Source organism: Panthera uncia (assembly GCF_023721935.1).
Source record: "Panthera uncia isolate 11264 chromosome B2 unlocalized genomic scaffold, Puncia_PCG_1.0 HiC_scaffold_25, whole genome shotgun sequence".
Lineage (NCBI taxonomy): Eukaryota > Metazoa > Chordata > Mammalia > Carnivora > Felidae > Panthera > Panthera uncia.
In genome coordinates, this window is record NW_026057581.1 from 19,793,190 (window position 1) to 19,865,278 (window position 72,089).

The 72,089-nt window shown below is 40.8% G+C and overlaps 2 protein-coding genes, 1 non-coding gene and 1 pseudogene across 5 annotated transcripts in view; all 4 read right to left on the bottom strand.

Moving 5' to 3' along the window:
- Positions 1–26,631: 26,631 nt before the first annotated feature.
- SNRNP48 (small nuclear ribonucleoprotein U11/U12 subunit 48) lies at positions 26,632–47,323 on the bottom strand. Of its 2 annotated transcripts, XM_049654890.1 has the most exons (9): positions 47,138–47,323; positions 43,706–43,819; positions 43,396–43,456; positions 42,264–42,338; positions 37,008–37,196; positions 36,442–36,563; positions 32,629–32,717; positions 31,619–31,783; positions 26,632–29,132 (listed from the first exon to the last, which is right to left on the bottom strand). In XM_049654890.1, the coding sequence occupies exons 1-9, from the start codon at positions 47,291–47,293 to the stop codon at positions 29,084–29,086; spliced, it is 1,020 nt and encodes a 339-aa protein (XP_049510847.1). In that variant the 5' UTR covers positions 47,294–47,323; the 3' UTR covers positions 26,632–29,083. The 2 variants fall into 2 exon arrangements, with proteins under 2 accessions (XP_049510847.1, XP_049510848.1); XM_049654891.1 differs by lacking the exon at positions 26,632–29,132 and having other exon boundaries at positions 31,652–31,783; positions 32,609–32,717.
- On the bottom strand, positions 27,104–27,227 carry LOC125908516 (uncharacterized; annotated as a pseudogene).
- A 4,442-nt stretch (positions 47,324–51,765) lies between the features above and the next one.
- Positions 51,766–72,089, bottom strand: part of DSP (desmoplakin) — a 47,473-nt gene continuing 27,149 nt past the window's right edge. Inside the window, exons 12-24 of one of the 2 annotated variants that reach the window (XM_049654868.1) lie at positions 70,006–70,160; positions 67,457–67,583; positions 66,473–66,674; positions 65,979–66,205; positions 64,927–65,093; positions 64,326–64,464; positions 63,599–63,792; positions 62,381–62,543; positions 61,613–61,696; positions 60,949–61,056; positions 60,043–60,141; positions 58,502–58,999; positions 51,766–55,712 (exon numbers count right to left, since the gene is read on the bottom strand). In XM_049654868.1, coding sequence (XP_049510825.1) covers positions 52,452–55,712; positions 58,502–58,999; positions 60,043–60,141; positions 60,949–61,056; positions 61,613–61,696; positions 62,381–62,543; positions 63,599–63,792; positions 64,326–64,464; positions 64,927–65,093; positions 65,979–66,205; positions 66,473–66,674; positions 67,457–67,583; positions 70,006–70,160 — 5,424 coding nt within the window. In that variant the 3' untranslated portion in view covers positions 51,766–52,451. Of the gene's footprint in view, positions 55,713–56,704; positions 59,000–60,042; positions 60,142–60,948; positions 61,057–61,612; positions 61,697–62,380; positions 62,544–63,598; positions 63,793–64,325; positions 64,465–64,926; positions 65,094–65,978; positions 66,206–66,472; positions 66,675–67,456; positions 67,584–70,005; positions 70,161–72,089 lie in introns of both variants that reach the window. The other variant, XM_049654867.1, reaches the window with a different exon arrangement.
- LOC125908512 (U6 spliceosomal RNA) lies at positions 61,456–61,562 on the bottom strand. Its single transcript, XR_007453394.1, has one exon. It is a non-coding gene; the product is annotated as a U6 spliceosomal RNA (small nuclear RNA).

Genomic DNA, 72,089 nt, shown 5'->3' on the forward strand with positions numbered 1-72,089 from the left:
TCATGGAATGTAGCCGCTCCACTTTCCCAGGACACCAACATGTTCACCAACTGGGAAGCTCTACTGAATCTCAATGTCCAGAGTTTTTTATAGGGGGCTTCATTATTATACGTGATTGATTAAATCATTAGCCACATGACTGAGCTCAATCTTCAGTTCCCTTCCCGTCCAGTGGAGGACAGGCTGGCCCAAAGTTCCAACTCTTAAGTGGTGGGTTTTTCTGGTGACCAGATCCTGTCCTGAAGCTACCTTGGGACCCACCAGGAACTGTCTCCTTAGCATAACAAAGACACTCCTGTCACTCTGGAAGTTCCCAGGGGTTTGAAGCTCTATGCCACGAAGTGGGGACAAAAACCAGATGTATTCTTTATTATACCTTGCAAACAAATCATGTTTTCGGTATTTCTTTTCATGCTCTGTTAATCCTACAGTATTTCTGATCAGTGATGATAATGGCCGTTTTCCTAATAGGATAACAGACCTAAACTAATATCATCAGGAAGGATCTTAGAGATTCCCCTTTTAACAGATAAGGAAAGTAAGACTCATAGAAGTCATACTGCTTGCCTAAAGCAAAGCTAGTTGGTAAAAGAATTGCAATTAAATCCTAATCTTCTGTTTGGCCTTCATACTTTATAGAAAACCACAGTATCTCTCTCTCTTTCTCTCTCTCTTTTTTTAATGTTTATTTTTGAGAGAGAGAGTGTGAGCAGGGGAGGGGCAGAGAGAGAGGGAGACACAGAATCCAAAGCAGGCTGCAGGCTCTGAGCTGTCAGCACAGAGCCAGACACGGGGCTTGAACCCACGAACTGTGAGATCATGACCTGAGCCAAAAGTCGGATGCTTAACTGACTGAGCCACTCAGGTGCCCCCCAAAACTACAGTGTCTCTTAATGCCATGTGGCTAATACATATTTTTGGAGAGGCCCAACGCCTCCAATCCAGAGTTCCCTACGAATCTACCCCACAGCCAAAGGTAAATTGCTCTTGGTCACAGCTGGTACAAGCCCTAACTGGCTTCTACTTCCTGATGCTCCAGCAGCCAAGTCTGTCCCCTACTTCTATCCTGATCCTTTCACAGAAGCAGAGAGATGACAGAAGAAACCAGTTCCCCCTACACACCTCAGAATGACCAGAGCAGGCTTAGAGCCAGCCTAAGCAAGGGTAGTATGATTACTATGCTATCAGAACCCACTCCAATACCATCATCTGCATTCTGAAACCTAAGACCTTTAAGGTAAGCAAATCCTTTCATTTTATGATGAGGGATATGTTCCAAAATTTCAAAACCCAGCAGAGAGAATACACTTATGCAAACTCTCTCTAGAGTGTGATTGACTGCTATCTGATTATGAGTTTTGCTTTGCATTTCATTTTAAAGCCAGAGAGCATTAACAACCACAAAGACACTGACTATATTAAGTGCATCCTGAAATTATACCCTAAGCTGAGCACAGCAACACTGAATGTGCTTGTATTTCATTTCTAATCCCTTGCCACTGCTTATGATGGAGATGTTGATGGGGGTGAAGTACGCTATGGGAGTAGAAGCAGGAAATGTATATCAACTACAAATTGACTAGTAAAATCTTGAACTGTCTAATAATGAAAAAGCATTGCCCAATTGCCCCATAATCAAGAATCATTGCCCAATTGCTTAATAATCAAGAATAATCAAGAATCCTCATGAATTGTTGCCTTCTTCCCTGGAAGGCCAATGAATAGAGAAAGATATGAGCTTCTAACATGAAAGTAAAACTCAAAATTATTAAAGAAAACTTTTTAAATGTTTATTTATTTTTGAGAGACAGAGCACAAGTGGGAGAGGGGCAGAGAGAGAGGGAGACACAAAATCCAAAGCAGCTCCAGGCTCTGAGCTGTCAGCACAAGAGCCCGATGTAGGGCTCAAACTCACAGACTGTGAGATCATGACCTGAGTCAAAATCAGAGGCTTAATCAACTGAGCCACCCAGGCACACCAAAATTCAAAATTATTTAAAAATTCACTCATCTAAACATATGTTTGTTAAAAGTATAAACATACCATGTTTATTCATCTGGGTCCTTTATGAAGAGAAATCTTCTCTACTTGTTATACATCCCTTCCCCTCTAAGGAATAATTGAAACAAGCTGTTTTTTTCTAGATAATTCTTTCTCCCTCTTCCCCCAAACTCTAATCAAACAATTTCCTCAAAGATCATAATTTTTTTAAGATTTTATTTATTTTTTCAAATTATTTTTAAACGTTTACTCATTTTTGAGAGACAGAGACAGAGCACAAGCAGGGAAGAGCAGAGAGAATGGGAGACACAGAATCTGAAACAGGCTCCACACTCTGAGCTATCAGCACAGAGCCCAACGCGGGGCTCAAACTCACAAACTGCGAGATCATGACCTGAGCCGAAGTCGGACGCTTAACCAACTGAGTGACCCAGGCACCCCTAAAGATTTTATTTTTTTAAGTAATCTCCACAGGCTATGTGGGGCTCAAACTCACAACCCTGAGATCAAGGGTTGCACGTTCCACTACCTGAGCCAGACAGGTGCCCCTCAAAGATCACAATTTTTAAGACCCCTGAAGAAGGATGAACTGTATTAAAACATGATCCCTTTAAGCCAATGGATCGATGAATCAGGCAGTGGTTCTCCAAGGCTGGACAGTGAACAACTATCAGCCCTTTTCATCAAAATTGCCTGGGAAGCTGTGTGACAATGAGATTCTGAGAGCTTATTATATTAATGTGTAAATGTGCTATGCTCCTGCTGTAGGCACTTAGTTTGATCTCTAATATATCAAAGTTGTTATTAAAAAACAGTTGTCCTTCAAGTTATGCATAGTTCATTTCATCAAAAGTAACTTGTTTTTTAAAACTTCTGCATTTTTTTCTCAAAACAGTAAAGTCGTGTATCACTTGATCATTATTAAATGGAAAGACCATAAAAAGAAACATTTATTAATTATCTGTAATATGGCTAAACTCTGCACCAAGAGGAAAATTCATAACTTTTGATGATGTTAGTCTTTAATTCCCAAACGAATGCCTTGATTCATTGCCAAATAAATATTAAAGAATGTTAGTAAATCAAAAGAGTGATTATTTTAAAATGCTAATACTGGGAGTGGAAATAAAAGAGCAAAGACAAGTGTAATTTATCTCCCTTTTTATGTGCTATAACATTCTCTAATTTGGACAAATAGCTCTTTATATTCAATAAAACCACTAGGCTATGAGTCATAAGAACAGAGCAGCTACATAATTTGCAGGGCCATGGGAAAAATAAAAATGCAGAGCCCTTGTTCAAAAAGCAGGCAAACCAAAAAGATTTTTCCTGTCTTTCATGATCTCTTTCTTGACCCGTCATAATGGGTTTTATTTGTTTTCAGTCATGAGGATGGTCACTGGTCAACTGTTGACTCCCATAGGAACACTGGGGTGAAGGCGCCCAAGCTCTCATGGGGCCAAGGTTGGGAATGAGGGGCTGTCTCAGTGAGGTGGGAGGTGAGAGTGAACCAGGGCTCTAAGCCCCAGTGTCCCATAGGACTACTCTAACAAGACACAAATTCAATGATAAAAGCTATTAAGAATTTCAGAACGACAATGGCAGAGGATTGAACCCCAAGCACAGATTCTCTTCCTGAGCACGGGGCTCAATGTAACATCTACGAGGTTAGCCCCACAAAAGCGTTGGGGTTATAGGGATATGCTACATGGACATCCAGAAAGGACACCCAGAAAATTGTCAGAATAAAAGCTGGAAGATGCTGTTACTTATTTTAAAACACACACACACACACACACACACACACACACACACAATTAGTCATTCTTTTAGAAACAAAACCCAACCTTTTTGATCAGGGGTGGGCAAACTTTCTCCAAAAAGGGGCAGATGATAAGTATTTTAGGCTTCGGAGGGCATACTATCTTGGTTGCAAGTACTCAACTCTGCTTTTACAGCTCCCATATGGCCATAGACAATATATAAACAGTTAGGTACAATGGTGTTCCAAGAAATAGTCATTATGGACACTGAAATTTGAATTTTATAGGATTTTCATGTCATGAAATATTATTTTTCTTTTGACTTTTCCCCCAACCATTTAAAAATGTAAAAACCATTATTAGCTCACAAACAGCAGGTGTCTAGTTGGATTTGGACTGTGGGGAATGGTTTGCCAACCCCTGCCTTGCAACAAAGTAGATTCAGTATGGATGATTAAAGAAGCCTATACTAACTCCCTCAAATCTATAAGGGTGCCATTTCGATAGTGTGATCAAGAGAAGTAATATTTATGAGTATTCAGAAGAGAGTGAGACTTCAAGTTAGGAAACTTGGATTGTAGGCCTGGTCCTGTTCCACACCAGCTGGATGCTAGGGACTGAATAATGTCCTCCAAAATCTAAATGTTGATGCCCTGACCCTCAATGTGACTACATTTGGAGTTAGGGCCTGTGAGGGGGTAATTACGGTTCAATGAGGTCATAAGAGTGGGGCCCTGATCTGATAGGATTCGTACACTTGTAGGAAGAGACACCAGAGTTCACTCTGACTTGTGAGGCCACAGTGAGAAGGCGCCTGTCAACAAGCCAGGAAGAGGGCTCCCACCAGGAACCGCATAGCCAAACCTTGATCTTGGACTCCCTGGCCTCCAGAACTGTGCAAACATAAATTTCTGTCATTGAAGTCTGTGTGTCGGCATTAGGAGAGACTAATATGTGAGGCAACCTCAGTTTCCTCACCTATAAAATGAGGGGGGAGAAATGAGATAAACTCCAAAGGCTTTTCTAGCCCTAAACATTCTAAGATGTGAAAAAGTCTTTTAAAAAGTCTTTTAAGGGACGCCTGGGTGGCTCGGTCGGTTGGGCGTCTGACCTCGGCTCAAGTCATGATCTCGCGGTCTGTGAGTTCAAGCCCCGTGTCAGGCTTGGTGCTGACAGCTCAGAGCCTGGAGCCTGCTGCGGATTCTGTGTCTCCCTCTCTGTCTGTCTCTCCCCTGCTCACACTCTCTCTCTCTCTCAAAAATAAATAAAGATTAAAAAAAATTTAAGTCTTTAAAAAAAATTTTTTTTAAGTACTCATTTCATCCATCCTTTCCAAGAAAAATACCTGAGGGTTAAGCCCAGGGCAAGGTTCTATGTTTCCACCTGCAAAAAGCAAACCCAAGACCTCTTCTTGTTCATCAGAAAGTTTTCCCTCCTTAAACTGTATTCATTTGGTACACATTGTATGTGAAGGGGGTAGGGAGGTGTGTGAACCACAGCTTTAGTAGGCAGTGCTTTTGAAAGATGGAGTTTATCTAAGAATTTGCATTCAGTCCCTTCAGAGTCAGTGAACTTTAATTAAACAACACCAACAAAAGCACACAAGCAGTGTGGCTGACACCATAAAATTCTGCTTCTCTTTTTCCTTTCTGTCGGCAAATCTCTAACATAGAGTCAAGAAAAATCATCATAATCTACAGACGCCCTCCTACCAATCTTTAATTAGCCACTTTTGTTCTCTGTGCTTTCTCAATCCAGTTAGTTGATAAGTTTAACTGACATCAGAAGTATCTGGGAAATTTGCTTAAAATATAGATTCCAAGGTCCTATCCCAGACTTTATGTAAATTGTGATCTTCAGAGATGGAGCCCCCAAATCTGTATTTTTTATTAGCCCCCATTATGATCTTGATACAGCCAGCCCAGTTCAGGTCCCCCGGCCAACGTTTGGAAAGTGGCACCAAATCACACAGGTCCGGTGTTCAGTGACCAGGACCCTAAGGCCACACTGGCTTTCTTGTACACTGAAATCCTGGGTCACAAAAACATAATGACCAAAGGTCGTTCACCCAGTATTTACTAATGACCCACAGTAGGATCAGAACTATGATAGCCAGGCACTTCCAGCCCCTTGTAGGGAATTCTGGTTCTACCCAGAGATCTCAGACATGATGAGACATAGGCAGAATTGTGGCTCTTCACCTTGATTTTCTCATCAATGAAGCAGAGATTATAAATAGATGTGTACCCCATTCCTGCATGCATCCCCCGAGGGGCGAGGCCTGCCACCCCACCACCTTGCAGGTGATGGCCCTGCTCTGAAGAGGTTGTTGCCAGGGGTCGAGGAGAAAGGCTGTGTGGTGGGCAGGTCACAGAGGGCAGTGGCAGATGAGCACAGCCAGTCAGTGGATTGCGGTCCCAGAGGAAAATGAGTTAACTCTCACAGGCCCTGTGGGGAAATGAAAGCCAGATGCAGAATTGTCTCCATAGTCCTGAGCAACAGATGGATGTCCCTGCATCACACAGCCCCCAGCTGTGCAGTGGACATGCTCAGCACCTCCCCGGGAACCCGCAGAGGCAGCCAGGCAGGGGAGACAGATATATTCACGCATGCACCAACGTTTGACTTTGTTCAGACCAACAGGAGAGAAGTGACTTTTGGGTGCGATAAATGGTGGCAGGGGCATCACATGACCAGCCCCATCACCCACTACCTGACATCATGCTGCTGGCCCAATGAAGGAGCAGACGATAGGCCACAGGGCAGGGGCTCCACAACGACCTTAGCACTAACCAGCCTCCTTTCTTTGAGGTTTCTCAAGATCTCCATCCACAATCATAAGGGACAGCAGCTACACCTGAAGTCTGTCACTGGCTGTACCTTACCTGCAATAGTGTCCCCGCTTCAGACACCAGGAAGACCTCACGGTCTATGGGGAAAGGTCAGGCCAGGTCAAGGTCAGGTCTCACCTGAGACCACAGGGGAGGTGCATCAGGGCCAGGCCAGCCCAGCTGAGGACACAGTAGGCACGCCTGTTGGGGCAGAGTAAGCCGAGCTCAGCTGTAAGTCTGCAGGTGCAGGAGGATGGGAATGCGGCCAACAGCTGATATTGCGAAGCCCCTGAGCCCTGTTGGGCCCACCAGGAAAATGTATCGCATTTGAAAGGGCTCAGGGCCTAGAGTCACCCCTGGGGGACATGCCACACTGGAGAGTCCTAGGGGTTCTCCAGAGCATGACACGAAGCTGCATTTCCCAACGTTGTAATCCCCTCCACACACCCTGGTCATCCATGCACTTCTGGAACACTTCCTGCCCCGACGCAGACGGTCTCAGCGGTTGTGAGACATTTTAACCAGGAGAAAGTCCTTGGTTTGTCTGAGCTGCAGTCTGTCTCCCCATGACTGCCCTACACTGCATACCAGCACAACGTGTGGGGGGTGGGGGGGCACCTGTAACGTGTGCATGAGCACGCCCCCTGACCAGCAGTCTCACTTGTAGGAATCGGTTCTACAGACACGAGCACAATGTGCAAAACAGAACAGTGAACGATTTTCATGGGGAACTTTCACGCTCTCCTGCTGAACAAGCAGAACCTTCCGTCTTGCTCTCCTGCTGTCCAAGATTGCCCCTCGGGTGTGCCGCAGAAGGGAGCCCTCCCCGAACTCCCCAGGACAACGGACTCGACAGCCTCGAAGGGTCTTCCTTTATATGCTCTCCATCTGAGATGCTCTGGCCTCACTGTCTTCTCGACCTCATTTCTTTTTCCTCCTCTCAGGATAAGCCGAGGGCTCCATGGAGAGGAGACGAAGGTAAAGTTGAATTCCACATGCTCCCTGAGCTGTCCGAGGCCACCTCTTCTGGCTAGGCTGGAAGGAGACAGTTGGGAAAAGGGAGGGAATCCACGTGTCCCCACACAGACTCTGCTCATGGGACGCCCAGCGCGACCACCCCTCCTGCAGTCACCAAGTGCACAGCTGTGGCGGAGGGTCCACTGTGAGGAGCAGCAGGAGTGGCCGCAGGCCCCACAGCCAGGCCGTGAGCACAGAGGCCCCCGCATCTGCAGGCCCAGGAGGGAGCAGCCGCCCAGGCCCGGGAAGTGGGGAGGCAGAACGGCCGCGGGAGCAGCGGCACAGGCCCCTGGGGGTCCTAAAGGGCTGCAGGGGCGGCGCGACCCTCCACAGGGGCTGCACGATGGGCCTGCAAGAGGGGCAGAGACGCCAGCAGGTGGATGGCCAGATGGGAGCCTCATGTCACCCTCACAGAGGGAGGCGACAGGAGCAGCTGAGGGGGAAGCCAGGTCTCAGCGCGGAGTCGAGGCCAAGGAGGGAAGATGGGAGAGAAGGGGATCCCAGGAGGGGGAGCCCCCCTCACCCACATGACCATCCTCCGGCTGCCCCACCAGCCACGACAAAGGGAGAGGCTGGAGCAGCCCAGGGGCAGCCCCCAGGGCTCTTCTGCTCACAGCGCCCCCGCTCCCAGTCTGGCCCTTCCCTAGCTGGAGGGTGGGGGGTTGAGGGGGCCCTGACATCACCCATCCGGGCCCTGCTGGTGACAGGCCAGTAGCACAGGCTCCTCCTCCAGGAAGGTCAAAGCCAGCCCTGGGCAAAGGGGTCACGGGACAACCGTGGGCTTGAGGGCTGGGCGAGTATCTAAGGCCGCGGGGGAGCACACAGGCCAGGGAGGTGACTGCAGAGGGTGGCCGGGGCTGACATCCGGGGACAGATATCCGACGACCTTGGACCCTGCAGCAGGAGCCAGAGCAGCACACAGTAGCAGCCAGGCTTTGGACAACACTCCCAGAACCACACAGTTTTGCTTACTGCGTGCGGGTTCACGAAGGAACCGAGGCCAAAGGGTCTCCGAATGTAACATCCTCTAGTGTCCCACAGCCCAGCAGTGACCACGCAGTGGATTCTGTGATGTCGCCATGCTGCAGCCTGAGGCCCCGGTCTCCAGGTCCCCGGAGAGCAGGTGCCAGGGCACCGCCCTGCTAGGCTGTCCCTGCTTTGCCTCCCTGGGCTGCCGGCAGGAAGTACCGTCCACACCTCCTCTCCTCCTCCTCTCCTCCTCCTTCCCCAGGGCACCTGACCACAGACATCCAGGCCACAAGCAAGGCCTCCTGTCCCCTCAGGATGGTCAGGGAGGGGGTGCAGATGCATCTGAATTGCCAGCAAACAGAACTGGGAAGAATCACGCAGACCCAGCGGTTCCAGAGGTCTGTGCTCTGGAGAAGTGCTCACCTGTGTTCCAGGAGATGAGCAGGGAATACTCACAGGAAAGTGTTTGCAGCAGCAAGCACCAGGAGTGCCAAACGTCCCCAAACAGGAGGAAGTGTGGACGCACACACAGCGGGACACAGACCAGAGTGACCGTGAGCACACTCCGCACAGGAGCGAGGCTGCACCCCACATACCGTTGAGCGAAGAAGTAAGTGGTGGAAGAAGACACGCAGAACAGCTCAAAGCCAAGACTGAAAATGTCTGAGGGCACATGTTTGGAACAACAGTAGAGAAACGAGGGCATGGAAACCACAGAAGGCAGGAGTGTTGATGTCTGCAGGGTGGGAGGAGGGAGACGTGATCAGGGAGGCTTCCACAGGGTTGACACATGACAAAAACCCACTCACCCCCTTCCAGTAAGATTCAAAATTCGAAGTGACAAGGTCACAAGACGACGTCCACTGTGCAGTGCTATGAGGAGGAGGAGAGGTCATGCCCATCAAGTGCTTGGCACAAATAGGTGCCCTACAGTTATGCTAATATTATTACTGTCATATTAGTGCAATTGTTCCTGTTTTCAAAGGGTTTATGATCTAGGAAAGAACCCTGAAAATATACACTAAATGATTAATGAGATGATAGAGGTGCTGTTTTCATGTTTCAGTGAAGAGAGTGGGAAGCCTCCTGGGTGGGACTCAGGGAATGAGCCCGATTCTGTTAAAAGGAAAGACAAGAAATGTAATTGCAGTCAGGAGGAAATGAGTATCATACATTTGTGGAGAAGCTTATAGCAGAAAACTAAGAAATTTCATTTCAAAGATACTTTTTGAATAACAACACAAAATGAAGTACTCTGCGGGGGGCGCCTGGGTGGCTCATTCGGTTAAGGGTCCGACTTCAGCTCAGGTCATGATCTCGTGGTCCGTGAGTTTGAGCCCTGCGTCTGGCTCTGTGCTGACAGCTCGGAGCCTGGAGCCTGCTTGGGATTCTGGGTCTCCCTCTCTCTCTGACTCTCCCCCATTCATGCTCTATCTCTGTCTCAAAAATAAATAAACATTAAAAAAAAATTTTTTTTAATGAAGTACTTCGGAAGATGAGTTTGCTGTCATTTTTCTCCCGCAAATATGTTATACCAGAAACAGGATAAGCAAATACCAGGTGACCACGTAGTCCATCCAAGAAGGTGGGATGGGGTGACACAGTAAGGAGGGAATGTACCTGGGCTTGCAACTGGCATTCCCACTGACAAGTCATTCGAGCTATGTGAGTTCTGTTTCTTCAGCTGTGAAACTGGGACCAGACAGTACCTGTCTCGTGGGGTAGTTACAAAGGTCAAATACAACCGTGCCTCAGCTGCTGTTCGGCACCCCACAGAAGAAACTTTGCTCCTAGGGAACCTAACCCAACACATCTATGCAAAGTGCCTCATTAGTAGAAAGCACTTAAGAAAGAGAAGCTACCATATTTCAAGTCTAAGAGGCATCAATCATAAGATGCATGCTAAAGACAACATTTGTGTCTGCCACAAAATGTATATGTTGAAACCTCATCCCCAGTTTGTGGTAATTGCATTGGGGCCTTTGGGAGGTGATCAGGTCACAAGGGTGGAGCCCTCATGAATGGGGTTAGTGCCCTTATAAAAGAGACCCCAGAGAGTCCTTGCCCCTCCTACCATGTGAGGACACAGCGAGTCAGGTCTCACCAGACACTGAATGTGCTGGCACTGTGATCTTGGACCTCCCAGCCTCCAGAACTGTGAGAACTAAATGTTATTTCAGTCAGCCAGTCTATGGCATTCTGTTACAGCAACCTGAATGGCCTAAGACAGTGCATGCTATTAATTAAGGGGGTAGGTGCTTACAAAACTACCGAAAAAGGCTGGAGGAACAGGCCCCAGGCTGGCTTTTCAGGAATAAATCCCAGAACAACACCTGAGAATTGGCCCACCAAGAGAATTGCCACCTTGGCCACAACCAGGAGCTGGGGAATCAGGAAGCTGCTGAGTGACAAAGATCCAGGACCACATGGCTTAGCAGAGATTCAATGATAAGGAAGCCACTGCTACTGTGGCTTTCTCCAGAGAGAAATGCCCTTGGCTCAAAAAACACCAGGAAATCTCCCCAAGAATCAAACCTGCAGAACACAGGCCCTGCTTCCTGCCTGGGATGCCAGCTTATGCTGCATTCACTCCTACCTGCAGATGGCCCACAGGCCCATCTGACTGGAAGCCCGCAATCTCATCGTTAACCCTTGCTGCAAACCAGAGGCATGGCTTTTAGCCTCTACAGTGCAGGAAGACAAATGAGAAGGAGGGTAGAATGAGCCCCAATCCCCCACACCCACCCCAGGGAGCTTAGGTAAAGAACCCATCACTGGCCTGTAACCAGCTAGAGCAAACAATGAAAACTGATACCTGTTTTCCCTCTTGGCATAGGGAAGAATCAAATAAAAGGGAACAGCTAACCTGTTTCTTTTCTTCTAGGTGACTTTTTTCCCCAAACAGGAATGTCTCCCACTGTTATCTACCTAGCAATACCACAGATGGCTTTTTGAAGTAGCTGGTTTGCAAAGCAGCTGAGGAAGTGAAATTCCTACATAAAGTAAAAGAACGCTCCTTTCAACTAAAAGAGTTGTCTTTTATGGCTCTCACATCAGATTCATTGAAATTTTTTCCTCCCTGCAAATACACTGCTCCTTCTTAATGATTAAGCAAGCCAACAGAGCCCTAGAAATTTCAGAAATTCTCTGAAATGCTTTACTTCTTGCTTCCCATGGACAATTTCAAGACTGGCGACATTGGTTTCTCCAAGCGGGTGAGGACACAAAAGTTTCATCTAACCATCATCCGCCCTGCTCACCTCAAAGGTGAAGAGGACAACATCTCACCCTCCCGTTAAGAAGCCTCCACTGGTGGGGGTGCCTGGCTGGCTCAGTGGGTGGAGCATGACCTCAGGGTTGTAAATTCAAGTCCCACATTGGGTATAGAAATTACTTAAAAAAATCTTTCTTGGGTACCTAGGTGGTTCAGTCAGTTGAGCATCCAACTCTTGATTTCAGTTCAGGTCATGATCCCAGGGTGGTGGGATCAAGCCCTGTGTTGGGGTCTGTGCTGAGTGTGGAGCCTGCTTAGTGATTCAGTCTATCTCTCTGCCCCTCTCCCCTGCTCGCTCTTTCTCAAAAAAAATAAATAAATAAATAGAAAAAAAAATAGAATCTTTGGGGGGAAAAAAAAGAAGCCTCCACTGGGATACACATGGGGAGCACAGGGACAAGGTGACACATCTGTGCCCTGGTCATCAAGTCACCCCTTCGCATGATTCTGGGCAAACTACCATCTTCCCTGGCCTTAATGATTTCACTTCTAAAGTGTGGACTAAGCTACTTTCTCTAGCACCTTCCATGAATATGAGGGCAGGAGATAAAACATCGCCATAGACTGGGGCACCTGGGTGGCTCAGTAGGTTAAGTGTCCGACTTCGGCTCAGGTCATGATCTCGCAGTTTGTGAGTTCGAGCCCCGCGTCGGGCTCTGAGCTGTCAGCTCAGAGCCTGGAGCCTGCTTCGGATTCTGCGTCTCCCTCTCTCTGCCCCTCCCCCACTTGTGCTCCGTCTCTATCAGAGATAAATAAATGTAAAAAAAAAAAATTAAAAAACATAGGCATAGACTGCATGGAGTGTAGAGCAATAAGCTAGTCTGGCTGCCCACCCCCCCCGCCCCCATTCATTACCATAGTGAGTCCCTGCTACCTCCTGTGCACTTCTGTGTAAAACCTAGCCTTACTGTTTTTTTTCATTCCAACAGAGAAATTCTTACTATGGCCAGACATGCACATTTCCCTCCTTCTTTTCTACCAATGAATGTACTATGAGATGCCAAGAGTGCAGCCCTCAAGCTTCATGGTCAAGAGCTGAGTCTTAATGTCAGGACCGGATATGAATCTTCAGCAACTTACATTAGCTGCTCAATCTCTCCAAGCCTCAGCGTCCTCATCTGCATACTGGATATTGACAATGACAGTAATTCCCATAGGGTGAAGAGTGAATGAGATGATATATGTGCTGCTGGCTGTGGTGTGCCACCCAGATCTCCCCTATGAATGGAGGCAATTTTCCCCAGCCACCAGATGATAGCCACTATCTGACATACTCCCCCAAATTGCCTTTGGTCCAAGGGAGACCGCGTCCAAAGTTACAGCCCATCCAGGGTGTTGGGTAGAAGGTGGAGCTTGCACCCAGTGAATGCTGGATGTGGGAGTATAAAGGTCTGCTTGCTGCTTGCCCCAGCTAGAGACAGCTCTGAAGGATCACCCCAGTCTCAGAATCCCTACTCCCTCTAGGATCAGGTAAGGCCTTTGTCCTGACTGCATTGGAGTTAAATTTCCCCTTCTGGCCAGTCAGGCTTCCTTCCCCATCCCACAGGTGCAGATCCTGAGAGCACGCTCAGCATCAAATCTCAGTCTCAGACACTGTTCCCAAGGAACCTAAGACATGTATGCAAAGTGTCTCATGAATGGGAAGAATTCAGTAAAGGGAAGCTCCATATGTCATCAAGTCTAAGAGTCATCAATCACAAGAGGCCCATTATTTTATGTACCATTAAGAAAGAAAAGTATCCCAAATGGCAAGTCTAATAATAGGTGACACCCACGTAGATAGAACTCAAACACCAACCAAAGAGTGTTCCTCCTGCAGAATAGGACAGCAAGGCTCAGCCACAGTACTGGATGAAGGAAGGGGGAAAAATCACCCTGACAGTCTGCATTGAGCTCTCTTCAAGCAAAGAATTGAATCTGAAGGACCTCAGGGTGATAGCACCTCTAGGGCACTGGCAGAAGCAGACACATATCCTCTCTAGAAAAACTCAATGTCTTTTCATGACAACAGTGATCGCAAACCTGTTCAGGTTTCAGAGAAGTTAAACAAAATTTTTTTAACGTTTATTTTTGAGAGAGATACAGAGACAGAGTGCAAGCAGGGGAGGGGCAGAGAGAGAGGGAGACACAGAACCCGAAGCAGGCTCCAGGCTCTGAGCTGTCAGCACAGAGCTCAACGTGGGGCACGAACTCAGAAGCCATGAGATCATGACCTGAGCTGAAGTCGGACACTTAACTGACTGAGCCACCCAGACGCCCCAGGTTTCAGAGATGTTAAAATAACTAAGAGAGGTATTTATATTAGAATCAATGAAGTACAGCACTATTCTGTTCAGAAAGACGTGAGCATGCCCAGCTGTCACTATGCCATGGCGGTCACTCCTAACATTGCCCGGGTAGCTCACCACAGTCAAAACTGGCCACAGGAAATGACCATGTTTCCTCTGAACCCTGGAGCCAGTAGACCCAAAGCAGAAATCACAGAAATAAAAGCATAACCCACTATGGGCAGAAATAACATATTCCAATAAGACTGATAATGGTAGGAAAGAACTCAGAATAGGAAATGGGAAGCCAGGGCCCCAGTCTAGTTCTCCTAATTAGCTATTGGAACCAAGATAATTCACTTAACTTTCCTAAGGCTCAATTTCCTCACACCTTCTCAACAATGCGAGGGGAACAAAAAAATTAAAAAAGAAAAAAAGAAACTATCCTTCCTACTCAAGTATTATAGTAGATGAACGAGTACTTTGAAGAGTTAGTAATTATTATTAAACGTATATGTATTGAACACTTCCTACATGTTTTAGATCCTGGAGATACAACTTTTTACAAATAAAATCCCTGCTCACATAGAGCTTGCATTCTAGCAGACTCTAGCATCATTACTGTAAATCGTTCTTCCTTCTGTAGCAGGAATTTGCCACACTCACAGATCACCAGAGAAGGCTCAGTTCCACACGGGCAAGGCTTTGAACAGGGTACAAGAAGCACAGTATGGTCATTGCCTACTTCCACACATACTATTTAGAAACGTGTAAATCAACTGCACTCTGAGTTCTGATAATGAGACATTAGACATTTATTTGCTTGCAGGTCACGCTGGGAAGATGGGAATTTGGGCGAGGCAGACACATCTGGAGATAAGAGAATACCTCTGATTTGTCACATCCAGCCCACATCCATTGACAAGGGCATTGAATCCTTCCACACTCCTGAGCCCCTCTCTCTGGTCCAGTCCCCTCGGATCAGGCACGATCTACCTTAACTCCAGACCAAAGCAAAGCAAGCGATCACTTTCAGATGACTGCAACAGTAAGTACGGTGGTTAGGGGCAGATGTTCCAAAGGTAAACACTTCTGAGTTGGGGTCACTTCTCTGATTTGTGGTGGCTGCGCAGTCTTGGACATGTCCCTAGAGCTCTAAGTCTGGGTCCTTATCTGTTAAGTGGGAATGATAGCAGTTCCTATCTCGTATGGTGTTGTGGGGATTAAGTGAAGTAATGCATGTTAGGTGCACGGTACTCGGACAGAACAAGTGCCCAATGACAGCCGTCATCATTGCTGTTGTTGCTACTGTTGTTATTACCAGCCTCCACTTCCGGTCTAGATGTGTGTCTCAGTGATGTTCCTGACAGTTTCTGGAATGTTCCCATAGCTAGAGAATTTTCGGGGAACTGAAGAGGAGGCCAGAAGTCCTGACACTTTTTATTGCAGCTTCCTGGTAAAAGAACAATGGTTAACACTTCGATGACCCTCTAAGAGATGCCAAATCCGGAGGCCTGCCTGTCCCGTCTGAGCTCTGAGAGGCAGTTAGCTGCTGTCTGCTCACCTGTGCCCCACTCCCTCCATCAATTCCCTCAGGCACCCGGATGATACCCAGTGCTGCTCAACCCCTCTCCTCACACAGACAGTACAGGGGCTGGGCCACAGGCCCTACACTGATGAGTGAGACAGGTAAGGAAGGGTGAGATGGCGGGAGAGCCTCCTGGGAGCAGCTATTCCCTTCATCAGAGACCAGCTCACCAGCTTCTCCTAACTCAGAAAGCCCAATGCTCCGAAATCAAGACTTGGCTCTTTCATTTTGACTTTTAATGTGCTTCAATTAAAAGAAGCGGGTCTGGAGCCAGAAAAACATGGCACACTGTTCCTTTTATGTTTATATATTACTCAGAAAACTGACCTCCAAGAAGTTTTTGAAAATTTCCAAACTCAATTCTTACCCTGTCAAACAAAGCCACGTTTACAAATAATTGTTTTTAAAAATAGATTTTATTTTTTAGAACACTTTTGGTTCACAACAAAATTGAGCGAAGGTATAGAGCTCCCATACATCCTGACCCCCGCATGCACAGCCTCCCTCACTGTCAACATCCTCCCCAATCATTGTCTTTGATGATCACCTCTAATAAAACAATCTAAAGCTGCAGACCTTTTTTCGTGAATCTCCTGGAATAACTTGCCTTGTATATACTAGTCACACTCTAACCTGGCAAAAAATTATGGGAAATGTATCTATTCTTGATAAAACCATGATTCAACAAAGCTATCAATTTTGCCTCCTTGGCTCCAAATTCTACTTTTTCTCTGAAGAAATCAAACTCTTTACACCTGTAATATTTTTTAGGTGATGAGGCTATTTTCTCAAGTGGGTTGTCCACATATATCTCCTGTAACAGGGAGAAAATGCTTTCTTTTCCTTCCACCTCTTTAAGTCTCAGCATCCATCTCAAATTAGATCCCTTTCTCTTTGCGGCCTCAGAGTTAGTTTCTTTCTGCTTCAGGGTTATTACTAGAACCACTAAGTTTGGTACTTCATCTCCAATAGACTGCTACTCGAAACCCATGACCCACGGGCATATGCCCACAAATACTCTTCATGTAGAATAACACAATTTTCCACATGTAGTCTGTGTCTTCACCTATACTGTTAACTTCCCAGTACTTCTCAACTGTTGGTTTCTATTCTCCCAGTGATTGTCCTAAAGTGTGTTTCTTTCAAATTCCCAGCACCAGGCTGGATACACTGTACATATTCCAGTTGAAGTACAGTTGCTCCAAGTTGCCTTACCCAGGGAAGTCCAGGGTCCTTCCAGATTGATAAAAGTAAGACAGGCTGACTTGTTAAGAAGAACGTCTCTTAAATTCCTTCCTCGAAGGAAGCTGGACTTGCTTCCCTCATGGCTTAACCGAGCATTACTGATAACCATCCCAGGGCATGGGGTTACAGCTACCAGTCCTAGGCGTGATAGAACATGTTTAACTGATCTATACCTGACTCCTAATCATTCGTTGCCTTAAGTTTCTTCCAGACTATCTTGACTCCCTACATAGACTGGGAGCTCCTGGAGGGGGGGATGCTATCATATTCTTTCTTTCCTTTTTTTTTTTTCTCTTCCCATTGCTGAGGCATAGCTTCAATAAAATAAAATTCACCAATTTTAAGTGTGTGATTTGGAAAGTTTTAACAAATGTATTCAGTCTTATTAAAACCAACACAATAGTGACACAGAATATTTCCATCATCCTAAAAACTTCTTTGTGCAACTTTATAGTCTCCTCCTCCCGCCAACCCCTAGCAACCACTGATTTATCACTGTTTTACCTTTTCTAGAACTGTATATAAGGGGAATCATATAGTATATATACTCTTATGTGTGGCTTCTTTCACTTAACATGCTTCTGAGATTCATCCATTGCTGTATCAGTAGTTCACTCCTTTTTATGGCTGAGTAGTATTCTATTGAATGGACAGATAATTTGCCTATCCATCTGCCAGCAGATGGACATTTCAGTTGTTTCCACTTTGGAGCTACTGTGAATAAAGCTGCTATGAATATCTGTGAACAAGTCTGAGTGTGGATATGTTTCATCCTTGGTAACACAGAAACACTCTAGGAGTAGTCTAGGAAAAAGACTGCTGGACTGTATGGTAAATGTACATTTAACTTTTAAAAAGAAGAAAAAAACACTCTAAGTCTTCTAAAATGACTGTACAGTTATACAGTCCTGCCAGCATTAAACGAGAATTGTAGTTGTTCCACATTCTCAGCAACACTTGACATTATCAGTCTTTTAATTTCAGCCATTCTTGGGTGTGTAGTGTTGTTTTATTGTGGTTTTAGTTTGCATTTCCCTTAGTAATGACGTTCAGCATCTTTTCATGTGCTTATTTTTCATGTATCTTCCTTTGTCAAGTGTCTACTCAAATCTTTTGTCCATTTTTGGGAGGTTGTTTCTAAAGAGTTTTTTACATAGTCTAGCTATGTCCTTTGCTACATGTTTTGTGAATGCTTAGTCCCATTCTACAGTTTGCCTTTTCAAGTGCAAACGTTTAATTTGATGAAATCCAACTTAATGGCTTTCTCTGTTATCTTTTATGTGTCCTATTTAATAAATCTTTGCCTAACCCAAGGTTAGGCAAATAACTTCTGCTATGTTTCCTTTTAGAAGTTTTATATTTCAGCTCTTATATGTAAATTTATGATAAACTTCAGGTTGATGTGGTATGAGATAAAAATTGAGGTTCATTACATTTCATATGGATATCATGTTGTTCCAGCATATTTTGGTGAAAGTATTATCCTTTCCTCACTGAATCTCAGTAGGTTCTGAAAAATCAACTGGTCACATCTCTGTGCATCTAATTCTGGATTTGCTCTTCTGTTCTACTCATGTCTATCTTTATGCCAATACCACTCTGTCTTAGTTACTGTAACTTCATAATAAATCTTGAAACTGGGTAATATAAGTCTTCCAACTTTATCCTTTTTCCTTCTAAAATGTTCTGATTCTTTTAGGTCCACTGCATTTCCATACACACACACACATACACACACACACACACATATTTTTTTTTTTTTTTTAAGAGAGAGAGAGTGAACAGGGGGAGAGTCAGAGAGAGAGGGAGAGAGAATCCCAAGCAGGCTCCATGCTGTCAGCACAGAGCCCAATGCAGGGCTTGATCTCACAAACTGTGAGATCATGACCTGGGCTGAAATCAAGAGCTGAATCCTCAATCGACTGAGTCACCCAAGCACCCCTTCCATATAATTTTTAAATCAGTCTTTCAATGAAAGAATGGAAAGAAACAATGGAGGGAAAGGAAGAAAGAAAGGAAGAATGAGAAAAGGAAAGGAACAAAGAAACAAAGCAAGCCAGCCAGTCTGCTAGCATGCTACAACATAGATGAACGTTCAGGGCATTATGCTAAGTGCAATAAGCCAAACACAAAAGGACAAATATTCCATGATTCTACATAAATGAGATTCCTAGAGTAGCAAAGTCAGAGACATAAAGTGAAATGGTGGTTGCCAGAGGCTGGGGAAGGGGAAATAGGGAGCTATTTAATGGTACAAGAATTTTGGTGTGGGAAAATGAAAAAGTTCTGGAGACGGATGGCAATAATGGTGGCACAGCAATGTAAATGTACTTAATGCCACTGAACTGTATATTTAAAAGTGGTTTGGGGACTGGGTGGCTCAGTTGGTTATGTGTCTGACTCATGATTTCGGCTCAGGTCATGATCTCACAGGTTCCTGAGATGGAACCCCACTTTGGGCTTGGCGCTCACAGGGCAGAGCCTACTTGAGGTTCTCTCTCTGCCCCTCTCCTGCTTGCATGTGCATGTGCTCTCTCTCAAATAAACATACAAAATAAAAATGGTTAGAATGGTAAATGTTATGTATACTTTATAATAAAAAATACATTATGCTTTTTCTAAAAAGGGCCTGCTGGGAATTCATTGCACTTGCATTGAATCTATTGTATTCAATCTAATGAGAATTGGTATGTTACATTTAGAGTGTTCTGATTTATGAGCATGGCATCTCTCTTCATTATTTTAAATTTTCAATTTCTCTAAGCAAGATTTATAGTTTTCAGTGTACAGGTCTTACACACATTTTACCTCTCTACATATATTTTATGTTTTTTTATGCTATTTCTAATTTTCATTACTAGCATACAAAAATTATAAGATTTTTGTATATTGACTATATAGCCTTGCTAAATAAACTCTAGTAGATTTTTTTTAATAAATACCTTACAGGATTCTACATAGAGGATTATGTCACCTGTGAATAAATACAACATTACTTCATCTTTTCTAATCTATACACTTTCTTTCTTTTTACTGCATTATTGCACCAATTAGGACCTTGGTACAACATTGAGCAGAAAAGGCAGAGCAGATGCCTTTGTCTTGCTCCCAATCTTAAGAGATTATTCATTCTTTAACCATTAATTATGATGTTAAATCCAGGGTTTTTGTAGATGTCCCTTATCAGGTTGAGGAGGTTCTCCTCTATTTCTAGTTTGCTGACAATATTTTGTTTTGTTTTTTAAAACCATGAATAGGTACTGAATTTTATTATCTGCTTTTCCTGCATCTAGAGAGGATAATAGGATTTTCCTTTTTTAGTCTGTCAATATAGTGAATTACCTTTATGTTCAATGATGTTCAATATACCATCCTTAAATTCCTGGAATAAAACTCACTTGATCATACTTTTTTTTTTTTTAATGTGTTGCTGGATTCATTTGTTTGCAAAACTTTGCCAACTTTTTGTTAAGGTGTCTAAGCTCATGAGATCTGTTGGTCAACAGTTGACCTGTAAGATCTTTGTCTGATTTTGTTATCAGGGGGACAGCTGGGAGTTTTCTTCTTCCATTATCTGGGTTTATGAAGAATTGATATTATTCCTCCTCAGATATTTGGTAGGATTTACCAGTGAAGCCACCTGAGACTGAACTTTTCTTTGTTGGAAAGTTGGGACTAAAGTTTTCTTTGTTGGAAAGTTTTTAACTGAATTCAATGTAGTTACTGAATAGATATAAGATGATTTCAAATGATGTTTCTTCTCAAGTGGGCCTAAGTGATTTGTATATTTCAAGGAATTTATCCATCTAAGGTGTTGAATTTATTAGCATATTATTCATAATACTTTTTTTTTTTTATCATTTTTTAAGTGTTTATTTTCAGAGAGAGAGAGTTCAAGTGGGGGAGTAGAGAGAGAGGGAAGAAAATCCCAAGCAGGCTCTGTGCTGTCAGAGCAAAGCACAACACAGGGCTTGATCTCATAAACCAAACTGTGAGATCATGACCTGAGCGGAGATCAAGAGTCGGACACGTAACCAACTGAGCCACCCAGGTACCCATTCCTTTTTATCATCTTAAAGTCTATAGAATCTATAGCAACATTTCCATGTTCACTCTTGGTATCAGTAATTTGTGTCTTTTTTTTTGTTTTTCCTCTCGGCTAGAATCTGGTTAGATCCATCTGTCTAGAGGCTTGTCAATTTTTTTCAACATTTTCTTGAAATCTGCTTTTGGTTTCATTTACTTTCCTTACTGCTTTTCAGTTTTCTAGTTCACTGACATCTGTTCTTTATTGTCTCCTTCCTTCTGTTTAATTTGATCTTTTTCTACTGTTTCCAGGTGGAAGTTTAGATCATTAATGTGAGATTTCATCTTTTCTTAGTTAAGCATTTAATGCCATAAATGTCCTTCCCACAAACTTCGATGTTGTTTTTATTCTGATTCAGTTTAAAACACATTCTGATTTGCCTTATAATTTTTGACCCATTAGTTACTTAGAAGTAGGCTGTTTCGTTTCTAGATGTTTGAGGATTCTTCAGATATCTGTTATGGATTTCTAGTTTAATTCTGTTGTGGTCATATGTGAGCACATATTTTGTATGATTTCAATCCTTTCAAATGTACTGAGAGTTGTTTTATGGCCCAGAATATGATCTTGGTCACTATCACAAGTGTGTCTGAAAAGAATATTCTGCTGGTTGTCCAGATGGAGTGTTCTACAAATGTCAGGTCAGGTTGGTTGACAGTGTTGTGCAACTCTTCTCTTCTTCTCTTCACTCATGTGCTGTCTGCCCGTGCTATGAATTACTGAGGGAGGAGAGTCGAAATCTCCACTGTAATTGTGAATTTGCCTGGTTCTCCCTCAGTCCTGCCGATCTTTGTTGCAGGTATTTTGAACCTCTCTTATGAGGTGCACATATATTTAGGATTGTGACATACTCTTGATAAGCTGAATTCTTTGACATTTTGAAATGTTCCTTTTCATCTGTGGTAGCATTCATTGTTCTAAGTCTACTTTGATTGTAATATACTTTCTTTTGATTAGTGTTAGGACACATTTTCCCTATCTTTTTATTTTTAACCTACTTGTATCCTTATATTTAAAATGGGTTTCTTATAGATAACATATGGCTAGGTATTGCCTTTTTATCTAATTTGACAATCTCTGTCTTTTGAGTATTTAGAATATTTACACTTAATGTTTAATAAGGTCAGTATGAGTGGGTTTAAATCTACCCTCTTGCTATTTGTTTTCTATTTGTCTTATTTGTTCTTTTCTTCTTCTTCCTTGTATCTTCTTTTAGATTGTTTTTAATGATTCTGTTTCCTCCCCACTATGGTTTATTAGCTATTCCTCTGTGTTTTATTTATTTAGCAGCTTCTCTGGGGTTTATTATATATATTTACTTACCACAGTCTGTATTCAAATACTATTATACATGTACAGTGTGAAACCCTTACAACAATATACTTCCAATTCCCCCTTCCACACTTGTGCTACTGTTGTCTACAGACAGCTGTGGCTGATTCAAGTATGTGTAACCATGTCCACGATCGGTATTCCCACAATACCACAACCTACATACAGAGCATACTATATAGGAAAAAGTGAGAAATGGAATAATACATTCCATGCTAACAATGGTATCTCTATTTGGGGGAGAGGCTGACTGCATAGTCACAATTAATCAGAACAGCCACCAACCAGCTTTAGCTCTGGAGCAGGGTATGCTGAAGCCGACAGCTGTGCTAGACATCAGCCCTTATTTGTTGGATCATGGCGGTGCCTAGGAGAGAGTCAGGAAACTCTGTGGCAAGAGGGTGAAATGGGAGACAGCAGTTATTTACTAGGCAGTTTAGAAGCATTTCAGTATTTTTACACTGGTCAGCCATTCAGGTGCGTACCAGCTGTATATATACCCTGGAGGTAGGTAATGTGAAGCACCTCCCTATATACACTTCTTTACAGAGTCTTCAATGATGTATTGGCTTATGTGCCAATATTATAGTCAGACAGAATTCTGAAGGCCTAAGAGAGGTTGGTCTCCAAGCCAAGCAAGACATATGAGGCAGAGCAGAAAGAAAATATTCACAAGTATGCTACAAATAATAATGGCAGGTACTTAGTACTTAACATCTATCAGACACCAGGTGAAGCAAATCACATTCATTATCTTGAAACCTCAGAGCTACCCTTGAGAGCATACTGTTACTCTCAATCTACAGAGGAGGAATAGGAGGCATGGAAAGATTAATTCACCCAGGGTCACAGTGAAGAAAGAGGCAGACCTATACTGTATCCATCTGACTCATCACAGTGGTCCCTTTGATAGGGTATTCCTTCCATTATGTGAAGAATTTGTTATTTAAAAGTGTTTCATTAAAAAAAATAAAAATAAAAATAAAAAAATAAATTAAAAAAAAAAATGTTTCATTTATATTAGTGTCAGCAACAGCAAATAAAGCCCATCTCTCTGTATTCCCTATATCTCCCCTTAATTAGCTTTCTCATTCTAAAAGAGGAATCATGACTTCGAGCTGGAAGAACAACTTGGGTTACCAAAGCGCCATGATTATGGGAAATGAGCCTCATAAACACAGTACTCAAGCAACCCAACCCCAAATCCCTTAATTGGTGCCACAAGGTATGATCCTCAGAAGGCAGGACTCTCTGGAGCCTGCAGCCTTCCTTAATTTAATAGTGTCCAGATGTTACGTGCAGCAACTTTTTAAAGTGGAAGTGCCTCCTGCCTTTTATTACTAAACCAAAGAACTAAAAATAAGCTTAGAAGTTTACATTCTATTTTATGGCAGCATCCTTTCTCTTAGGTGGCCATACTGGTTTTTTGAATGGGAAACTGACTCAACTTACTCAGTACAGATGAATCTAGCATGCAGCCCCTTACATCCGACAAATCTTACTTTTTTCTTTCCTGAAAGACAGAAATACAAATCCTGGTCCCAATCTAAATATCCAAAAGCTGTGAGGACTTTCAATTACACCAAATTCCCAAATTTGTGACCAGAGTAGGAAGTACAATCATTAATGTAACAAATAAGTGAGGTTTAGTTTAGTAATTAACACACCTGCTGGCTCAATTGTAACAACTCAAAAGCAAGCTACATAAAAAGAAATTAGCCTTATAAATATACTCAAACAACTACAAGTAGATTTTGTTTTTTTATACTCAACGCAACAAAGCTTTACATCAGACCTCTTGGACCTTTATGAACTCACTAAACATTAAAAGAAAGCATCCTCAAAGACATGGGTAAAAACCCTACACACACTTTTATAGTATTAATATTTCTGTGTGATAGAATATATAGGTGATTAGAAAATATTTTTCAAAGCCAATTTAAAACATCTTATGTAAAATTTACCATTTGACAACTAATTTTCACTAAAAGGCCTGAGATTATCCAATCAGCCTTACTCAAAAGTGGCCAATACCTGGAGATCATTGATCTAATTAAATTCTGAGTGATGAGTTAAGTTTCCTATTGAATGTAATCAGTGTCCTGGGCTCTGCACAGCAGCCACCTTGACAACAAGTACATTAAAGCAACCAAGTCTAAATATTTGAGAAGCTTCCTTAATTTCTTTCTGCTCACAGATCCCTTCTCTCTTGAGTTTCAGCATTAGCACCATTATCCTATGATAGATTGAAAAACCATACCCACATCCTCCTCCTCAAGATAAGCAGGAAATGGGAAGCAGCAGACAGGGGATTAAGCAGGTCTGAGTTTTTCCTCAGTTGTTTCCAATTTCCTTATGTTGGCTAAGATTTCTCTAAGAATCTATCATTTAACTATCAAGCAGTCTTAATTTGGGGAGGTGCTGTGAGATTTTGATTTTTATGAGTTCATGTGAAATGTAAAGCTGATTGATGCAATGAACTTTGGTGCACAATTAAAGGGTATCAAGATACAAAGCAAGTTCATTTATGGATCAGCTTGAATTTAACAAAATGGCAGGCGGCAAAATGTTCATTTTTTTTGGATTTTATAAAGGAGTTCAGAGAACTTGGTGGATATACAGAGACTGCTATGAAATGGCAGACATTAACATGATGGGAATCCATTAGAAAGTATCCACAGTTAATAAAAGTTTGTATAGGGGTGCCTGGCTGGCTCGGTTGATGGAACATGCAACTCTTGATCTTGGGGTTGTGAGTTCGGGCCCCATGTTGAGTGTAGAGATTACTTAAAAAATAAAAATCAAAAAAATAAATAAATAAATAAAAGTTTATATAGTGGTTAAGAGCAGGGGCTCTAGTTCCAGTCTTTGTTGTGTTGTTTGTATGATGTTGGGAAAATAATTAAGCATCTCTATGCCTAAATTTTCTCATCCACAAACATTTATTACCTACATTATTCAAGGAATCATACGAAGCACTTTGGGGATTCAAAGATAAGCATTATGTATTTTACTTTCAAAAAATTTTAAAACCTAGTCGGAGACAGAAGCAGTGCATGAGTAATTATGAGAGAGAAATACTGAAAGAGCACGGACCCTGGGGCAAGACTGCCTAGACTAGAACTCCAGCTCCACCACTGTCTTTGAGAATGAGAGAAAGTTACTGAGTTCCTTCAGCTTCAGTTTCCTCATTTCTAAAATGGTGATAATATCAGTATTTAATGGTGTGTCAGAGTGTTTTCTGAGAACTAAATATGTTTAATATAAAGAGCTCATCAAAACCACAATGAAATACCACTTCACACCCATGGGAATGGCTATTGCCAAAAAACAAAAAACCACCAGAAAATACCAACTGTTGCCAAAGATGTGGAGAAACTGGATCTCTGGAGCATTGCTGGTCAGAATGTAAAATGCACAGGCCCTGTGGAAAACAGTGTAGTGGTTTCTCAAAAAATTAAACACAGTTACCTTATGACCCAGCAATTCTAATTCTAGGTACACATTTACAAGAAGTGAAAGCAGGGACTCAAACAGATCTTTGTACACCCATGTTCACAGCAGCCAAAAGTTGGAAATAACCCAAACATCCACCAACAGATGAATGACGAACAAATATGGAATATACACGCAATGGAATATTAGTTAGCCTTGAAAGAAATGAAATGCTGATACATGCTACAACATGGATGAACCCTGAAAACACTAAGTAAAATAAGCCAGACACCAAAAAAACAAATATTCTATTATTCCACTTACATGACTTCCCTAGAATAGTCAAATTCCTAGAGACAGAAAGTGGTGTGGGGGTTACCAAGGGCTGGGAGAAGGGGTAAACGGAGAGTTGCTGTTTAATGAGTAGAGATTTTCAGTTTGGGATGATGAAAACATTCTGGAAACGTATGGCAGTGACAGTTGTACAACAACATGAATGTTAATGCCACTGAACTATACACTTGAAAATGGCTAAAATGGTAGAGGAGACTGGGTGGCTTAGTTGGTTAAGCGTCAGACCTTTGATTTTGCCTCAAGTCATGGTCTCACAGTTTGTGGGGTCCATTCGCACAGGCTGTCAGAGACTGCTTGGGATTCTCCCTCTGCCTCTCCTCCACTCACACACACACACACACTCTCTCTCTTTCCACTCATACACACACATACACTCTCTCTCTCTCTCTCTCTCTCCCTCTCAAAATAAATAAACATAAAAAATTGGCTAAAATGGTCAATTTTATGTTACGTACACCGTGTGTGTGTGTGTGTGTTTGTGTATGTGCAAAACAGAGTCTGCTACATAGTGAGTGCTCAATAAATGTTAGCTATCCTTAGTGCTTTTAAAAGACTTCAGGAGAGAATATTGTTATAGCCAGTAGATCATAAATGTAGGCAAGAAGGTACCATCAGAAATAGGATTAAATAAACAGGTAAAATGGGTAACAGTTATAGTAATTATTAATATCAGTACTTTATGAATCAAAAATTAGATATTAAATGACAGGGGCTTGCAAATGCTTTTGTCAAAATTTAAGATAATAAATTGACAACCACTGTGGGGGGTTATATTGATAAAAATGTAAAACCTGCTCTCAAGGAGCCATAATCCAGTGAAAGAGTCTGAAACATAAAGAGGCAAGCATGGAAAATTAAAACATGCAAGGATCAAACAAAGCCTCTTATCATCTACATCTATATTTTAATGGATAGTTCGCAGTAGTTGATATTATACTTAAAAATCTGTAAAGAACCCTGGTTACATTTTACGTGTCATTCTTGCCCAGAAACCATACTAATCTTCTCTGTATTATTCTCTGTATTATTTCAATTTTAGCATATGTGCTGCTAAAATGGGCACTCTGGTTACATTTTTCCATACTATCCTACTTTTCCCCAATCCCACCACCCCACTTCTCCTTTCCACTTATTTCTCTCTTCTACTAGAAACCCAAGTATGCCTTTCAATCTTACTCTTCAGTTTCTTCCACTCAGCAAAATCAATGAAATCGTATTGAAAAACAAAATGATAAATTAAGTTACAATATATAAAATTGCTGGTAATTCAAACGGTTTTGACCCACAAAAGCAGCAATTTTACATGGTTCAACATTATAATGCCAAAATCCTTAAGATTTTTAAATCTGAATTTTATATATTTAGAAATTAAGTACAACAGCAGTAATAAGACTTCAAATTGGCAAGTGAACAGTTGATTTCCAACTTATAAATCTGAGAGTTGTTTCTCATACCTGAAGCCTAACAGCCAATCTGATCTAAATCCAGTCAACCTTTGTGTCATTATCAGTCACTTATTGAAATAATTAAAGTTTCATTTCTATTTGGAACCCACCCTGGAGTCTTTATCCTGGGTATCCAAGAATCATGATGTTGCTATTAGACATGAGATGATTAACATTTAATGCTTAAGTCTCACCTGGGTGATCCATCATAACAACAGAATATACTAAGAAAAAGAAAGGGACGACTGATGCATACAACATGGATTGATCTAAAAACACGTGGAGTAGAAGAAGGTATGTATGGTAGGATTCTGTTTATATGAATTCTAAAAAAGATACATCTAATCAACAGCAACAAGAACCAGTCTGTGGTTGCCTAGAGGGGGGGCAGAGAAACTGCCTGGTAAAAGGGGCATATGGTAACTTTTGGGGATGATGGAAATGTTCTCTATCTTGATTAAGGTGATTTTGTTGGCAGGGGTAAAAGTTTGTCAAAAGTCAATGAAACTTACACTTAAAATGGATGTATTTTATTTTATAGAAGCAGTAAACCTCAATAAAAATGATTTACATGAAAGAAAATACAGTGTATTTTTAATTTTAATTAAAATCTAATTTTAATTAACAAGTGAAACATAAGCATCTGATTTTTAAAAATTAATGTATTATGGATAAAAGCTAAAATCTTCTTCGACCACCTTCTCAATCCTGGTTTTCACTCCTAACCTCTCCCATCTATAACTCCTCCCCCAAATAATCACTATTATGAATTTGGTATGGGTTCTTCTAAACCCTTAAAAATGTATTTACATACATATACGGTCACAGAAAATGTATAGTATTGTATTGTACATAAGTATAACTTGTATCTATCTTTCTTCAGCTTGTTACTTTCACTCAGCATTATATTTCTGAGATCTATCCATGTTAATCTCGATAAAGTTTCTTTCTTTTAGGTCCAATATAGTAATCACACGACTATTCCATATTTTATTTAACCAGGCCATTTCCCTTCTCACAGATATGTAAGTCGTCTTTCCCTATTACAATTTACCAGTATAGTGGTAAATAGTAGTTCCTGGGGTGGCCACAGGGCTTATAGGTGGTGTTCCAAGGGGACATTAACCTAACTGAAAGGTTTAATTTTTTTTTTAATGCAAATGTATTTGTGTATTATTTATATAGCTTAAGTACGGACTTTAATTACAGAATTTTCTGATACATAAACTATCACAAAGAATGAAACAAAATCAGTAATAGGAAGCAATCATCTATTAAAATATAAGTAAAACAAAATTATAGGGCATGATAGTGTACTCATGGTTAGAAACATAAGTACTTACTGAAAATCAATAATCTGAGCACTAAACAAGTCATAGAAACACATTCTTTTACTCAAAGCAATTGTAATTAAAATATTGGCATATTGGTTATCATGGCATAAGCATAATTAATACATGCACAAATACCTCATTTATATTTTTTGTTTTCTTCTTTTATGACTATGGTGTCTTTCCCCATCCCTGAAATGACAGGAGTAGAAAAAAAAATATTACAAATGATGGACATTTTAATATCAATGTTAAAACGATAACTCACTAGTAATATACTTCAGAACAAGTTATAACATGCATTCAGAACTAAACAGTAATTGTTTTTATTAAGTAAGCTCTACACTCAACATAACTTGAACTCATGATCCTGAGATCTAGACTCACATGCTTTACCAACTGAGCCAGCAAGATGCCCCTAAACAGTTGTTTAAGAGTAAATGTAGAAAATTAAACGTTAAAACCAAGGGACAAAATTGACATGGGGACAAGCAAAATGAGATTTTTTTAAGTTGCATTTTGGAGTTCCACTTTAAAGGTGATTTTGAATATACACTCATGAGAAGGGGAGAATTCATTTCAAATAAAATATTGAAGTCAGAAATGGCCTGATATCCTTATGCTGGCTCCTATCTCAGCTCCCTACAATTCATTCCACCTCAGGTGTGGATATCAAAGATTAGTCCTACACTACTGAGAAGGATGTATTTCCTACTGATACTCAGTTTATATTTAAACTCTAAATATATCCTCTCTAAAGGAAAATTATTTCATGTTTATATTTGAGGCTAATGTATTTAAGTCAATAAAAACTGACCAGAGATGCCAAGAATTACTCAAATGGAAGAAGCATGAACAAACCATAAGGAAGTAAAAGAATAACTCTGATAACTAAGAGTTAATTTGTGTATAATTATTATAAAATACCATTCATTATGTGAATCAAAAGGGATTACTAAGCAAATACTTCATATTTATAAGAAAAGGATAAAATCACAGCTAGCTTGAAACCTATGAAATGAATGACAGTGAGATGAGCAAAATTATTGAACCAATAAGCATTACTAATTCCTGATCACTATTGGCCCTGAAGAGAGAAAAGATATCATTTGAGAGGCCATTATTAGACAAACACTGGGCATACGTTACTAAGTAAGACATCGACCTGCCTTCAAGGAGCTCAGTCTAGTAGGGAGAGTAATAACATAAGTTCAATAAAAAGAACATGCTAAGCAGAGTGCTGACACAATGGGAGAGATCAGCTCTGCCTCAGTGAGAACAGGTTTCATGGAAATGACTAAGCTGGGTCTTAAAGGACAAGGAAGAGCTCACCAAGCAGGCTTTAAAAATAAAAATTAGGCAGCAGAACCTCACAGAGAAAGATATAAATGTGGCACAGTATAGATGAGGAACTCTAAGTAATTCAGGCTGGCTACAGCATAATTTTGGCATTTCATGGGGTTTTGGCAAAATACAATGATGGGTAGGTGGAGCCCTTATCCTGGAGGGTTTAAGAGCCATTCTAAACAATGTGAATTTTGACACTGAAAAGTTTAAGAGTGAAAGTTCACTCTGGCAGTAGAGTAGGGATGTCTCCATATAAGACAAGCTTACAAGCAGATAGAACAATTAGGAAAAACTATCATTTTCCAGATGGACAGCAGTAAGGACAGAGACAAGGAGGTGCATGTAAAGTATCTTCAGGTAAAACTGACAGCAATTAGGAACTAAATGGTAGGAATAAAATAGAAGCCACTAAAATAAATCCTTGACTTCTGCTTAGGTGAATAGATGATGGTCATCCCATTAATCAGAATATGGAATGCTGGGAAAAGAGGGGCAGAATGAGAAAAGTATGTTCAATTAGAGACCTGATGAAAATGAGATCCAGGCAGATGCCCAGAGGCAGCTGGAATACAGGAATAGACCACAAATGACTTACATTTATTATTTTAGTATTAGTTCATATTTTTCTAGCCATCAAATTCTATGAGGGTTATTAACAAGGGCAAAATTGACTTGACATTAAAGTTTGGATCTTCTCTCTGACCCTATATACCCTTTAACTCAAGAATTAGCAGGAGAGAGGCGCCTGGGTGGCTCAGTCGGTTAAGCAGCCGACTTCGGCTCAGGTCATGATCTCGCGGTCCGTGAGTTCGAGCCCCGCGTCGGGCTCTGTGCTGACAGCTCAGAGCCTGGAGCCTGTTTCAGATTCTGTGTCTCCCTCTCTCTGACCCTCCCCCGTTCATGCTCTGTCTCTCTCTGTCTCAAAAATAAATAAAAACATTAAAAAAAAATTAAAAAAAAAAAAAGAATTAGCAGGAGAAAGAAATAATAAGAAAAAGGAGGGAGGATGGAGCAGAAAAAAGAGATCTAGGCAAACACCTTGTTGACAGTTAACCTCTTACCTAGACATTACTTCCATATGTCATGACTAGGAAACTGACTAGGAGTAAAAGAGGGAAACCCACATCCAATCAGGCATATAGAGAACTATGCCACCAGAGCTGTGGTTATTTGAACTAACGTAAGACAAATGATATGAATTCTCATCAATTACTCTCTGTACTGTAATTTACTCTTATAATCCATTTTCTCAACATACTCTACAACAGACAGATCTATTTACTTTTCAAAAGTAAACAGTTCAACATCAGATGATGCAGTGTTAGACTCACCTCTCTTTCCTTCTTCTTGAGTCCCAGTTTTTATCCTTATCTTTATTTCTTTTTCTTTTATGTGGACTCCTACTCCGATCCCTTCTATGTCGTGAACACTCAGCATCCAAATAGCTCCCACCAGACTGCCGTGAATCTACTGAAGCCGATCGCCTTTCTTCATTCCTGAAAAACAGAAAGAATAGTTCAGTTTTTTCTTTAATTTTTTTTAATGTTTATTTTTGAGAGAGACAGAGACAGAGCATGAGCATGGGGGGTACAAAAGAGAGGGAGATAGAATCTGAAGCAGGCCCCAGGCTCTGAGCTGTCAACACAGAGCCTGACACAGGGCTCAAACTCACGACCCTTGGGATCATGATCTGAGCCAAAGTTGGATGCTTAACCAACTGAGCCACCCAGGTGCCCCAGAACAGTGTTTGCCACCAAACACACACAGACACACCAGCTTAAAGTTGAATATTCTATATCAGAACAACAACAGAATCGATATAAATAGGTATAAGCTGGGGCACCTGGATGGCTCAGTGGGTTAAGCATCCAACTTTGGCTCAGGTCATGACCTCACAGTTTGTGAGTTTGAGCCCCACATTAGGCTCTATGCTGACAGCTCAGAGCCTGGAGCCTGCTTCAGATTCTGTGCCTCCTTTGATCTCTGCCCCTCCCCTGCTCGTTCTCACTCTCTCTTTCTCTCAAATAATAAACAAACATTAAAAAAAAATAGGTATAACCTTACATTCCATATGAGAAGACAATTAAAGAAATCTAGCTCTTAAATATCTTACTGTGTTAATATTTCATCAATATATTTGTTTCTCCAAAACTGTCAAAGGGCAATGTCACAGAGAAACCCTGGTATAATAATCTTGAGGAAGGACAACATGGAACAATTTAAGCATATTAATTAACTACAGTGTGTTATTAATGGTCTTGGAAATGCTAAAATGTAGTCAAATGATTATAAAGTAACAGATTAAAAAGAGAATATTTTACCAGTAAACACCATGACATACTTTTCAGCATCATCCTCTGGTCTTTCCTGCTCTTCCTGCCAATGACTACTGAGTTCTTCCATGTGCACATTTATGACATCCCGAATCACCTTAGGAGAGATAAGCACCCAGTCTCAGATAAAAAAGCTTTTTCAAAAAATTAAGCTAGAAAAATCACTGCTAACAATCATCCAAATATTTACTAAGAGTTATGACAGAATGAACTGTGGGATATGAGTTTAGAGAATATTAAAAATTCTGTGGCCAAATTACAACATGAATGGTAGATGAAAATACTATAGGGGCACCTAGGTGGCTCAGTCGGTTAAGCGGCTGGCTTTGGCTCAGGTCATGATCTCACTGTTCGTGAGTTCAAGCCCCATATCGGACTCTGTGCTGATAGCTCAGAGCCTAGAGCCTGCTTCAGATTCTGTGTCTCCCTGTCTCTTTGCCCTTCCCTCACTCTCTCTCTCAAAAATAAATGTTAAAAAAGAAAAAGGAAAGTACTGTAATCGTTGCTAAACTTGCTAGTTGATTACTATCTTATGATTAAGAAAAATATCCCTATTTTTAAGAAATACATGCTAAGTATTTAGTGACAAAAAAATCATGGGTTATGAAACTTAAATAGTTTAGAAAAAAAATAATGCATAGACAGAGATCAAGAGAGAGAAAAATATACAAATTAAGAGAGAGTGCAAATGACAAGCAAATGGGACAAAATGTTAACAGGTGATCAGGGTAAAGGATATTTAGGAGTTCTTTGTACTATTTTTAGTTTTGCAACTTATTTGTATGTTTGAGATTATTTACAAATAAAGCTTTTTAAAAATCTTGTAATTAAGATGAGAGACAAAATATGAAACATTATAGTCACTTCACAGATACTTTCCTATAAGATTAATATAAACCCCTTACCTGTAAGAACCATTTGGAAGTTTCTTTCTTTCCTACTTATCCATGCCATCAAGCACAGGGCTAGTGAACTGAGAAGCACAGATGAAACTAAAATAGAAGGTTACATTTCCCTCATGCCTAATTAGAAAATGTTTTAAGAAGGTACAGGGGACAAGGGGCAATCTCAAAGACAAACACTAAAAAGTTCAGTTCTGACTGAGTTTCTCCCTACTTCAAGGAAACTTTCAGTGGCTCCCAAAGTAAAATGGAACAGTGTCCAAATTCCTTAATAGAGCCTTTGAAGCCTTTCATGATTTTACTACATCACATAGCAGAAACCAGCCTTATCTCCTACTGGAGGTTCAGAAACCCTAAATGCTAGCCATCTTGGACTACTAATGGGTATCTCAAAAACTATACTTCTATTTATTTTTAGGAACACTAACCCTTCCACCTGGAATATCCTCATCCACCACTTCCCCTCCTCCACCATATTCTCCTGAGAAAATCTTAGATGTGTCCAAGTACAATCCAGAGAGTGACATGAGTCATAGACACCTGAATTCCAATTCTAGCTCCAGCACTTCCCGAGTAGACTTCCATGACTCCCTGACTAGCTCTACATGAACTCCGTGAAGCCCAAGTATTACTGGACACAGTTTCCACAGACCTAACCTTGCCTAGATTCGCCATAGGAAAGAGCTGATGAACAGACATTCTTTATCCTTCCTGCTTCTCCCTTTCCTTCAAATGCTATCTTCTCTATGAAGCCCATACCAATCTTATCTTTTAAAAATAATTGCTCTTTTTTCCCATATACTTTGATCTCACTTTGTTTTAATACTGAATGCAAGCTGTATTTTGAAAGCTCTGTTCCACGTGTATAAACTATTCTAAGCTCCTTAAGGGTGGTGTCTGTTGCCATTTATCTTTACCTACCCAACAGCAGTGTGTTATGCACAGTAACTACAGTAGGTAACTTTTTTCTGAAATTTGACAAAGTTCAGGTTTAGTCCAAACAAAAATTATAGAGGACATGAATGAAGCCAGAAATAGATAAAATGTTGGAAAATTCATGACCAGGAATATGATAAATCACTGAAAGATTTGTGAACACTGAAGTTTTTACAGATGAAAGGTATTTGGGATCTGCTTCCAAAATTACCAATGTGGAGGAAGGAGGTAGCAAGTGAGGATATAAAGAAAATGACAAGGCCATAATGTTGATAATTGTTGAAGCTGAGTGACAGGGACAAAAGAGTTCATTAGACTATTCCACCCACTTTAGCATATGCTTGAATATTTCCATAATAAAAAGTTAACCACAGGGGCGCCTATCTAGCTTAGTCCCAAAAGCGTGTGGCTGGCTCTTGGTCTCTGGGTCGTAAGTTTGAGGGCCATGTTGGGTACAGAGATTACTTATATAAATAAACTTTAAACAAAAAAAAAAAAGGTTAACCATAAAATTGTGAAGAACACTAGCAGCAACACTTACACTTGGTTACAAGGTACTGAGACCAGAGAAGAAACAACTGACGAACCACCAAGTATTTGAGGGGACTGTACGAATACTTAGGTAATATGACGAGGTCCCAGACCTCTACTGGAAGAGATAAGACTGAAACATATACTTTAATTATACAAAGAACAGCATAAGATTAAATGCTAAGCTATGTGGTACAGAGAGCATTAAAACAATAAATCAACAAATGACTGAGTCAACTAGCACCTCATGGAAAACAATGGGCCTTAAAATTTATATCAAGATTTAAAACAACAATAAAGAGCATTTCAGGTGAGAAAACATGTTATTTGGACATGTAGATAAGAATAAATGTGTGTAATCAGATACAGTTTAAGAGACATGCTTGACTAAAGCAAAAGAAAATGCTTGGTAAAATAAGGTCAGATTATGGAAGGTCTTAGAAATCATAGAGAGAAGTAAGAAATAATGTGGGAAGAATTTAGAGATTCAATAAGGAGATTATTTGTAGAGTCTGAGCAAGGTAATTCATGTACCAAAAAATTCATCAACTCTGACTATCCACTAAAGGACATCTGAAAACAACTTTGGATATACATCAAGAGATTAATACATAAATAATTTATACCAGACATATCTTAAGCCCAAACATTTAGAAGAGTACATAAAAGCATGCTAAAATTTCTGTAAGGAAAAGACAACAGCTGTTTATTAACCAACTTCTGTGTCCACATGCATTATCTCAATCAATTCTTATAACACCCCCACAAAATCTACATAAAATGTATACAATGAAAAAAGTTGCAACTTAAAAAGCTCAAAGAATTTGTGCAAGTCAAATAGCGAATGATAAAGAGTACAATCAACACTCAAACCCAGATCTAAGGCCAAAATCTATGCTCTTATCATGATACAATGCTTTCTCAAAAGTAGGTATTTTTTAAGATTGTACAGCCTCTTTACAAAAGATTTTTGTACCTTGAAAAGGCCTTATTTGCCTGGTACAGTGGATCTGAAAGTAATGGAGCAAATACAAATCAGGTATTTGTATTTCTTTTTTTTTTTTTTTTTTTTTTTTTTTTTTTTTTTTTTTTTTTTTTTTAGCGTTTATTTATTTTTGAGACAGAGAGAGACAGAGCATGAACAGGGGAGGGGCAGAGAGAGAGGGAGACACAGAATCTGAAACAGGCTCCAGGCTCTGAGCTGTCAGCACAGAGCCCGATGCGGGGCTCGAACTCACGGACCGTGAGATCATGACCTGAGCCGAAGTCGGACGCCCAACCGACCAAGCCACCCAGGCGCCCCTGGGTATTTGTATTTCAAGGTGGCCACCTTGAAGCTATTTTCTTTCAAAAAACCTCTATGAACTGTGGAAATCCATAGAACAGACTTAGAAAACTATCGAAGGGACATTCTGTTCTCAACAAAGCTCTAAGAGATTATGTAAAGCTTACCTCAGTATATGATTTCTTGGTTATGTGAACATTCTTAGCTCTATAGGACTGGCGTCTTCTTTTATAATCTCTCACTTCTGCTAGGATTTCAAGGTAAGACTTTGGACTTTTTCGACTATTATCTAATAAAAGAATAAAACAAAATTATTATATCCTTGGAAGCTTTTAAATTCTTACTAATTAGCAGGAAGAAAGACCGCAATCATCCAATATTTCAACATGTTTCCATGCATACAAAAACATCCTAAAAACTCCATATTATACAAATACACTAAGTTTTATATCATTCCTTTTCTCCATTAGTTGAACCTAAGATTGTTAAGGTACAAAGATTAAAAGACCAGCACAGCTATAAGTGACATTCTTATAGAAGGAGAATATGCTTAATGCAAAGGACAGAGAGCAAAATTTCATGCCCTGAGTAAATATCTTAACATATATGTGAATATCGGATAATGCAAAACCATCCTCTTTCAACTCAAAATGGCCTAACAACTAAATCTTTGTAACACTCAAAGAGCGAAATGACAATTAAGAAATATAAAACTATTATATTCATCTCAAACCTTGATTGACTTTGGCAGCCAAGTCTACAAAGAGATCACTGTCATTTTCAATAATTTGAGAATCCGAGCGCTTTTTCTTCGTCTCCTCCATTACAAAATCATAGAGGGCAAGACGATCAGCTTGTGTTAGATCACAAACAAACCGTTTGTGATTCAGAGGAACTTCAACAGGTAATGAAGAATAAATCCCTAGTAAAAATAAAACCACAAGAATAAACAATACATGAAGCATTGTGGACTTAAAATTTACTCCTTATCTTTAAACATGCGCTGTAATAATGCAACATTAACACAATTGTTTTCACAGTAATCCCTAAAATACGAAAAATATCCGTCTGTGTGATAAATAATAAACAGTGACTTTATCCTCAAAGCCATACCCACAGAAAGCATGTACTGTGGATGTTTGCTATTCTCTCCACATTAAGATACATCCCATGAAGGCAAGCAATAATAACCATGAGATAATTTGCTCATAAGGAAACCTTCTGGGTAACAATTTTTAAAAGGCTACCCATATGATAAAAATAGTAACTTCCTTTCTGTTTATATGCTTTTTCCCGTAAGAGCTGGGGAAAAAATGCTTTTAATAGGTAATACACGCTGTAGTCCCTCTGAAAATATATTATAGAAATATGAAAAATGTGTAAAAAATGTCTTTTTTATATGAGACATCAAGTTAGATGCTCCGTATTCAAAATATACCCCACTTGTGCAATGACTTAGAGCCAGGGACCAAAACACAATTAATTAGGTAGCAGAAATCCCAAACTTCCTCAGACCAGAGAAAGACAGATAAAACTGAGACTAAATTTGTTTTAATTTTCGGAAGAGGAAGCATATTGACACAACCAAATTAATTTAAAAGAGTTAAGAGCACTGCCCCCCCCCAACAGTCACAGAACTTTCTAAAATCTGCTCATTAATGAAAGAAAGTAAATACAATACCTTGATATGATGTATTAAACATTGAAGAAAATTTTTGTTTTGAGATTCAAATTTTCTCAAAGAAATAAAAATTTATGGTAACTGTAAATAAAGCAATTGTTTTAACACAATTCTTTCTAGCCTTCATTATTTACTAATGCAAACAATAAATAGGAGCTACTACCCTAAAGTAATAACTTTGGTTCACAGAACAAGTAAGATCAGTAGCTCTTCCCAGATACTTTTATTTGATAAAGTCTAGCCTTAACTTCCCAGATAAAGAGGCAAAAGAAAAATTCAAGTAAGAGCAAACTACCAACTAAGCACTACAACACAAAAAAAGAGATGACTTTACATTTGTCTACATTAGGAGGAGGGCTACACTGAATATGAGTCCATGAACAGATACGGATAACAATACAGGGTCATTTGTATTAGTCGAAGGGTTTTGAATTAGTATTGAAGGGTTTCCTTTCAAGTCAATCAATTTTACTATAATTGTGGTAGACACCATGAAAAGCTTTTTTATGAAGGCAGATGTGAAAACATTTAATTTTGTACCATAAAAATGAATTAGCTTTGATAAGCCTAATTTCTTTGAATATAGGCTTTTATAAAAATCTGGGAGAAAAATACAAAGATTAGAAAACACTGATATATTACAAACAAGATCCACATAAACCTTTGCCTATTATTTTTAGACAAAGAAATATAATTTCCTCCTTAAATTATTCTGAGTTGTCTTCATTCATCTTAAATTTCTGTACGGTGATGATGGATACTTAAATTCCTTGAAATTCAACGAAAATTCCAAAGACTCTAATACTGTGACAGTGGTAAGATCAAGTTTAGAAATTTGAGTGATACTTTTAAAAGGATATCATTTGCAAAAAGGATACTGCATATCTTTAAATAAGGAGTACATTCAGGTTCCTAATTCCTCTTTATACTCACCCCAATTACTGAAAAAGAAAAAGTACAGGAAAAGTTAAACAACAAACTGCATTCAAATCATTCAGAACATAGATATTTCTGACAAAAAAAAAAAAAAAAGGATAAACACAAATAAGCTTACATTTCCATAAAATGTAACTTTTCAAACACAAGCTTCTACAGGATTTAGAAATACACCTAGACGTGCTGTAATCATTAAATTCCATGATCCTCTACTTTTTTTTGTAGTAGCCTTTTAAAAGCTGTAGCAAAATATATATAACATAAAATTTACCATCTAACCATTTTTAAGTGTACAGCTCAGAGGCATTAAGTATATTACACTGTTTTGCAACCATAACTTCTGTCTCCAGAAGTTTTTCTTCACCCAAACTGAAACTCTAATCTACCTTTTTAGTAACTCTAATTCTTTCTTTTTAGTCACTTTTGCCATCACAGAGCATCTTAAACGTATGACATATATAATATTAAACATTAATAGAAGGTACTGGCTCAAAGATACAAATTCAGAATTTTAGGAAGAATACATACAGAGTCAATTTCCAACATCAGAGATAAAGAAATTAAGGCCCATAGAGGTAAAATGACTTGCCCAAGTCACACAAGTGGTAAGAACAGATTAGGCCTAGAACCAATCTACTAGGGTCTCTCAAGGGTTTAGTATAATACACTGATCTTCAAATCATGGCCATGATTCAAATATAGTCATGAAATTGATATACAGCAAATAATAAAGAAAAAGATACGCCACTAAATGTAAAATGATTGTTTATGATTAAAATTAGCATCTTGGTTATAAAATTAACACCTCATGGTTGATAATAGGTAAGTACATCTCATGGTTGCATCAAGCTTTCACAAGTTCATGAATTAGAATTCTGTACACTGAGTGGAGACCTGGTATGACTGACAAAATGGAAACATAAATATAACTTATCAAAAACTTACAACTTAGTACAAGACACACAAAATATTAATTAAATGGGAAAATGTAAATTTGCTTATGTTAGTCATTCTTCCTTCAAAGTAAATAAATCAGTAACATATTAAAAAAGATTCTTGTTCTAGGCTGTAAGATTTAAAAATGTCTAAGACATAAGTGGGTCACAAAAATAATGTCTATTGAGAAACTGCAGAGCTCTACACAAGATGAAAAAAAGTTTTAAAAAGAGGGTTACAGATCATTTAAGAAAAAATTCTTAACAGTTTAATTTAATGGAATGTGAAAACAAAATAAAAGTTCCTCTTAACTTTTCTACTGAAAGAACTATTCAAAGTAATTCTTTGCTTCTGTACAGAACTAAATTCAATGTCTAATCCACCTTATTACTTAGTTAATATAAATTAAAAAACTTGAGAACATTAAATTACCCACATATATAAAATTCTCACCCATTTCATTATCTTAATATGGCTTTCTATACATTAATGTGCTTAGAAATTAAATTGCTTAGACAATAGAAATTACCATATATTAGAGCTAGTGCTAGTTTAGCATTCATTATCTCCATTGTTTTAAACAACATTGTAAGATAGTTTTATACTACAGAAAAGGAAACAAACCTCAGGAAAACTGTCATTTGTACCAGGCCAAGCAACTAGTTTCTTTCCTTAAAATAGGCTTACAAACTAGAACAAACAATGAACATTACTAATAGCAGTGAGTAGGTACAGATTTGAAGTCTGTGATTACCTTGTACTTACTTATAATAGACACAATAAATAATGAATATATTTGAGCAACAGCTAGAATCTTAGTCCATAAATTTCACTAAATGAAATTTTCTAACAGAAAACAGAGTAACTCAGTTCAGAGTGTGTACCAAAATTCAGAACTTGGCCCTCAATCCAGCTTTGCTATTACCAAGACTTGCTATTATCTAACGAAGGAGTGTTAACCCATTTCTGTGTGTCTCTAATTTCTTCACCTGATATGGAGGGGAAAATATTTGTCCAGATTATCTCAAGTTAGTTATGAAAGAGAAACAAAATACATAAAACAGCTTTAAAAAAGAATCTCTTTAAAAAAAAATAAAATATTGAGAGCCTTCAGAACAAACACACCAGAACCTTATCATTACTCTCAGATAGGGTTTGTTTCCTTATCTGTAAATCAGATGCCAGATTAGATGATTTTCCAGTTCTCTTTCAACTCTAAAATAAATTCAGCAAATCTATCTGACTAGTTAAAGTCAAAAAGGCCTTTAACTATTAACCCCTCCAAAAAGACAATAGCAAAATCCTCTACATTTTTATTGGTTTGTTAACTAAACTGGGGGTAAGAGACAGAATCAATAATAAGGGCCAAAAAAAGGCTTGATTGATCAGAGCTCAGTAATCTCTTCAAGTAAGAGTCAAATGTCTCCCTCAAAGAAAAAAAACCCTAGAATTTGGCAAAAAGTACATAAAAATGGGAGCTTTAAAACAGGAAATACAAGAAATGTGCTTCTGGCTGTTGCATGGAACCAATGTAATATACACCACCGGTAAGAGAGTTCCTCCTCCTGAAGCCACAGTGCAGCTTAAGAAAAAATCAAGTCCAGATATTGGCTTAGAACAAAGGGTAAAGACTGAACTTCAGCAAGGGAGAAACAAATCCTAACTACGGGCTAATGAATATAATTGAGCCAGAAAGAAAAATGAGGGGAGGGAAAAAAAAAAGGTAAGATGCCCAGAGAAATCTATCTTTAGAAGGTTCAAAGACAACTCAGAAACCCTTATAAGAAGGAGCCAGTAATGCTTTGGCTACATGTTATATCTAGGTTCAGAAATCTATTAACTCTATCTACTCATTTACTTCTATGTTTTGGATGGATTTCGTTTTCTTTTCATTTCCTAAAAGCTCATACTTAAAAATTCTAACTTAGTCTCTGCTAAATTAAGTCCCTGGAAGAAGGGACTGGGCATGAAGGGGTCCACAAACTTTCTGAACCTGTATGGAAAACCTTGTGTTTGGGCTTTATTCTCAAATTCTCTTTCAGCCTAAGCCTTTCCTTTTACATTGTGTTTCAATATCCTTACATTTAACAACGGGCTAATTCTCAAGAAAGGAAAGAAATCTCAGGGTTAGACAATCTCAATGGGATTTAGTTACCAAATAACTAGAATAAAAATGATCTACAAGATAATCTCACCTATTAGGTGATTCCAAGGCATGAAACCCTAGCTAAGACAGCAACCCAGTGAGATTCTGCTATATTTGAGCAGAAAATATCTAACAAATGAAGCTGACACCAAACACATTGGCCTAATGTTAAATGTAAAACTTAATTTTTCCCATGTAACTGTTTGCACAAGATTTTTCTTAAAAATTAGTAACATGTCCTTAAAAAATAGTTTGAATCATTAATTAGCTCAAACTAAGATGCTACTTACTTTGATTATAACAATCACCCTCTTTTCCAACTGCAGTTCTAGCTTGTTTAATTATCTGGAATTGTGAGTCCTTATCTGTCAAAAAAGCACCCATAAACACAGAATGAATCATCAGTGTCCACAACTAAATTAACTAATTGGTTTCTAATCCAAGCTCTTTGGGCACATTGACAAATCTTCCAGAATCTTAAGAACAAAACACCCACATCACTCCCCACGTAATCTGAACGCAGAATTCTTTCAGATCTAGCCAGAACCCAGTAAGTAACAAGACTTCAAGCGCTTCAGAAAACATTACCATCAGGCATACTGCAGTAGGTGTTGCAAATTTTAGCAACCAATAATAGCTACCATTTCTTGACTCTAGCTAAGCGTCAAGCACTCTTCTAAGCATTTTACATATATATCATTTAATCCTCACAAAGGTGCTATTATCACATCCCCCATTTTATGAAGAAATTTAGGCAACAAAAATGTTAAATTACCTTTCTGAAAGTCACAAATCTATTAGTGACAAAACCAGGAGTTGAATCAGGGCATTCTGATTCTACAGCCTGAAATTTTAACCTCTATCTATGCTGTTAACACCTGGAACACACTTCCATACTCAGTCTGCAAACTGTGTTGTGTGGCCAGATTTTTGTTATAACCAAGAAAGAAAGTATCTGTCTTACTGTACAAAGCTTTCCATGACCTATTAATAAAAGCCTCATCTCTAAATTTCAGATTAAGCAAACTACTTTCACTGTACATTAATTAATCCTACATTCTCTCAAGGTACAAAATGTCCTTCTTAATCACAAGCCTACTAAAAAGTCGATTCTTTTGATAATTCAAAAATGAAATACGAATGCCTATAGTAAGATATTTTTAAATTATAATTAAATTTGGGGCGCCTGGGTGGCTCAGTTGGTTAAGCGTCCGACTTCAGCTCAGGTCACGATCTCGCTGTCTGCGAGTTCGAGCCCCGCGTCAGGCTCTGGGCTGATGGCTCAGAGCCTGGAGCCTGCTTCTGATTCTGTGTCTCCCTCTCTCTCTGCCCCTCCCCCATTCATGCTGTGTCTCTCTCTGTCTCAAAAATAAATAAACGTTAAAAAAAAAAAATTTAAATTATAATTAAATTAATACTTACTCAAAGTAATTGAAGGTATCTTCACATTCTCATAGAAAAAATCAGAATTATACATTTTATCCTAAATGGTAAAAACAAAAAAAAAAGTTAGTATTCTTGAGTAACAGATAATTGACTATTTTAAGATTTGACATGAACAAAAGATATCATTTAAATATTTCTTAATAAAGTTTGCGAAATTAGGCAAGTACCATTCCACCCCACAACTGACTATTATTTTGACAGAAAACCTCACACTATATCTTCCGAATACTGTAAATTTATTAATGTAGGAATTACATGACATATATACATAATAAATATAGGGTACCTCTTCTTCTTTGGTATAGCCCAGTTTCCTCAATCTACAAGATACCATGTGCTTTGCTAAAGATGATTTAGGCATGTGATGATTGGAATCATAGGGGCATATCACAACGTCATCCTATAAAAAAGAAACAGAAGCAAAAAAAGGGGTACATAATATTTAAATAAATGATTATACCATTAAAAGTTTACTACTCGATTAAGTGGTACTATCCATTCATCTCTTCTGGAGGCCTCTTTCCCAACCCCCTGTGTGATGTATGTGCCCATTAAAAACAAAAACGAAAACAAAAACCTCCCTCCTTCAGTCTCTCTCTCCTTTATAGCCCCCTCTCCACTCCTTCAAAGACCCAACGCTTTGAAAGATTTGTTTACAGACAAACTACCAGTCAGGAGGTTACTAACAATCATCTTACTACTATAGCCAAAGCACATGTCAGACTCTTTAAAATATGTGAACTCTTAGAAGGTTACAATCCAACTGTTCATTTCTGTCATCCTCATACAGTCTTCATGTCCGACCTCTCTGGTTCCTTCTACTTGGTCTCCTCTAAAGACGTCTTCCTTGGGGCACCTGGGTGGCTCCAGTCGGTTAAACATCCGACTTCGGCTCAGGTCAGGATCTCAGTTCTTGGGTTTGAGCCCCGCATTGGGCTCTGTGCTGACAGCTCAGAGCCTGGAGCCTGCTTCAGATTCTATGTCTCCCTCCCTCCCTCCGTCTCTCTCTCAAAAATAAATAAACATTAAAATATTTAAAAAGAAAAAAAAAAGATGCCTTCCTTGTTCTACCTGTACCCCTATAAATGCTGATGTTTTATATAAGTCAAACCAGTGACTTTGTGCCATTTGATATACACTTACTAGAAGATCTCATGGCTTCAATTTCTACTATATAGTAAGGACTCCCAATATCTAAATCTTTAGACCTGGATTCTCTCCTGAGTACCTTATACTAAAAACACTAACAATCCACTATAACAAAAATAAATTCATTACATGCATGGTCTCCTGACCCCCAAACCTATTCCTCTTGGGTTCCCCAGTTTCAGTGAAAGGTCCCACTTCCTCAAGTAGAAAACCGTCTCTTCTCCCTCATCACTCACATCTAATCAATCACCTAGTCCTTTTCACTAAATAACTCTGAAATCCTACCACATAATCCATCCTCTCTGCCACTTCCCCACTTCAGGACATCATCATCTCTCTTCTGGATCACAACAGCCACTGCCTAACTGCTCTGCTTCCAGATCTGTTGTCCCTTCCACTCTCCACAATGCAGCTACTTTGAATTCCAGGTCTGCTACTTACTGATTACATGAACTTGGTTCAGGTACTTAACCTTTCTTTGCCTAAGTTTCCTCATCTAAAAAAATGGGTAAAACAGGACTTCTGTCACAGATCTATTGTGAAGATTAAATAAGTTATACACGAGTTTATACACATAAAACAATTCAAACAGAGCCTGGAACATAGCAAGTGTCAATAAATGTAAGCAATTATTATTTTATTAAATGGCAAATATGATGATATAGTATGGCTTAAAATACTTCCATAGCTCATAAAAAAAAAAAAATCCAGATTCTTTACTATGGCTGACACAAGGACCTTTAAGATCTGGACCCTTCCCACCATCATCCCCCTCTTTCTCTATAGCCTATGCTTACCTATCCTTAACCACCTTAGGTTTCCTGATCTGGTCACATCCTTTTCCCCTGCTGTTGATGCTTCCCCTGTGCTTCACCCAGCTAATTTAGCATACTTTTATCAGCTGAGAATTCACCTTATCCAGGAAACCTCCACAGTCCTACGACAGCCTCCAATAACCTGTACTACAGCTAGTCATAGACTGAGTCACATGATAATGTAGGCTGATTTCTCTGCACTCCCGGTCACCACACCCAGACAGTAAGCTCTGCGACAGGACCTGTGACTACTGTTCACTGTACTTCAGCATTAAAACACTCCTGCAGAAAAGTGAGGCTTCATTAACTATCTGGACTGCACCTATTCCAGGAATGATGACTATCACGTACCAGGATTTTTAAACCAGTCGCTGTCTTGAATAGCAGACCTTGGCTCGGTAAAATTTAGATGTACACTCACAGCTAATTGTCATAATTTTGGAATTTTACAAAGAAGTTTTAGAGAGGCAGCATAGCAATTAAACACACAGACTCTTGGGAGCCAGAAATGCCTGGGTTCAAAATCCCAATCGCCCTTTACTAGCAGTGTGTCCTAGGCAACAAATTACCACCTCTCTGGCTTTGTTTTCTCATCTATAACATGTGGCTAATAGGGTAATTAGAAGCATTAAACGAGGTAACTAACCTATATAATAAATAGCATAAGCAAAGTGCTATTTAAGTGTTATTAGAAATTTCAGTGGTAAGGAAAGGCATGGCAGGATCCACGCAATGGAATTCACAGCTTCAAACACCCCTCTAAACAAACAACAAAGATCTTTTTAGGGGCACCTGGGTGGCTCAGACAGTTAAGCATCCAACTGGTTTCCGCTCAGGTCATGATCTCACAGTTTAGTTAGTTCTCACCCCACTTAGGGCTCTGCACTGGCAGAGGGGAGCTTGCTTGGGATTTTCTTTCTCCCTCTCTGCCCCTCCCCCACTCGCGCTGTCTCTGTCTCTCTCAATTATATAAACTTAAAAAAAAAATCTTTTAAAAATTTCCACCAGGACTTTAAGAAACGTGAATTGTTTGTGTGTAAACTAAATATACTCTAACTGCCTTTGGGGAGTCAGTCATGTAATTTAAACCTGGGAGAAATTATTAGAGCTCGATAAACCCAGAAAGAGTATTAGAGATCATGAATTATCCGAGTGAAGCGCTTCCGTTCCTCCCATCCCATGAAAAATAACCAAAAATCAGGACTGTTCACTCTCATACACGTGCCTACATTTTTAAAAACAATTTTAACGTTCAAAAGAGTTGCTAGTCACCATCTCTTAGTGACATCCTCTAATAATCCTAGAATCGGTGCTGTCCCAGGCGGAAGCGTACAACTTTAAGGCAGAGACAGCTGAACTCCCAAGCTCTCTCCCGACGCCGAATCTGGTGCAACTGCGGCATCCATGTGACAGATGACAAAGCAAACGGCCAACACGTCTGCTAGCAGCACTCCGACTCCCCTATTTTCTAGGTAAACCCCAGACCTGTCACCCCTCCCCACCCACCGCATTTTCACCTCCTCAAACCCAAGCTCCGCGCTAGGAGCGCCGCACAGGTGGCGGGTGCGCGTCGTTCCGGCGGCTCCCGCGCGCCCCACCCGCGGCCCGCCGGCGACGAGGCGCACCAGGCCGGGTCCCGGGCGCCCACCACGGCGCTGCAGACCGGCGGGGGCTCCCACGCGGAGTCCTCCCCCGCCAGAAAAGACCGCAGGCGGAGAGCCCCCAAAAGGACCCTGCGCGCAAGCCGCCCTCACCTCTGCCGCCCCCTCCTCCCCGGGGTCCAGCCGATCCAGGCTCCAGCCCAGGGACGCCGTCACCTCCTCCAGCGTCCGGCAGCAGCTCTCCACGAACTCGCTAAGCTCCTGCTGCAGCCGCCGCCGCTCCTCCACAGGAGGCGGCTCGCCCTCCATGGCCGCACCCGGCCCGCCAGAAAGAAGCGGCAGAACAGCCGGCCCCGCGCGCGGGCCTCTGGGAGGTGTGGGCGGGGCCATGCCGCCACGTGACTGGAACCGCCTATAGGAAAAGGCCCCGGAAGGAGCCGAGCTGTCATTTAGAGAGGTGTTCCCCGGTCTCTTCCCGGTGTTGCAACTTGTGTAATTGCTCCCGGATGCGTTTGCGACGGGGCTTCTCTGAACTGCATTCCAGCCTGCCCCCACAATTGTAAAACAAACAAAAAAGTTTATGTCGCCCTTTGCTCAGTTGCCTCTAAGATTCTCCGTCCTTCCGACGAAGCCAGGCCATGTTGGGATGAGGCCTTCACTTAATCCGGCGACTAGTACAGGCTCCTGGCAGCTCCCACTGGACACTTGCCCGAAGCTTGGCCTCTGTCTCGGAACTCGCCTGCGTCTACTCAGCCCTCATCCTGCACGACGATGAGATGGCAGTCACGGAGGATAGGATCGATGCCCTCATTAAATGTTGAATCTTTCTGGCCAGTGTCACCATCAGGAACCTCATCTCAACGTAGGGGCTGGTGTACCTGCCCCAGCGGCTGGCGCTGCACCAGCAAAAGTGCTGCCCCGTCCACCACTGCTACCCCTCTAAGAAGAAGAAAGTGGGAGCAAATAAAAGAACCAGAGGAGTCTGATGATGGCATGCATGAGCTTTGGGTCTTTTTGACTAAACCTCTTTCAACATGTTCAATAAAAAACTGAACTTTTTTTTTTTAATGGTTTATAACTACAGAAAGTTTAAAGAGTAGTACAAGGAGAATTTGCAAAGCCGTCCTCCAGCTGGTTAACATTTGCCCACGTTTGCTTTCTCTCGCTCTCTCCACACACACACAACCTCACATACTTATTTTGCAGAATTATTTAAGGGTCAGGTGCAGCTGTTTCAACCCCCAGATAGGTCTGTATGCATCTCCTAAGAATAAGGATATTGTCCTCCATAACCACCATACATGATTAAACCTCAGATAAATAATAATTTCGTAAAACCATCTAATGTTCAGTTTATATTCACATTTCCCCAATTGTCTCCAAAATTCCTTTCACAACCATTTGATTAGTTTTTTCAACCCATGAACTGTAATCGGCTCTTGTCTCTTTTAACCTGGAATGTCTCCCCACCCTCCTTTTTAAAAAATTTTTAACATATATTTATTTTTGAGAGTGAGAGGAGGGGAGAGGGGGAGAATCCAAAGCAGGCTCCAGGCTCTAAGCTGTCAGCACAGAGCCTGAGGTGGGGCTTGAAATCACAAACCACGAGGTCATGACCTGAGCCAAAGTCAGATGCTTAACTGACTGAGCCACACAGGCACACCCCACACCCTCCTTTTTAAATTAAGTCATTGAATTTTGTCAGGAGCCTCAGCCAGTTATCTCATAGAATGTTCCTCTTTCTGGATTTATCAGGTTTTTCCCCCATGATTAGATTTTTTTGAATAATTTTTGCAAGGAGATGTGTATGCCTCTTTATTACATCTCATAGAGGACACCCATCTTAAATTCTCCTTCTATTAGTAATGCTAAATTTGATCACTTGGTAAAGGTAGAGAGCTGTAGCACTCCGCTGTAGGACATTTTCCTCTGTGGGATGATACTTTGAAGCCATATGATTCTTCTTCCCCAACAAACTGATACAATACTTCAGTGAATCTGTCATTATGGTAGGAGTTATAAATGATGATTCTCTAGTATTATCATGGCTTCTGTATTTGTTAGCCTGCATTCTTACCATACTTTCTTTTTGTTCACTATGAAATCAAGGGATTTTTAAAATTTTTAAATTTTTTTTTATTTTTGAGAGAGAGCACGAGCAAGGGAGGGGCAGAGAGAGAAGGAGACACAGAATCCCAAGCAGACTCCAGGCTCTGAGCTGTCAGCATGGAAACCAATACAGGGCTTCAACCATGAGATCATGACCTGAGCCCAACCAACTGAGCCACCCAGGCGCCCGGAATCAAGGGAATTTTAAAATCATTATTGATTTGAGGTTCTTTAATTCACTATTACATACTCTGTTACCATCACAATTCTTAACTGATTCTCAAATTGTCCCAACCTTGACCAGTGGAAGGTTGGTTTGATTCCTTTTCCTTGCTTTGATTAACCCAAGCTTACTTTGTACATTTCCTATCCAAGACCTGGAATCAACCCTTTTAATTTCCCCAAATGGTTTTAACTCCCAGAACCTAATCCCTCTTATATTATTTTATACTATTTTCAAGCTTAATGTCAAATCTTTGCTTCCCTTTGCACTTACTTCTATCAGATGGAGAAACTGTGGACAGAATAGCTATTTCAGATAGTACAATTCTCTCAACAACAACAAAAAAAGTTTTGAGTATAAATAAGCAGTACCCAAAAATACGGAAATAGGCCAAGAGCTGCAAGCAGATATGAAGGGATGAATTCCAGTTTATTCATACTTTGTCCACAGCATACCTACCTTTATCAGCATTTATATGTTTAGCTCAACTAGCCTAGAAAACGTGAGACTATTTTTGAATGTGAAATAATGACTGTCATTGAAAAGTTGTATATATACGCCCCTTTTCTGTGGAGGCTCACTATAAATGAGCCAAATCAAAACTTATCCAAGGCCAAGCAAGTCCTGTCTCTAGGACACAGCCTATCTCATTTCAGAGCTTAATAACAACTTTCAGCAACAGCTTAGAGGTATACTCTTTCAACCATAAGAACTGCTTTACATGGATACTTATTCATCTGTTTAATCACCATTTTTTCTAGAGAGATCTCCTGTCCCGTTCTGGATTAGACCTCTATGATAGGCTGAATTGTGTGTTGTCCTCACCACCACCATCACCCCCCATTCATATCCTGGAGCCCTAACCTCCAATGTGACTTATTGGGAGTTATGGACTGTAAGAAGGTAATGAAGGTTAAATGAAGTCATAAAGAAGAGACTCTAATGTGATAAAACTCAAGTCTTTCTAAGACAAGGAAGACACACCAGGGCTTCCCCCGCCCCACTCCTTACTGCCTACCATTCAGAAAGAGAGCTCCCACCAGAAACCAATCTAAGGACACCTTGATCTTGGACTTCTAGCCTCTAGAACTGAGAAAATTAATTTAAGTCACATAGTCTATGGCATTCTGTTACGGCAGCCCAAGCTGACTGATACAGTCTCCTAGCTCTAGCATGAAGATCCTTCTTCACTTCACCCAACACAGCATTTACCACTTATTTTTCTCTTCCTTTTATATTACAATGTGTTAATACCAGGGGATCCATGGCTTTGGGCACAATGTGTAGCACACAGAAGTCAATTATTAGTGAATGAAATTAATTTCAGGGCGCCTGGGTGGCTCAGTCGGTTAAGCACCCAACTTCAGCTCAGGTCATGATCTTGCGGTTTGTGAGTTCAAGCCCTGCATCGGACTCTGTGCTGACAGCTCACAGCCTGGAACCTGCTTTGGATTCTGTGTCTCCCCCTCTCTCTGCCCCTCCCCTACTCATGTTCTGTCTCTCTCGGTCTCTCAATAATAAATAAATATTTTTTAAAAATTAAAAAAAAATTAATTTCAAGTCTTCCAGATTGGGAGGGGAGCAAGGAGAAGGAGGTGAGACAAGGAAGGAAGGAATGCTGTTATCATCCGAAGTATCAAAAGCCCCAATAATTTAAGTATTATCTTAAATATGATCTTTTTTGCTCTTCACAATTAACATTTCATTTGTTTTCCTATTTTCTAATCTGTACTGTACTTGATTATATTAATACATATTGCTGATATATGAAAGTTCTTCCACTGATTGCTTTATAGGTGTCTTCTGTCCCCATCCAGACTGCAAATGTCTTGAAGTCGTATGTACTGAATATCAGTGTATTGAATCCTCATAGTATCTAGCCTAATACTAGACATAATAGGTATTCAGTAAGGTCATATTGATTTAATAACAAGTGTTTGAATTTCAAAAGTTTCTCTTTGATACAAAGAATAGGTTTTATCTCATTGTCCTTCAACAGAGAGCCAAAAACCCTTCAGGACTCATTTTTATAGATTCAAGGACAACTCATACGTCTGAGGGGACAAAATGAAGCACCATATATTTTGAGAATACCCAAAATAGAATCTTAATCACTTCATTTTTTTTCTAATGGTATTATGGTGACTTTTGCCCATGCTACTTAGAATTCACTGTCCAGGATAAACAAGAACTGGGTATTGACATGTGGCCTGGCCTCTTTACATGGGCTTCTTTCCAAGAGCTCTGCCTGGTACATAACAGGCACTTGAGAATGTTGAAAAAAACTACAAAAGACCAACTTCTAACAAGAATTCAGAACTAAGATAGTTTTTTTTTTAATGGTCATCCTTAATAGGCACTTAGTAAACAGAAGGTTTTAGACATATTAACAGAAAGATGCTGATAAATGCCTCGTATGTATAAACATATAAAATCAAAACACAGAAACTTCAAAAGTCTAAAAGTTTATTGCCAGAATCGCAAACTTCATAAAGACACCTTTTTAAAGTACATAGTAAATGACAAGCAAAATAAACAGAAAACTTTGACCAAAGAAAAGCAAAGATTGCTGCTATCACGCACATATAGTCAAATTAATGCCGAACAAAACAAGTGCATTGAAGAGTATATAGGTTACACGATCCACAATCTAAAACTAAAGGAGACTCATTCCAAAATGTTTGGGTTTGGGGCGGAGTATTCTGGGGAGAATGGGATGGGTAATTTTCTCCTAATACAGAAAATGGAAATATTTAGATGAAAAACAGACTGAAGTCTAGAATATCAATGATCAACTTAATTTCATCTCCAAGAACAGAAATCTGTATTATAGGCCAAAAGAAGTACAAGAACCAATCAAAAAAACTAAACACAGAAGGAACGAACTCTAGATTCAATTTGTGCTATCCTTACAACTGATTACCATTTCAGACACACTACATCCAGTGTATTAGATATGTTAGATGAGCTGAGAAGATAAAAAGCCAGAACAGTATTTGATTTCAACCAAGGTTATATCTTCTTAATCATTGAAACTCTATCACTATACTGCAAGCACTAGGTTTTCTTTTGTTAGTATTTAGTAAAGTGAAAATTCACATAAGTAAAGCCAAGGAAGTAGCAACTAACTGATTACTAGTGCCCAATAGAGCTACTGCTAAAGGAGTAGGAGTAAGAGTAGGAAGAATTCCCTGTTGCATCAAAGCTTCCTCTCCGGGACCCACTTCGGGAACCAGAGCGAGAGCCGGAGCGGGAGCCGGAGCGGGAGCCGGAGCGGGAGCCAGAGCGGGAGCCAGAGCGGGAGCCTGGGGCAGAAGACATGTTGTAAGGGCTAGGCAAGCCCTTGGAAGAAACAGAGGCGGCCTCCAGAAGGCGTAGGCCAGTGATATCTTCCACCATGGAGCGATTCATGGCATCCTTATAGGATATTTTTAATTTGGTTTTGGGGCAGGTCAGGATTTTGGCATAGCTGCTGGTGTCTTGCAGCCTCTGAGCTGCTCGGCCGTCGATGAATCCTTTCCTGATGGCTTCTTCCGTGCTTATCCTCCCATGCACTTCTGGGTCAACAAGGCCTCCAGTGAGGTATTGGAACTCTAGAAAGCGCTGACCTGCCTCATAGGGGAGCCATTTTTCTTTAACTGCCTCTGCTGCTGACATCTTCTTCTTTCCCTTCACACCTTCAAAGCCAATGAAGGCTTTCTGAGCGGGCTTCAGCCTGGTGGCCATATCTTGGTCAATCAGGCCCTGGGAGACTGCATCCTGAAGTGAGAGCTTCTGACCACTGGTTGGGTGGATGATGCCACCCGTGCAAGCCTGAGCTTCCAGAAGCCTCTGGCCAGTGATGCTATCGACAATGCCCCGCTCTATTCCCTCTGTAATGGAGATCTTCTCTAGGTTTTCTGTGTCAAAGATGGCTGCAATGGGGCTTGATTCTTCCAGGGGGTCAGACAGAGAGCTGCTCCTGATGGTTATGTTCCTGACACTGGATATGGTAGAAATCTTACTTACTGACTCATGTCGGCTGTTGCTGAAAACATCGTCACTGATGCCACCACCTATGCCGCTGCTGTTGCCCACGCCATTTTTCAAGGAGATCATATCAGCAAACTGAGTGAGGCTGAGGCTGCCAGATCGGTACTGATCAAAGAACTTCCTGTCAATGAGGCCCTTGTCAATAGCCTCTTGAATATCATACTGACTGCCTGTCTTCCTGTCTACCAGGACCACCCTGGTGGAGCCGTCAGATCCAGTGATGGTTATTTCTTCCCACTCGCACTCCTGCTCACACAGTTCTCTGAAGGTTTCATAATCTATAAGGCCCTTCTTGTAGGCCTCCTGAACAGACATCTCCTTGTTGGTCTCTGGGTCAACGATGACCACTCTGCGCTTCCTGAGGGTATTCTTTTGTGATGTCTGCACCTCTTTCTTCTTTTCTTTCAGGGGCAGAAGACAGAGCCCTGTTTCTTCATCCTTGATGCATCTTTCTTTTAGCTGAAGATAGGTAAGATTTTCTTCTGTGTTGGGGTCAAAGAATCCTTTTGTATCGTCACTTGGATCAGAGAGAATCTCACTGAGCTCCTCATTAAAGTAGCCCCTCTTGTACGCCATGTCAACTGGCAGGCGATGGCTCTCCTTCGGGTCGATGATCCCCCCGGTTGCAATCTGTGCTTCCAATAAACGAATGCCATGGCCCTTTTCAATGAGTTCCTTGTTCATGGCTTGGAACAAAGAGATGATGTTTCCCGTTTCAGGATCATTATACCCGGTGACAGCTCGTTCTGCAGACAGGAGCTTCTCTTTGAACTCAATACCCACCAGGCCTCTTTTGTAGGCTTCTTCCACCGGTAGCCTCAAGTTGCTAACAGGATCCACTATAAAGCCAGTAGCTGCTTGGGCTTCCAGCAACTCCAGGGCAGTACCAGGTCGGACCAAGCCAATTTTCATGGCCTCATAAATGCCAAGCTTCTGTTTCGTGGTCTCATTGTATATGCCCGCTATGCAACTTGAACCCTGAAGGAAGTCTTTAATTCTTTCGCCAACCTCATCATAAGAAATCTGACCTGATTCCAGTTCATTTACAGTGGATGGTCTCAATATACCAGAATCCACCAGCTCAGAGACGGTCACCTGTTGTCTGATTCCTTGGAAGGACATACTTCTCTTCTGCACTGACAACAGGAGCAGACCAGTGTGTGGTTCGATTCTGCACCGTTCTCTCAGCTGCATGTAACTGACCTTCTTTTTGGTGACTGGATCCACAAAGTTCTTCTGACTATCTCGGGGATCATTCAGGGACCGATACAAATCCCTGTCAATCAGCCCACGGGCCAAGGCTACGTCTTTCGGCAAAAAGACGCTATTCACGGGGTCCACCACACCCCCTGAAGCAATCTGGGCTTCCAGCAGGCGCATTCCGGTTTCTCTATCAATCAGATTTTTCTTGATGGCTTCTGAAACAGATACGGTCTTGCCTGAAAACGGATCATCGAAACCAGTGATAGCTTTCTCTGCTGTGTATATCTGTTGACGGTCATCAAAGTCAATGAGGTCCCGAGCGATCGCATTGTCAACGGTCAGCTTCTCATTCCTATGGGGATCAATTATACCGCCTGTAGCTGCCTGGGCTTCCAGGAGCATGACTGTGGATTCCGGGGTGATTAATTTCTTTCTTTTGGCCTCTACCAGAGAGTACTTTTCCTTAGGGGAAGCAGATGCTCCAGCGATAGCCCCTGCACCCCGAAGGAAAGGCTGGATTTCAGAAGCAACTTCTTCCACGGACTTTTTCCCCTTCAGCAGTTTGTCCAAGGTTGTTTTGTCAATTAGCTGGCACTCATAGAGCTGCATGGCCGTTACCTTCTTCCTCAGTCCATCGAACACCAGCTTTGAGGAGTCAACCGTCCACTCGTATTCTGTCTGGGTCTCCCGATGGGACCCATAGGGGCGCTGCTTGAGTTTGTCGATTTCCCTCTGAAGTCGGGAGCGCTCTGTTTCCAGCTGTGACTGCGTCTCCCTGGTGGAGTCCTCCAACTTGCGCCTGTACCGCTCCTCAATCCTCTTGATCTCTGCCTGGAGTCTTTCGATCTCACTCCTAAGGCTGTTCTTCTCTCTCTCACTCTTCTCTCTTTCCGACTCGATCTTCCTAATCGTCTCTTCCTTGCGGGAGTACTGGGTTTTCCACTGATTGAGGTCATTCTGGATTTGCTGTTTCTCACACTCGAGGCGTTGTTTCACCCTGCTTTCCGCATCCAGCGTTGCTTTCGCGCGAGTGAGCTCATCCTCCAGCCTCTGCAGCCTGCTCTTGTCTTGTTCCAGAACTTTGATTTTCACTAGAAGGCTCTCTCTTTCCTGCACCACCTGAGTGCACTGGTTCTTTGATTCCTGAATCCGATTAGATGCCTAGAATTTAAAAAGAAAGAAATGGGAAGAAATAACGTTTTGATCGTATCATAGAGTTATAATTCCTCTTTTCCTACACTTAAAAAATAAAACTTAGTTTGAACTTCCTCTATTTTCCCTGGATATACTGCTATTTTGTTATCTTATAAATTATGAAAAAAAAATTCTGTAGAGGTATGTTGCCACTTTGATAAATGGCATCATACTTACTTTTTTTTTTAGAAGTAACTAGGAGAAGTTATATACCAGTCTTACTCTTAACAAAAAATAATGGTTTGAAAAAATATGGGGAATTTTGTCCCAGGTTATCACACCTGCTATACCTACATCTCCCCTCTTACAGCTATACTCACATGTTTAATAAAACAAAATAAATCTATGGGCATATACACACCCTACACCCAGCCCCACACAAATATTGTCTATAGAAGTCAAACGTATTAGAACTTAAAGAAGGTATTTTTAAACTAGGGGTTAAAAGAAAAGCCTAGCAAAAACAAACACATCAGGGTTGTGATCAAAAGAGAACAGATCATGCATGCAGAAAAGCCATGTAAGCAAGCAAGAAAAAGTGATTTCAAAATTGCATAGACAATACCTTTACCATGGCTTTTATTTAGGAAAATTTTAACGAAAAAAATGCAGGTCATAGCTCGCTAAGTAAGAGCTATCTTCTAGAAAACAGACTGGAATAGTCAGAGGACAAGCTCTCAGGTGTTAAACCTGATGGTGTGCTAAAGTTTGAAAAGCACAGCCAAACAGAGGTGACACACAGATTCGTATTGATGCGGGAACAGGACAGAAGGGCAAAGAGGGCAAATTGCTTTCAAGCAGTGGCCTGGGTTATGACAGCTAGTAGTACAGCAATAAGGAGAAAAATTAGACTTTCTGTAAGCGGCCATCCCAGTTAGCAGGAGCACAGCTGAGATGAGATGAAAATGGAGGGAATTATTTGAAGGACAGGGAAGCTGTGATCAAATATTTGTGAATACCTCTAAAGCCTGCTTTTGGAATTTCTCAATTTCCTGTCTCAAATTTTCCCTCTCTCTCTGTAAATCATTAATCAGCCCCTGCAGTTCCAGGGTCCGGTTGTTGCTGATCTGCAGCTGGCTCCTGAGTTCAGAGATGGTTGCATTTCTATCGCTATCCGCCTCGCTCCGGCTCCTCCTGAGGTCGTCGTATTCCAGCCTCAGGTTCCGAAGCTCCTCCTCCAACATCAAGTGCTCCTTGGTCAGGTTCTCCGTGAGAGACTGCAGCCTCTCGATTTCTATCTTGCTTTCATTTAAGCTCCTGCTTTTATCCTCTATCGCCTTCTGGAAATGCTCGTTCCTCAGGTGAGCCTGTTTGACATTCTCTTGTTCCTGCAGCAACTGGCGTCTCAGGGCCTCGACCTCCACGGAGAGCCTTCTCAGCTCTTCCTGGGTCCTCTGCTTGTCCCTCAGGTGGCCGTCCAACACGTCCCTCTGCTGCCGGAGGTCGTCCTCGCTCCGTTTCTTAACGATGGATGCTTGCTCCAGCTGCTGGGTCAGGCTGGTGATTTTTATCGCCTGCTCCTTCAAAGACCTCCTCATGCCTTCCAGCTCCTCCTCCAGCTTCTTCCTCTTCAAGGAGTCTTCCGAGGCGGTCCTCCTCAGCCGATTCAGCTCCTCCTCCACCTTCTGCTTCTGCAGCTGCAGGTCCTTCAGAGAACTCTGGAATCTCGTGATGTCCTGGTCCTTCACAGCCCTCTCCTGGGACACCCGCTCGTAGTCGATCCTCAGGCGCGTGAGCTCTTGCTCCTGAACTTTCAGCTTGCTTATCGTCTCCGTCGCACTATTATTTGCTTTCTGCAGATCATACTGGGCCCTCTGTAATTTAGCGTTCTCTTCTTCCAGGCGTTTCCGTTCACTGGTTTCCGTTTCTATCAGTTGTTTTAACCTCTCGATCTCCTTGTTTTTATCCTGGATGGTCTTGGCGGCATCATCGAGCGACTGCTTGTATCTCAGGCTCTCTTCCGTCCGCATCTGAGTGACCTGCCTCAGCTCAATCTCCAGCTGCTGTTTCCTCTGAGACACCTCCGAGCCCGTGGCCTTTTGCTGTTGGACGTCTTCTTCAACCCTCCTGAGGTTCTCAGTGGTCTGGGCTAACGTGTTCTTCAGTCGCTTTACTTCCTCGGATAGGCTGCGGTTTTCTCTGGTGAGGCTGTCGATCTGGGCTCGGTAGCCACTGGTGTCCTCTTCCTTCTGCATGGTGAGCTGGTGGATGGTGGTCTTGGTGATGTTGATCTCAGTCTCGAACTGGTTTTTTAAGCTGATGATTTCCTCGTCGTAATTGTTCCTTACCTTAGCCAGTTCATTTTCATATTCCCAGCGGCGCTTGGCCTCCTCCTGAAACTCAGCTTTGAGTCTCTCAATCTCCTTGTTTTTGTCCTGAATGGTCTTTGCAGCCTCTTCCAGGGACTGTTTGTGCCGAGCATTGTCCTCAGAGCGCTGCTGGATGACCTGCTTAAGCTCCATCTCCAGATGCTGCTTCTTCTGCATCATCTCGGAGCCACAGGCTTTTTGCTGCAGGGCATCTTCTTCGGCCCGCCTTCGCTGCTCGGTGGTCTGCAGAATGCTGTCATTGAGCCTGACGATCTCGTCCTTCAGATCTCGATTTTCCCTCGAGAGCCTATCAAGCTGGTTTCGGAGATTTTTGGAATCGTCCTCTTTTTGCATGGATATCTCCTTGATGGTGGTCTTCGTGATGTTAATCTCTGTTTCATACTTGTTCCTTAAATTACTCATCTCCTCATTATAGTGGTTTCTTACCTTTGCCAGCTCACTTTCATATTCTCTCTTCCGGGCGCCCTCCTCCTGCAGCAGAACCCTCAACCTTTCTATCTCGTACTCCTTCTCTTTGATGGCTTTCTCAGACTCCATTTTCTGCCAGCCAAGGCTCTCCTTTTCACACTGCCTTGCCTTCTGCAGCTGGTCATAGTCATTCTTCTGTTGGTCAAACCTGTCTTCCACGGCCTTCCGTCTTCGCTTCTCGTCCTCGATCTCGTAGGTCAGCCTGGTGATCTTCTCGTTGAGTTCTTTTATTTGGCCGTAGCACTTGTCCAGGTTTTGCTTGGCCGACTTGCCGTCCAGCTCTGCCTGCCTCTTCAGCTCCTCCAGGCTCACAAGCTTGGCTTTGAACTGGGAACATTCTGCCTGGTACTTCTGCAGGTTCTGGTCCAGGAATTTGTTCTTATTGCAGTTTTCAGAGTTGGCATCTCGGGCCAGTCTGAGCTCCTCTTCCAAAACTTCAATCTTGGTGTTTTTCAGCTGCGGAAGTGAAATCAGAAATTAGGATGAAAGGAAAACCTCTCACGTCCTAAAAAAAGAAACAGTCTTTTCCCCCCTCCCAGACCATTGTGTGTTCTCGCGTCTCTTCCCACACCTGCACATGTGCACACGCACACCACACACATAAGCACACATAGAAAGAGTGACACAGAGCAAAAGCTACTGGACAAAACCCCACAAAATCTGTATTCTCGTCGTAATTCTTCCATCAACTGCCTGAATGATCTTAGCAAATAATACAGCATCTTTGAGGTTCCCCTGCCTCATGTGTAAATGAGGTGATTTCTTCCAAGATCAAAAGCTTAAGATTTCATAAGTTACGTTTCCTTTATTTCAAGGTATTAAATTTCCATACAAACTCAATGCATGTATTGGAAATGATGAGTAAATTAAACAATCAGATGTTTTCAATGTTGATAAAAACATCAAAATTTGATAAAGCAAATCTGTATGTTGGTAAAAAAAATCCAAATCCAGCCAGTCCAGGATGTTCTCTTCCTTAATTTAAAAAACACATGGGGCACCTGGGTGGCCCAGTTGGTTAAGCGTCCAACTTCGGCTCAGGTCATGATCTCATAGTTAGCATTGGGCTCTGTGCTGACAGCTGGGAGCCTGAAGCCTGTTTCAGATTCTATCTGTCTGTCTGTCTGTCTGTCTGTCTCTCTCTCTGCCCCTCCCCCACTCATGCTCTGTGTCTCTCTCCCAAATATAAATAAACATAAAAAAAAGAGAGAGAGAAAACACACACCAACAAAAAAAGCAAAATCCTTGACCAAACAGTAAATGAAATTAGTGGGGTTTTTTTGGTAAGGTAAAGCAGCTAGAATTTTGTAAATATCACCTAACTCCATTCAGAGCAGTGTCCTGAAGCACAGAACTAACCCTGACTTTTGAACAAATTCTACAACAGTGAGTATATACCAGGGAGTATGTCCAGATCCATGTTCTAATGAGGCAGTAATAATAAGGCTCTATTCCATTTTCTTTTCCAATGCTCCAAGGAAATAAATTAAGTAAATTACCTTCAGGTCTTCCAAACTCTTCAGCATCTCGCTTAAGAACCTATAATAGTCTCCAGACCTTGTAAGTAGTTCTATGTATCGAGCATGCATATCTGCGGCCTTGCAAAAAAGGGGTGAAAGAAAAAAAGAAAAAAACAATTATTGCATTAAAAAAATGTCCCATGCAAGCTGACCAATTTTGTTTCCTAAATCAATGAAATAGTGAAATTATAATTTAAGAGTGAATTCCTGGGGTGCCTGGGTGGCTCAGTTGGTTAAGTGTCTGATTCTTGATTTCAGCTCAGGTCACGATCTCATGGTTTGGGAGTTTGAGCCCTGCATTGGTCTCTGCACTGACAGTGTGGAACCTGCTTAGGATTCTCTCTCCCTCTCCCTCTCTGCCCCTCCCCTGCTCACATACTCTCTCTCAAAAACAAATAAACACTTAAAAATTAACACAAATAAAGAATGAACTCCCTTCCTTCATGTGTGCTAATTCCAAAATCTGGAAGCACCACAAAAGGCTAACAACATTGTATCCTATCCTTATCCCTCTAGAGTGTTTCCCCTAAACCATCTGATGGGTGATATTCTCTGTCATCTTTGGGAAGAAGTTGTCTTTTAAAAATCGACTAGACATCTTCTACTTGTTAAAAGCTTCCCTCACTAAACCCAGAATTTAAGCGCAGTTTCTACCAAGATCCTACTATATAAACAACAGATCCAGACTTCCACTAACCGCCTCCTAAAATCACTCCAGTATTGATGACTCCTACTAAAGGAGCATAACCTGCTATTAAACCCTTTGGGAGTGGAGACCCTATAACAAGGGGTGAATTCAGGGTCTGCAGGGAAGACAGGAAGAAGGCAGGGACAGTGAACGTGCAGGAGGGGCTGGCTCTAAGAAATACGTAACGATGTACATACCTCTTGCAGAATCACCCCAGAGGGAGACTGAACCAGGGTTCTCTTGATGGGTATGTTCAGTAGGGTTTCCAATCCTGAGGTGTATGATGCCAGCTGGAGTTCATAATCCTACAGAATAAAAGGTTTAAGACAAATATACTCAATGAACTTCACAGAGTCACTGACAGCTACAATTTCATGGTTCTGAATCATCAAGCTGTGTTTCTCATGACCAACCTCAAAGGCTACCATGCATTGATAGTGTCCAAGTCACTAACATGACATTATTAAACCAAGAAGTGCATCTTTATATGCTATAGGAAGATGTTTACCCATATTACCAGTCTAAAGAATGAAGACCAGGCACTTCACTGATATTGCCAATGTGAAATGAACTCAAGTAAATGGATAACAAACTTTTCACGGTATGTTCAGGAGAGAACATATAAAAGCCACAACTGCTATCCTCAAGCAGTTTTTACTCTTTCGAGTAAATCAGAAAATAATGCAGTTAATAATATATACTTTTAAAATATGGAACACTTCACAAATTTGCATGTCATTTTTACACAAGAGCCATGCTAATATTCTCTGTATCACTCCAGTTTTAGTAGGTGTGCTGCCAAAGCAAGCACTTACCATTATTCTTGATGAGATGACAACATTCTTTGAGAAACGAACATACCTTAATCGAATTTGCACAAAGTTCGGCGATTTTCTGTACTTCCTCTGATTTGTCTCGCTTGCCACAGATTTCATTGTGCAAGTTCTAGACAAAAAGTAAAATATTTATAAGCGTTGAAGTATATAAATGTTTTTAAATAAATGCTATTTCACTGCTGAACAACTGGTTTTCCACAGATTATGACTACGTGCAGTGAACTCGTATTCTCACAGGTCAGCCTTAGAAGATGAGCATGTTTTTCCTTCAGGAGAGTAAGCAAGATCTTCGACTTCTTACTCTCTAAGAGGAATCTTTCAAATCTGTACACTTTTCTGATCCTATCACCTCAATTTATAAAGATACTTTACTACAATGTTACATTACTTCTTTTACAATTGATTTCCACGATGATTTCCTTTCAATATCTCAACTGTTTTTCCACTGGGCCTTATGCAAGCATTCACCAAATGGACTAGTAATATCAAACACCACTTCAGGGTATTGGGTGACTCAGTCGGATAAACATCCGATTGTTGATTTCAGCTCAGGTCATGATCTCACGGTTCATGTCAGTCTCTGCACTGACAGCATGAAGCCTGCTTGGGATTCTCTCTCCCTCTCTGTCTCTGCCTCTTCCCTGCTCACGTTCTCACTCTCTCTCAGTAAATAAACATTTAAAACAGTCTTTAAAAAAATATATCATTTCAAACCTAGACACTGCTATGAAAACTAGAGGAAAATACAGTGCACCCTCAATGTTATCTAAGGAAGTGACAAACTGGCTTGTACTTTCTGCTCATTCAAAAATCGCAGGACTGTGTTGGAATCACCAAACTTCATGGATTCTAAGGAATCCTGACGGCGTTTGGCATCATAGAGCCACTTGCAGAAGGCCTGATAGTTATCACGGTAATTCCTCAGTTGCTTGATTTGTTTCTCCAGGTCCCATAATCTGCAGAAGATAGATATGATAAAATCAGAAAAGCAGTGCTACTGGTCCTGAGAGTATTTAACAGAGTTATCATATGACCCAGTCATTCCACCTGCTGTGTGCTCAAGAGAATTGAAAACATGCCTCCCTACAAAAAGTTATACATGAATTTTCATAGTGACATTTTTCATGATAGCCAAAAATCATGAATGAATGAAAGTAAAAAAATAAATAAAATAAAATAAAATAAAATAAAATGTAGTAAGTATAGCTATATGATAGAATATTATTCAGTCATAAAAAGGAATGAAGTACTAAAACAAGCTACACCAAGGATGAACCCTGAAAACATTATGCTGAGTGGAAAAAACAGTCACAAAGGAGCACATGATATATGATCCCTTCATGCAAAATGTCTGGAATAGACAAATCTACAGAGACAGAGGAAAGATTGGTGGTTGTTTAGGGCTGGAGGATTGGGAGGTAATGGGAAATTAGTGATAATGGGTACGGGGCTCTTTTTTTAGCATAAAGAAAATGTTCTAGACATAGATTGCGGTGATGGTTACATAATTTTAAATATAATAAAATCCATTGGATTATACACTTTCAATGGGCAAATTGTATGACATAGGAATTAGTTATCAATAAAGGTAAAAGCACTGTTAGTAAAATGAACTACTTGCAAAAGTGAAGAGACTTTTTAAATCCTCATTTGGAAGAAGGCATTTCTTTTGTAGAAGATTTAATTTTCTTAAATTTCAGAAGAACACTCACTTAAAACATCTACTCCTTCCAACAATCCTAGCAAGAGTTTATAGGGCCCAAAAGGGCCTGATCAATGGCTTCCACTATTTCCCTAAGAGCCTGGAGAGTACCTGGTATGGGTTGGTTCAAGCTTGGGTACCTGCTTCCCTCATTTGTGACAAAGCTGACTCCAGACAGTCCATGAACAGAGCGCCTCTTACGCCTAACTTACACAGCAAACCAAACCACTGCTTTTAGAGTGACAAATTCAAGTGACGCTATCTTGGAACAACCAAATGGGAAGAAAGTAGGGAAGGAAGTTGGCACACCTGTAGTCTATCTGTTTGTCTATTTTTTGCCAGCGGTCTGTCAGCTGTGTGACTTTGTCACTGAACTTGCCCAGATCCAGGTCATAAAGTGGATATTGTTGTGAGGTCTGGGAGTGGATCTGCTGGGCTTTCTGGAGCTCTGTCTTCATGGTGGCCAACAATGACTTCTTCAAGTTCAAGTCATTTTTGATTTTCTGTCATGAGAGAAAGAAAGAGTACAAATTAATCTCTTGGAATATTTGTATCTTTAAGTGATAATCAAGCCAGAAAAATATATTTGCTGATTACATTTCCCATTATTTATGTCAATAAATAGCTCCTTACTTATTAAGCTACCCCCTTAATAAAGGATTCAGTGTGTATGTTTGTTTGAGAAATGCTAAATACCATACTCTATTCCATTCCTGAATAATTATAGTACATATGAATATATTAAAGAAGAAAAATCCTATAGTGAAGAAACCAGTTCAATTATGTTTAACTCTGCATTCCTCAAACAAATCTCACCACAAATTATATCCGCACATAGTTCCTAATAGTACACTCTAGAAAGCAGTGTGCTAGAGATAACGACAGATATCAACCATGTGTGGCTGGTGAAATCCAGTAATCCTCAAACTCATGAAAACTTAGTGAAGCCTTGGATTTGGGTACTGAGTAGTCCTGCATGATTTCCCATAATACTGTTTATAAGAGTGGTTATAAACTGAATAGAACTTTCAGTTACCTTCAGTCCGCAGCGGTAAGCTTCCACTTTATCCAGATCCAGGCACACGGTTTCCTCTTCAGTGAGTCTGGCTTCGTAAACCTTTAACATGTCTTCTGTCTGCAGGATAGCTTGGAGTAGAGCTCTTACTGTGCATAAGCTGTAAAGAGCAAAGGAGGCAAATAATATTGCCAGTGACGTAATTAGCCTTTGAACATTCGGCTCTTGCCACTATTAATTAAAGAAGCCGATAAAAACTTATTTTGCCTATTTCTAAGCTGCAGGAGCCATAAACTCCTATATCATCTTTCCCCTCTATATCATCTTTCAGACAGCCATTCTGCATTAATTGAAGAAGAATTCTAAGTCCTGACTCTTACAGCATATATCTCAGCTGTAAAACACGTTAGGTTTCACAACAGTGGAATTAACATCTCAAAATTACTATCTCAAAAGCACAGTATCTACAAAAGTACTATCTCAAAATTACTATCTCAAAAGTCTGCAATGAACAGAAAAAACTGTAAGGCAAGACTGTAGTAAGTCAGGCATACAGAGCAAATGAAGTCTGACAAAGCTTGAGAAAAGCAAAACATCTGTGATAAATGTTAGGGGCGTTTACCTATTTAAGTAGCCATCTGTAACACCATTGATATTTTCCAGTTTCTGAAACAGTCCAAATACTTCATTCTGTAAATAGCAGTATTTTTCTGAACCTCTGAAGTTAGCGAGCATATCTTTAAGCTGGTTGAGAACTTCAGCGATTGCCTGGGAATCATTCTGCACACTCTGTCAAAAAAGAAGAAAAGCTCTTGATTGAACTGTGTGATTCTTATGATCATTTTTTGTCCTGATTAAGTCCACTAAATGGAAAAGACTCAAGAGATAGAGTTGACATTCCATTTCCTTCTTTGAGGAGGCCTTATCAGCACTGTGTAAACATGGCCCTCTTACTCAGAATATATTATCTTAGATATCCCAATGCAGTGCGCAGGCATGGCGGAGCAGGAAAGATCACAGGGCTGGGAGTTGACTATACTTGGGCCGTAGTCCCAGCTCTCTCTGTAGCTTTGAGGTTTTATCTCCCCCGACCAAACAAATCTCTTCATGTCAGTTTCCTGTCTATAAACAAAAATAATTCAGGGCACCTGGGTGACTTAGTCAGCTAAGCATCCAACTCTTGGTCATAATCTCACAATTTGTGAGTTCGAGCCCCACATCGGGCTTTGCACCGACAGGCTGCTTGGGATTCTCTCTCTCCATTTCTCCCCCACTCACTCACGCTCTATCTGTCTCTCTCAAAATAAACAACTAAACTGAAAAAAAAAAAAAAATCTACTTGTTTAGCCCATATCATAGGTGGTTTCAGGCAGCAACCAAATTAATGTTTATGAAAACTTTAAAAATGAACAAAGTACTATGTGGACACAAAGGAAAAACACTGGGGTCTGATTCAACAATCCACAAACCAACATGAAGGTGCTTTAATCCCCAGCCTGGTAACCTTCTACAAATTTGGAAGTAAGGGAAAGAAAAAAGGAAATCCTGCTAGAAGCCTGTTTTCTTGAAAATCAGTGCTCCTTGCCTATAAGTATTTAAACCAGGAGGGTTTTCTAATTAGCTTGCAGATAAATAATATACCCGGAATCGAACAAAATATCACCGGATGCCTACCTTCAGTTCATTTATTTTCACTGTGATGTGGTGTGTAGACCCTTGGTCTGCTAGCAGGATGTTCTTAAGGCTCATTCTGCCCTCACAGTGTTCCATCTGCCTGCGAATCTTCTGGAGCTCCATCAGCATCCATGTTTCCTGCTTGTCATGTTCTCTGTTGGTTTCAATCACTTTATTATGGTTGACATCTTGGCAGGAACCATGATGAGTGATTTCAGTTGTGGTTACTGTAAAAATATGTTAGGACCACAAAAGTCAGAGAATTCCTAGCTAGAAGGGTACTTGTCCTCAAAAAGCATCTGTACTGCCTAAACTGCAGCTCCTTCTTTGATTTGAGTCTGAAAATTTAGTGTATGAGTGACTTCTGATATGTTATTTTTCAAAGTTGATTCTGAAACCATTTTCTGTTAAAGCTGTGTGTGCGGTGTCGTGCAAACTACTTTCTGTTAAAGCTGTGTGTGTGGTTGATAACAAAGAGAATAGATACTCCAAACCTGTCTGGTGCTGGGGGTAGCCAGGGAGCTGTATGACCAGGGTCTGGTAGTGCTTCTGGGCATCTGTGAACTGGGACTGCATTTTCCGCTTGTCATCATCTCCAAACATCTCCGAGCCCTGGCTGTTTCTGATGAACTCTTGGTAGTGCAGCTCAAGGTCAGATATTGTCTTCATGTAATCTTCCTGCCGCATGGTTTTCAGCTGGAAGTAAACCAGGCAGGAGTGTTTGATTACCCCCACAGGGTGACCAAGGGGAGTGCCCAGAAACGCCCTATGCTAGAGGGGGCTTAAGGCAATCCTTGTTAAAGACCCGTTAAGATATAAAAGGTCCTGGAGAATTACGAGATTGCTCCTCAGAACCACAGCAGTGGGCTGTCAATTTATTTTTCCTACAGAATTTTATTCTTCAAAGGAAATATTACTCAGAAGTCGCAAATCTAAAGCAGATCACAGCAAAGCTGCTCTGACCGCAAAGAGAAAAGGGGGACAAAGGGGATCCCAGACTTACTCATTCTGTACCTCTCTCCTGGCCCTGTTATCCCTAGTGGAACCCCTTAAGCCGGGATTCTTCAGACCACAACTTGAAAACAACTGATCTAGAGGAAGGACTGCTTTGAGTGTTATGCCATGAATTCTGTCCCACCATTCACTTCTGTGATATCCAGTTAATAGTTTATGACCTAGCTTTCCACTGCATCAAAGGACAATAGGATCCAGGATAGTACAGGACCATGTGTCTTTTCCATGGGTACTTCTGGCTTGTCAGGTAACTTCAGTCAGTACTTCTTTTTGTACCAGAGCCAGCCGTGTGCAAATCCCTCCCATCCTACTTGGGATGAGCCTTGCAGGCAGGCTGAGCTGATCTTCAGATGAGATACGAACAGATTAGCTGCCCTGCTAAAAGGTCTGCCTGGCAGAAGTGAGCACCACAGGGGGCAGCTTGGCGCCTCCTCCAGGCAGCCTGCGTGGTCCTCAGGATGTACCTTGGCAATAGTCATGGCCCTAATTTTCTCGATGTCGATCATGCAATAGTGCCAGGACACGAGGCTCTTCATGTTGATGTACAGCTGGTTCCACAGAGCCAAGATGGCTTCGTAGTATTGTTCGATCCTGGAAGGCACAAGGGGAAAATACACTGGAACCCGGCTTTCAAACTTCCACCCAAACAGGAAACCTGCTATGCTCACATACTGTGTTAAAACTAAAACAAGAACCAACAGAGTAATAGTTAACGTATACAGTGAATGTATACTTTCCAGACATTCGTCATTTCAATGGGTCTGGACTAATTTCTTCCCCCAAAGTTCATTCTCAATGATTCACATCAGTGTAGATAATTCACTTTTGCTCAAAACACACATTTCCTTGTTACTGTGTTGTTTGTCAGCAACTTTTTAATTTACAGAGGTCTAACACCATGCAGGATGGCAGGGAGAAACCAGTGATGGAATGTGGATGGCTACTGCAGCCTGGGAGTGAGTGTGTGGGCTCATTATGCTACTCTCCCTATTCTGTGTACAGTTGAAGATTTCCATACTTAAATGTGGAAAAGAATCTGCTGTGGACAATCTGTAAAATGAATGCTCTACTTGCTTGTTGATAAGCAGGTATTCCTAAAAAGGGCATTTTATTTTTGTGGCTACCTGTAAAATTACTGATTGTCTAAGAAGGGAAGAAGAACTTTGAAACAATGCTTCAAGATACATGGTAAGAATGTTTCCTCACAGACATCCAGGTCCAGGAGGCACAGAGAACTCCCATCAAAATCAATAAAAGCAGGCCAACACCAAGACATATTGTAATTAAATTTGCAAAACCCAGTGCTAAAAAATCTTAAAAGCAGCAAGACAAAAGAAGTCCTTCACTTACAAGGGAAACCTCATAATGCTAGCTGGAGATTTCTCAACAGAAACTTGACAAGCCAGAAGGGAGTGGCATGATGTATTCAAAATACTGAATAGGAAAAATCTGCAGCCAAGCATACTCTATCCAGCAAGGCTAACATTCTGAATAGAAGGAGACATAAAGAGTTTCCCAGGCAAACAAAAACTAAAGGAGTTCATGACCACTAAACCAGCCCTGCAAGAAATGTTAAAGGGGGCTCTTCGAGTGCAAAGGAGAGACCAAGAGTGACAAAGACAAGAAAAGATCAAAGAAAATCTCCAGGAACAATGACAACAAAAGTAACACAGTGGGAATAAATACAGATCTATCAATAATTACTTTGAATGTAAATGGACTAAATGCTCTAATCAAAAGACATAGGGTGTCAAAAAGGATAAAAAAAAAAAATGACTCATCCATATGCTGCCTACAAGAGATTCATTTTAGACCTAAAGACACCTGCAGATTGAAAGTGAAGGGGTGGAGAAATGTTTATCACACAAAATAAAGTTGGAGTAGCAATACTTATATTGGACAAATTAGACTCTTTTGCTTTTGTATCATTTTTATCCTGCTTTGGTATCAGGGTAGTAATGGCCTCATGGAATGATTTTGAATGTATTGCCTCTATTCCATTACTTGTAAGATTTTGATAAAGATCATCATTAATTATATAGTTTTTAATGTTTAGTAGAATTCACCAGCGAAACCATATGGTCTTGGGCTTTTCTGTGCTGGGAGATTTTTGATTTCTAATTGAACTTGAATTCTTGTTATTGGTCTAAGAAGATTTCCTATTTTTTGGATTCAAGATCTGAGATTCAATCATGGTAACTTGTGCATTTTTAGGGATTATCTGTGTTTTTTTTCTAAGTTATCTGAATTGTTAACATATAATTGTTTATACTAATCTATTATCACACTATGTATTTCTGTGGTTATATGCTGTACTATTTTCTCTTCCATTTCTCATTTTTGTTTTTGAGTCTTCTCTCTTTTTTTTTCTTAGTTAATGTAAAGCATTGCCAATTTGTTTCTTTTTGTGGAAAAACTGGTTATTACTTTCCATGTTCTGTTATTGTTTACTCTGATTTCTATTTTATTTCTTTCTGATTTTCTTTGTTCTTTTTTCTTCCTCTAGTAAATTCTTGCTACGTTTCTTCTTTTTCTAATTCCCAGTGGTGTCATGTTGTTTATTTGAACTTTCTTAATACAAGCATTTATAACATAAATTTCATTCTAACATCCGCTTTTGTTGCAACCCATACATTTTGAAATATTGTGTTTGCTTTTTCTTTGGTTTCGAGACATATTTTGATTTGCCATTTGATTTCTCATTTGGCCCATTGCTTGGACAGTTGTGGGTTGCTTAATATTTATATAGTAAATATTTAATATTTTTTTAAAAAAATGGCTTCCTCCAGTCCCCCTATACAGTCAGACATTCTTTTTTACCTTCCAATAAAAACTATAGTATCTTCAACATAAAGTTACATGACAATGCAAGGGGACCTTCCCGAGGCTCCTTTTTTCAAAGGAGGGGATTATAGTGAAAAAGGGTGGGTCTACATTTCTTGTATAAGCATTTGCCCCCTATTTCTCCACACTTGCATTCACGCTGTGGCCACTAGGAACTTCAACAACTTACTTGCAAGAGAGGTCCACAGCCAGAGGATTCGGAGGGGGTATAATCAGACCAACAGAAGGGACGAGCATGTCCACGCCTCCCGGACCCGTCACATACCACTTGCTGCGCTCATTATTGTCCTTCAGGATACACTCATCCCCTTTGTGCACGATTTTCTGTAAGGCAAGCAGCCCGGTGTTTTGGCTTTACTCATGAGTACACACATTCTTATCTTTTTTCTCAAAGGGAGAAATAGAGATGAAATATGCAAACTGTTTGAGCTTTTATCTTATTATTTGCCCTTAAATGAAGATGATCTTTACACATCCCATCAATACTGATGCTTTAAATAATACATGTGAGCCTAAAAGGTGTGTATAAAATGAATTAGGTAAAGTAACTTTCCAACGACAGCTTGGGGAATCCATCAGTAAAGTGAGAAATCCTTTTGTAAAGCAAAAATTCCCCCCGTGGCTTTTCTATTTTTGTGAGTTCATATTTTATATATTAAATTTGAGTATGTGGGAGTCACCTATCTCATTCACTTGCTCTTAAAAGTTAGAAATAAAAAGAAATTCTGAAATTCTTTCCCAGAAAATAACTTTCTAAATTAACTACAACATCTAAATAGCTTACTTTTTTTTAAGTTAATTTATTTATTTTGAGGGAGAGGAGGAGAGAGCGCACAGGCACGAACAGGGAAGGGGCAGAGAAAGAGGGAAAGAGAGAATCCCAAGCAGGCTCTGTGCTGTCAGTACAGAGCCCCACATGGGTCTTCATGTCACGAACTCTGAGATCATGACCTGAGCCAAAATCAAGAGTCATATGCTTCACTGACTGAGCCACCCAGCCCCCTGAATAGCTCACTTTCTAAATCAACTCCATAGCTTCTTGAAATGGGTACACTTCAAATAGAACTATCTTAACTAGTGAAATGTAATAAGCTTGATATTTATGTATTTCATATCTCTATTTCAACTTGCCTCTCTCCATGCAAGTTCTCTTTTTTTTTTTTAATGTGTATGTATTTTTAAGAGTGCGAGAGAGAGAGACAGAGTGAGATTAGGGGAGAGGCAGAGAGAGAGGGAGACACAGAATCCAAGGCAGGCTCCAGTCTCCGAGCTGTCAGCACAGAGCCCGATGTGAGGCCAGAACTCACAAACTGTGAGATCATGACCTGAGCCGAAGTCAGTCACTTGACTGACTGAGCCACCCAAGTGCCCCTTACCATGCAAGTTCTTAAAACATTTCCACCTGTTAGAATAAACTCCACCGTTTTATAACATGTATCTAAACAGCTGGTCATATATTTCTTCAATCCTCCATAATTTTTACAGGAAAACAAAGTTGTGCGGGGGCGCCTGGGTGGCTCAGTCAGTTAAGCATCTGACTTCAGCTCAGGTCATGATCTTATGGCTCATGAGTTTGAGCCCTGAGTCAGGCTCTATGTCTTTTGACTCTGTGTCTCCCTCTCTCTGCCCCTCCCCTGCTCCTGCTCTGCCTCTCTCTCTCTCAAAAATAAACATTAAAAAAAATTAGAAAAAAAAAGAAAAAAAGCTGTGAAAATCACATAAGTAATTAGTAAAAACAAGTCCTCTTTCCATATAAATGCTTGTATTTACCACAGAGCCTGCAGGATTAATATGCTCAATCAATTCATAATGTCTGTAACCACATTCACTTCAAACGCAGCATAATGCTCACATTCCCGCTTTCTTTCATGTCAGAAACTTAAAGTTCTTTATAGAAATTTTAAGATTTTAAAATTTAAGATTTAAAGGGTGGGGCATGGGGTGGCTCAGTGGGTTAAGCATCTGACTTCGGCTCACGTCATGATCTCACAGTTCATGGGTTCCAGCCCTACCCTGTGCTGACAGGGCAGAGCCTGCTTGGGATTCTCTCTCTCCCTCTCTCTCTTTCTCTCTCTCCCTCCCCCTCTCTGTCCCTTCCCCCACTCTCATGCACTGTCTCTCAAAATAAATAAGCTTAAAAAAAAAGATTTAAAGGGTAATCACAGATGAAGTTCTGCATATTAGAAGAAGAGAAGTATTAATACTTAAAATGAAAAGTTTAAAAATAACTGTTGCCCTGGGCACCTGGATGGC

What these genes read in the sequence shown, in the direction of transcription:
- SNRNP48 (XM_049654890.1), bottom strand. Translation starts at nt 47,293, where the DNA reads ATGGAGGGCGAGCCGCCTCCTGTGGAGGAGCGGCGGCGGCTGCAGCAG. An exon ending in GGCTGCCAAAGTCAATCAAG is followed by an intron (nt 36,564 to 37,007) that starts GTTTGAGATGAA and finishes TTCTTTTATTAG; the next exon opens with ATAATAGTCGAAAAAGTCCA. An exon ending in CCAAGAAATCATATACTGAG is followed by an intron (nt 32,718 to 36,441) that starts GTAAGCTTTACA and finishes ATCTCTCCTAAG; the next exon opens with GTGATTCGGGATGTCATAAA.